The sequence below is a fragment of the Mobula birostris genome, chromosome 4 (assembly GCF_030028105.1).
Source record: "Mobula birostris isolate sMobBir1 chromosome 4, sMobBir1.hap1, whole genome shotgun sequence".
NCBI classification, from domain to species: Eukaryota; Metazoa; Chordata; class Chondrichthyes; order Myliobatiformes; family Myliobatidae; genus Mobula; species Mobula birostris.
In genome coordinates this window covers 92,525,154-92,579,901 of record NC_092373.1, presented here as the reverse complement: position 1 = coordinate 92,579,901, position 54,748 = coordinate 92,525,154, and the positions used below count along the sequence as shown (strand labels likewise).

Here is a 54,748-nt window from a genome sequence, read left to right as displayed (position 1 = left end):
TTCTTTGAAGAAGTAACAAGCAGGGAGGACAAAGGAGAGGCAGTGGATGTCACTTACTTAGATTTTCAGAAGGCATTTGATATGGTACCTCACATGAGGCTGCTTAACAAGATAAAATCCAATGCCATTACAGGAAAGATACTGGCATAGATGGAGGAATGGCTGACAGGCGGGAGGCAGCAAGTGGGAATAAATGGGGCTTTTTCTGGTTGGCTGCCGGTGACTAGTGGTGTTCCTCAGGGATCAGTATTAGGACCACTACTTTTCACATTGTTTAAGAATTTAAATAGTGAAATGGATGGCTTTGTGGCAAAGTTTGTGGGTGATACAAAGAGAGATGGAGGAGTGAGTAGTGCTGAAGATGCAATGTGATTGTAGCCGGACTTAGACAAATTGGAAGAATAGGTGGTAATAAGTAGGTGGTGATAAGTTGCCTCCTGAACGGCTGCTGTCCCTGAGGTGTAGGTACATCCACAGCACTTATCTTAGAAAGAATGTATTGTCATTGGTGACAGTCCAGAGGAGGGTCACTAGGATAATTCCGGGAATGAAGAGATTAACATATGAGGAGCGTTTGGCAGCTTTGGGCCTGTATTCACTGGAATTTAGAAGAATAGGAGGAGATTTCATTGAAACCTACTTGAATTTGAAAGGGCTAGATAAGGTGGATGTGGGGAGAATGTACACTCTGGTGGGGGTATCCAAAACTAGAGGGCACAGCCTCAAAATTGAGGGATAACCTTTTAGAACAGAAGTAAGGAGGAATTTTTTTTTTAGCCAAAGAGTGGTGAATCTGTGGAATGCTCTGCCGCAGACTGTGGTGGAGGCCAAGTCCGTGCATATATTTAAAGCAGAAGTTGATAGATTCCTGATTGGTTGGGGGAATCAAGGGATATGGAGAGAGAGCAGGTGTATGGAGTTGAATGGGATCTGGGATCAGCCATGATGAAATGGCGGAGTGGACTCGATGGGCTGAGTGGCCTAATTCTGCTCCTATGTCTTATGGTCTTGTGGTGTTAAGTACTGGAAATTATGGTCACTATTCCACCTCAATTCCTTTGAGCAGAAGTAGGCCATTCAGCCCATCGAGTCTGCTCCGCTATTCAATCATGGGCTGATCCAATTCTTCCAGTCATCCCCATTCCCCTGCCTTCTCCCCATCAGTCTTTGATGCCCTGGCTAATCAAGAACCTATCTATCTCTGCCTTAAATAGACCCAATGACTTGGTCTCCACAGCAGCTCATGACAAAAAATTCCACAGATTTACCACCCTCTGACTAAAGTAATTTCTCCCCATCTCTGTTCTAAATGGACATCTTTCAATCCTGAAGTCGTGCCCTCTTGTCCTAGACACCGCTGCCATGGGAAATAACTTTGCCATCTCTAATCTGTGCAGGCCTTTTAACATTCAGAATGTTTCTATGAGATCCCCCCATCATTCTCCTGAACTCCAGGGAATACAGACCAAGAGCTGCCAGACGTTCCTCATATGGTAACCTTTTCATTCCTGGAATCATTCTTGTGAATCTTCTCTGAGCCCTCTCCCATATCAGTATATCCTTTCTAAAACAAGGAGCCCAAATCTGCACACAATACTCCAAGTGTGGTCTCACGAGTGCCTTATAGAGCCCCAACATCACATCCCTGCCCTTATATTCTATACCTCTAGAAATGAATGCCAACTTTGTATTCACCGCCTTCACCACCGACCCAACCTGCAGATCAACCATTAGGGTATCCTGCACAAGGACTCCCAAGTCCCTTTGCATCTCTGCATTTTGAATTCTCTCCTCATCTAAATAATAGTCTGCCTGTTTATTTCTTCCACCAAAGTGCATAATCATACACTTTCCAACACTGTATTTCATTTGCCACTTCTTTGCCCATTCCCCTAAACTATCCAAGTCTCTCTGCAAGCTCTCTGTTTCCTCAACACTACCTGCTCCTCCACTTATCTTTATATCATCGGCATATTTAGCCACAAATCCATTATCCCATAGTCCAAATCATTGACATACATCATGAAAGGCAACGGTCCCAACACCGACCCCTGTGGAACTCCGACCCCTGCTAGTAACTTCCCTGTAATTCCATGGGCTCTCAACTTGCTAAGCAGCCTCATGTGCGGCACCTTGTCAAAGACCTTCTGAAAATCCAAGTACACAACATCTACTGCATCTCCTTTGTCTACCCTGCTTGTAATTTCCTCAAAAAATTGCAGTGGGTTTGTCAGGCAGGACTTTCCTTTCAGGAAACCATGCTGACTTTGGCATATCTTGTCATGTGCCTCCAGGTACTCTGTAATCTCATTCCTAATAATCGACTCCAACAACCTCCCAACCACTGATGTCAGGCTAACAGGCCTATGATTTCCTTTCTGCTGCCTCCCACCTTTCTTAAATAGCGGTGTAACATTCGTAATTTTCCAGTCATCTGGTACAATGCCAGAATCTATCGATTCTTGAAAGATCATTGTTAATGCCTCCGCAATCTCTCCAGCTACTTCCTTCAGAACCTGAGGGTGCATTCCATCAGGTCCAGGAGATTTATCCACCCTCAGACCATTAAGCTTCCTGAGCATCTTCTCAGTTGTAATTTTCACTGCACAAACTTCACTTCCCTGACACTCTTGAATGTCCGGTGTACTGTAGATGTCTTCCACTGTGAAGACTGATGCAAAATACGCATTCAGTTCCTCTGCCACCTCTGCGTCTCTTATTACAATATCCAGCGTCATTTTGTATCGGTCCTATGTCTACCCTCAACTCTCTTTTACCCTTTATATACTTAAAAGAACTTTTAGTATCTTCTTTGATACTAGTTGCCAGCTTCCTTTCATAATTCATCTTTTCCTTCCTAGTGACCTTCTTAGTTTCCTTCTGCAAACTTTTAAAAGCTTCTCAATCCTCTTTCTTGCCACTAGCTTTGGCTTTCTTGTATGCCCTCTCTTTTGATTTTACTTTGGCTCTGACTTCACTTGTCAGCCATGGTAGTGTCCTTCTTCTGTTTGAAAATTTCTTCTTATTTGGAATATATCTGTCTTGCATTTCCCTCATTTTTCGCAGAAACTCCAGCCATTGTTGCTCTGCTGTCCTTCCTGCTGGTGTCCCTTTCCAGTCAACCTTGGCCAGTTCCCCTCACATTTATTCCACTGAAATACCAACTCATTGTAATTTATTTTCTCCTTCTCAAATTTCAAAGTGAACTCGATTTTATTGTGATCACTGTTCCCTAAGGGTTCCTTAACCTTAAGCTCTCTTATCGCCTCTGGATCATTGCACAACACCTGATCCAGCACAGCTGATCCCCTAGTGGGCTCAACAACAAGCTGTTCTAAAAAAGCCATCCCTCAGACATTCTACAAATTCTCTCTCTTGAGGTCCAGCACTGACCTGGTTTTTCCAATCCACTTTCATGTTAAAATCCTCAACGATTATCATGAAATTGCCTTTCTGACATACGTTTTCTATCTCCTGCTGTAATTTGTAATCCACATCCCGGCTGCTGTTTGGAGGCCTGTATGCAATTGCCATTAGGGTCCTTTTACCCTTGTCATTTCTTAACTCAACCCATAGAGACTTACACCTTCCGATCCCATGTCATCTCTTTCTAATGATTTAATATTATTTCTTATACACAGGGCCATACCACCCCCTCTGCCTACTAACCTATCTTTCTGATACGCCATCTATCCTTGGACATTCAGCTCCCAATAGCAGCCATCCTTTAGCCAAGTTTCAGAGATGGCTACAACCTCATACTTGCCAATCTGTAGCTGAATTTGAAGATCGTCCATTTTATTCCTTGTGCTGCGTGCATTCAAATAAAACACTCTCAGTCCAGTATTTGTTGCTTTCTGTTTTAACTACACCACACCTCTATTGCCCTGTAACTCATGCCACTGACTGTGATTATGCCTCACCTCCTGCCTGTCCTTTCTATCATCCCTGTTGCATGATTTATTTCTGTTTTCCCCTTCCTCAGCCCTATCACTCCGGTTCCCATTCCCCTGCCAAATTAGTTTAAACCCTCCCTAACAGCTCTATTAAACCTGCCTGCCAGGATATTGGACCCCTTTGGGTTCAGGTGTAACCCGTCTTTTTTGTACAGATCGTACCTCCCCCAGAAGAGGCCCCAATGATCCAGGAATCTGAAGCCCTGCCCCCTACACCAGTCTCTCAGCCACACATTAATATGCCTGATCATGCTATTCTTGCACTCGTTAGCACGTGGCACAGGCAGCAATCCTGGGATTACCACCCTGGTGACCTGCTTTGCAGCTTCCTACCCAACTCCCTCAATTCTCTCTTCAGGATCTCCTCCCTTTTTCTACCTATGTCATTGGTACTAACGTGTACCAAGACTTCTGGCTGTTCACCCTCTCCCTTCAGAATACTCCGCACCCGATCTGAGACATCCCATACCCGGCCCCTGGGAGGCAACACACCATGTGGGTATCTAACCCAGAACACTCCTGTATCCTCTCTGCATCCATCACACCACACCAATCCACCTCTCCCAACATTCCCACTGCCTCTTGTGTTTCTCCTTATTCTCCATGTCTCTCTTTGCATCTTTGCTTGCAAGCACTGCCTGCAGACCCCGCACCCCCCCACTTGTACGGCTGAAGACTACTCCAGAAATATTTCTTCTCTGCTTTTCAAACCACTTTACTTTGTACATTTGAATGCAGACTTAGGTTATAACCAGTTTATCAAACTCTGCCAACAGGTCCCCGTTTGAACCCCCAAGACCCTAAACCTTCCTCATCTGTACCTCCCTATCCTTCTTTAAGCCTGCCCCCCTGACCACCCACTTTCACGTGACCTAATTTGTGAATGATCTGATCTGTGAGTGACCTGACCTGTGAGTGATCTGATCTGTGAGTGATCTGATCTGTGAGTGACCTGATCTGTGGGATCCTTCTTTAAGCCTGCCCCTCTGACTACCCACTTTCACATGACCTGATCTGTGGGACTTGTTCTCTTCCCTCTACTCTTGCACGGCTACAGAATATTTTGTAACTGATGTGAGAGTTTTAGAATGCACCTTTAAACGCATGTGTTACAGATATCTTTGAATATTTTTTACTAGCATAAAAGCTCTCACACCAGCAGTGAGAGGAAGCTGTGGGTGCCAGGTGTAAACCGTCTGTAGATGATTGACCAACCCTTGCCTGGTTCTGCTTTGTAGACGTATATTTATTTGTACTGTCCTTGACTCCAGTAAATGTACACGTTTCCATTTAAAAATGCATCAAATGTTAGGAGTCACAGAGAGCCAGGTCTGAGGAAAGCCATGGCTGGGCTCAACGTCTCTGCCACTTATTTCTTTGCTGTTGTGGCTCTGTGTCAGGTGGTCAGGATGGTCTCTAGAAGGCTCTTTCCACCTTGGGTTTATTGCACCTTACTGGTGGAGCTGGTCGCCTGCTTCCAGCTAGGGGCCTGCTGGCTCGAGCTCAGGATGCTGGTGGTGATTGGGCCGTGGGGAGGTGGGTTTGGGCTGGACGTGGTTCTGACTTTATTATTCATCCTCGTCTTGATCCACGAAATCACGTTTGATGGAGCACATGCCAATCCCCTGATCACCTTGCAGGAGCTGCTGTGCTCTAATTCTGCGCTGGGAGCTGCTTCTCTGAGGATCCTGGCCCAGTTTGGAGGGGTGCAGTTGGCCAGCACCATCACTAAGGTGTACTGGTCCTGGGAGCTGACAGAGTTTCATCTCATCCAGAACCTGATGGCCACTGACTGCAGCTCCGCCATTCAAACGTCCATCAGCCACGGAGCCTTGGTCGAAGCAGCCTGCGCCTGTCTGCTCCACCTGGTTGTGATGAAGCTTGAGGGAGCAGCTTCTGGCTGGAGGATTCTGTCCAAAGCCCTAACAATCACTGCCTTGGTTTATATTGGTGAGTCTCCATTGAAAGCAAGTGTATCCGTAACTATTGGATTGATTGTTGTAAATTGCGGTTGGAAGCAGTTGAAGGAGATGTTGAACTCAAAACTAAACTAAAACTGCAAACCTGGAATAGGAGAGAAAATGCTGGACACTCTCTACAGGTCAGGCAGCATCTACAGAAAGAAATGGAGCTCGTGTTTCAGGTTTGTCATGGCAACAAGTCACTGAGGTGTGGACGAAGGGGGAACAAAGGGAATTTGTGTGATAGGATCAGATGCTGTGACTCTCAAGGTGAAGTTAATCTCCTCTGTGTAATGTTTTACTAATGTAAAGTCTGAATAATGTTGCATAATCTGGCATTCAAGGGCAGATACACACACCTCTTGTCCTGATATGGATAAAAAAAAAGAGAGAAAATGGAAAATGTGGATCGATCTGTAAAATTCAATCTGTTATAGTTTGATTCCCATTGTGCAGGGGGTGGCAGTGTAGCGGGGAGCTTACATCACAGCGCTGATCGATTGGGGTTCAATCCTGCCCCTGTCTGTGCATCCCACAAGGATCTGTTCTGGGACCTCTACTTTTCGTGATTTTTATTAACGACCTGGATATGGGGGTAGAAGGGTGGGTTGGCAAGTTTGCAGACACAAAGGTTGGTGGTGTTGTAGTTAGTGTAGAGGATTGTCGAAGATTGCAGAGAGACATTGATAGGTTGCAGAAGTGGGCTGAGAAGTGGCAGATGGAGTTCAACCCGGAGAAGTGTGAGGTGGTACACTTTGGAAGGACAAACCCCAAGGCAGAGTACAAAGTAAATGGCAGGATATTTGGTAGTGTGGAGGAGCAGAGGGATCTGGGGGTACATGTCCACAGATCCCTGAAAGTTGCCTCACAGGTGGATAGGGTAGTTAAGAAAGCTTATGGGGTGTTAGCTTTCATAAGTCGAGGGATAGAGTTTAAGAGTCGCGATGTAATGATGCAGCTCTATAAAACTCTGGTTAGGCCACACTTGGTTACTGTGTCCAGTTCTGGTCACCTCACTATAGGAAGGATGTGGAAGCATTGGAAAGGGTACAGAGGAGAATTACCAGGATGCTGCCTGGTTTAGAGAGTATGGATTATGATCAGAGATTAAAGGAGCTAGGGCTTTACTCTTTGGAGAGAAGGAGGATGAGAGGAGACATGATAGAGGTGTACAAGATAATAAGAGGAATAGATAGAGTGAATAGCCAGCGCCTCTTCCCCAGGGCACCACTGCTCAATACAAGAGGACATGGCTTTAAGGTAAGGGGTGGGAAGTTCAAGGGGGATATTAGAGGAAGGTTTTTTACTCAGAGAGTGGTTGGTGCATGGAATGCACTGCCTGAGTCAGTGGTGGAGGCAGATACACTAGTGAAGGTTAAGAGACTACTAGACAGGTATATGGAGGAATTTAAGGTGGGGGGTTATATGGGAGGCAGGGTTTGAGGGTCGACACAACATTGTGGGCCGAAGGGCCTGTAATGTGCCATTCTATTCTATGTTCTATTCTCCCGTGACAGCGCTGACCAATCGGGGTTCAATCCTGCCCGTCTGTGCATTCTCCCCGTGACAGCACTGACCAATCGGGGTTCAATCCACGCTCGTGCCTGTGCGTTCTCCCCGTGACAGCACTGACCAATCAGGGTTCAATCCACGCTCGTGTCTGTGCGTTCTCCCCGTGACAGCACTGACCAATCGGGGTTCAATCCACGCTCGTGTCTGTGCATTCTCCCCGTGACAGCACTGACCAATCGGGGTTCAATCCACGCTCGTGTCTGTGCGTTCTCCCCGTGACAGCGCTGACCAATCGGGGTTCAATCCTGCCCGTCTGTGCATTCTCCCCGTGACAGCACTGACCAATCGGGGTTCAATCCACGCTCGTGTCTGTGCGTTCTCCCCGTGACAGCACTGACCAATCGGGGTTCAATCCACGCTCGTGTCTGTGCGTTCTGCCCGTGACAGCACTGACCAATCGGGGTTCAATCCTGCCCGTCTGTGCGTTCTCCCCGTGACAGCGCCGGTTTCCTCTGTACCCCATAGACACCTGGTTTGGGCTAGTGAGCTGTGGGCACCTGCGGGCTTTCTCCAGCACAAATCTCGTACTTTGACACAAATGGACACATTTCACTGACCGTTCCGATGTTTCCGTGTACGTATGACAAATAAAGCTAATGATTTCTTCACAACTCACATCCTTCCCATTAGCCAGTGACTGGATTTCATTAACCTTGCATCTAGAAACTGTACAAAACTAAAAGAAATTAACGGATGCTGGAAGTCTAAAATGTAAACAGAGACAATTTTTCGGGTCAAAGACCCTCTTTAATAGTCTAAGAAGGAAATGAAGACTAATTTATAGTTTGAGAATTCAGTATTGAGTCCTGTAGGCTGCAATATGCCCAGGTGGAGGATAGAGTGTTACAAAATTTGCTGGAGAACCTCAATGGTCCAGATTGATACAGGTTTTGATCCAAACCATCGATATCTTTCATTCCTCCTACAGATGTTGACCGACCTGTTGGGTTCCTCCCGCAGTGTGTTCATTCTACAAGCTGAGGTATTAGTTTTAGGTTGTGTTACAGCAGGACAGGAGGGCAGAGTGGGAGTGGAACGGCGAGCGAGTGTGGGACTGCATGGCAAGTGGGATCGGGAGAGGGAGACGGACAGTGAATGGGATTAGGAGAGGGACGGTGAACGGGAGAGGGAGACGGACGGCGAATAGGAGAGGGAGATGGATGGTGAACGGGAGAGAGAGACGGACGGCAAACGGGAAAGGGAGGCGGACAGCGAACGGGAAAGGGAGAGGGACGGCGAACAGGAGTGGGAGAGGGATGGTGAACGGGATTGGCAGATTGATAGTGAACAGGAGAGGGAGACGGACGGTGAATGGGAGAGGGAGAGGGACGGTGAACGGGAGTGGGAGAGGGACGGTGAACGGGATTGGAAGAGGGATGGCAAACGGGAGTGGGAGACGGACAGTGAACGGGAGAGGGCTACAGACGGTGAACAGGATTGGGAGAGGGACGGCGAACGAGATTGGGTGAGGGACGGCGAACGGCAGAGGGAGAGGGACGGCGAACGGGAGAGAGAGAGGGACGGCGAACAGGAGAGGGAGACGGACGGTGAACAGGATTGGGAGAGGGACGGTGAATGGGATTGGGAGACGGACGGTGAACAGTATTGGGAGACGGACGGCGAATGGGAGAGAGAGAGAGAGGGACGGTGAACGGGATTGGGAGACGGACGGCGAACGGAATTGGGAAAGGGACGGCGAACAGGAGAGGGAGAGGGACGGTGAACGGGATTGGGAGACGGACGGTGAACGGGATTGGGAGACGGACGGTGAACAGGAGAGGGAGAGGGACAGTGAACGGGATTGGAAGACGGATGGTGAACGGGATTGGGAAACGGACGGCCAACGGGAGAGGGAGACAGACGGTGAACGGGAGAGGGAGAGGGATGGCGAACGGGAGAGGGAGACGGACGGTGAACTGGAGAGAGAGAGGGATGGCAAATGGGACAGGGAGATGGACGGTGAACAGGATTGGGAGATGGACGGTGAACGGGAGAGGGAGACGGACGGTCAACGGGAGTGGCAGACAGACGGTGAACGGGATTGGGAGAAGGACGGCGAACGGGAGAGGGTGAAGGACGGCGAACGGGAGAGGGTGAGGGACGGCGAACGGGAGAGGGAGAGGGACGGTGAACGGGATTGGGAGAGGGACGGCGAACGGGAGAGTGAGACAGACAGCGAATGGGAGAGGGTCGGCGAATGGGAGAGAGAGATGGACGGCGAACGGGAGAGGGAGAGGGATGGTAAACGGGATTGGGAGAAGGACGGCAAATGGGAGAGGGACAGGGATGGTGAACGGGAGTGGGAGACGGACGGTGAATGGGAGAGGGAGACGGACGGCGAACGGGTGAAGGAGAGGGACGGTGAACGGGATTGGGAGAGGGACAGCGAACGGGAGAGGGAGAGGGATGGTGAACAGGATTGGGAGATGGACGGTGAATGGGAGAGGGAGATGGACGGTGAATGGGAGAGGGAGACAGACGGCAAATGGGAGAGGGAGACGGGCGGCGAACGGGAGAGGGAGACGGGCGGCGAACGGGAGTGGGAGACGGTCGGCGAATGGGAGTGGGAGACGGACGGCGAACGGGATTGGGAGAGGGACGGCGAACAGGAGAGGGAGACGGGCGGCGAACGGGAGTGGGAGACAGACGGTGAACGGGATTGGGAGACAGACGGTGAACGGGATTGGGAGATGGACAGTGAACGGGAGAGGGCGACGGACGGGGAACGGGAGAGGGAGACGGACGGGGAATGGGAGAGGGAGACGGACGGTGAACAGGAGTGGCAGACGGACGGTGAACAGGATTCGGAGAGGGACGGCGAACGGGAGAGGGAGAGGGACACGAACGGGAGAGGGAGAAGGACGGCGAACAGGAAAGGGAGAGGGACGGTGAATGGGATTGGGAGACGGACGGTGAATGGGACAGGGAGACGGACGGTGAACGGGATTGGGAGACAGAAGGTGAACGGGAGTGGGAGAGGGATGGCGAACGGGAGTGGGAGAGGGACGGTGAACGGGATTGGGAGAGGGACGGCGAAAGGGAGAGGGAGACGGACAGCGAATGGGAGAGAGGGACGGCGAATGGGAGAGAGAGACGGACGGTGAACGGGAGAGGGAGAGGGATGGTGAACGGGATTGGGAGAGGGACGGCAAATGGGAGAGGGACAGGGATGGTGAACGGGAGTGGGAGACGGACGGTGAATGGGAGAGGGAGACGGACGGCGAACGGGTGAAGGAGAGGGACGGTGAACGGGATTGGGAGAGGGACAGCGAACGGGAGAGGGAGAGGGATGGTGAACAGGATGGGGAGATGGACGGTGAATGGGAGAGGGAGATGGACGGTGAATGGGAGAGGGAGATGGACGGTGAATGGGATTGGGAGACAGACGGCAAATGGGAGAGGGAGACGGGCGGCGAACGGGAGAGGGAGACGGGCGGCGAACGGGATTGGGAGAGGGACAGCGAACAGGAGAGGGAGACGGGCGGCGAACGGGATTGGGAGACAGATGGTGAACGGGATTAGGAGACGGACGGCGAACGGGAGAGGGAGACGGACAGCGAATGGGAGAGGGAGAGGGATGGTGAACGGGATTGGGAGAGGGACGGTGAATGGGAGATGGAGACGGACGGCGAATGGGAGAGGGAGACGGACAGCGAATGGGAGAGGGAGAGGGACAGTGAACGGGATTGGGAGAGGGAAGGTGAACGGGAGTGGGAGAGGGACGGCGAACGGGAGTGGGAGACGGATGGTGAATGGGACAGGGAGACGGACGGTGAACAGGATTGGGAGATGGACAGCGAACGGGAGTGGGAGAGGGATGGCGAACGGGAGTGGGAGAGGGACGGTGAACGGGATTGGGAGAGGGACGGCGAATGGGAGAGAGAGACGGACGGCAAATGGGAGAGGGACAGGGATGGTGAACGGGAGTGGGAGACGGATGGTGAATGGGAGATGGAGACGGACGGCGAATGGGAGAGGGAGAAGGATGGCGAACGGGAAAGGGAGAGGGACGGTGAATGGGAGAGGGAGAGGGATGGTGAACGGGATTGGGAGAGGGACGGTGAATGGGATTGGGAGACGGACGGCGAACGGGAGTGGGAGAGGGACGGTGAACAGGAGTGGGAGAGGGAAGGTGAACGGGAGTGGGAGAGGGACGGCGAATGGGAGTGGGAGAGGGACGGCGAATGGGACAGGGAGACGGACGGTGAACAGGATTGGGAAACGGACGGCGAACGGGAGAGGGAGAGGGACGGCGAACAGGAAAGGGAGAGGGATGGTGAATGGGACAGGGAGACGGACGGTGAATGGGACAGGGAGACGGGCGGTGAACAGGACGGATGGCAAACGGGAGAGGGAGAGGGACGGCGAACGGGAAAGGGAGAGGGATGGTGAATGGGAAAGGGAGAGGGACGGTGAATGGGACAGGGAGACGGACGGTGAACGGGAGAGGGAGAAGGATGGCGAACGGGAAAGGGAGAGGGACAGTGAATGGGATTGGGAGACGGACGGCGAACGGGAGTGGGAGAGGAACGGTGAACGGGATTGGGAGAGGGAAGGTGAACAGGAGTGGGAGACGGACGGCGAACGGGAGTGGGAGAGGGACGGCGAATGGGAGAGGGAGTGGGACGGTGAATGGGACAGGGAGACGGACGGTGAATGGGACAGGGAGACGGGCGGTGAACAGGACGGATGGCAAACGGGAGAGGGAGAGGGATGGCGAACAGGATTGGGAGAGGGACGGTGAATGGGATTGGGAGAGGGAAGGTGAACGGGAGTGGGAGACGGACGGCGAACGGGAGTGGGAGAGGGACGGCGAACGGGAGTGGGAGACGGACGGTGAATGGGACAGGGAGACGGACGGTGAACAGGATTGGGAGACGGACGGTGAACGGGAGAGGGAGTGGGACGGTGAACGGGAAAGGGAGAGGGACGGTGAATGGGACAGGGAGACAGGCGGTGAACGGGAGAGGGAGAAGGATGGCGAACGGGAAAGGGAGAGGGACGGTGAATGGGATTGGGAGACGGACGGTGAATGGGACAGGGAGACGGACGGTGAACGGGATTGGGAGAGGGAAGGTGAACGGGAGTGGGAGACGGACGGCGAACGGGAGTGGGAGAGGGATGGCGAACGGGAGTGGGAGAGGGACGGTGAACGGGATTGGGAGAGGGACGGCGAATGGGAGAGGGAGAGGGACGGTGAACAGGATTGGGAAACGGACGGCGAACGGGAGAGGGAGAGGGACGGCGAACGGGAAAGGGAGAGGGATGGTGAATGGGACAGGGAGACGGACGGTGAATGGGACAGGGAGACGGGCGGTGAACAGGACGGATGGCAAACGGGAGAGGGAGAGGGACGGCGAACGGGAAAGGGAGAGGGACGGTGAACGGGAAAGGGAGAGGGACGGTGAATGGGACAGGGAGACGGGCGGTGAACGGGAGAGGGAGAAGGATGGCGAACGGGAAAGGGAGAGGGACGGTGAATGGGACAGGGAGACGGACGGTGAACGGGAGAGGGAGAAGGATGGCAAACGGGAAAGGGAGAGGGATGGTGAATGGGATTGGGAGACGGACGGCGAACGGGAGTGGGAGAGGGACGGTGAATGGGAGAGGGAGACGGGCGGCGAATGGGAGAGGGAGAGGGACAGTGAACGGGATTGGGAGAGGGATGGCGAACGGGAGAGGGAGAGGGACGGCGAACGGGAAAGGGAGAGGGACGGTGAATGGGACAGGGAGACGGACGGTGAATGGGAGAGGGAGAAGGATGGTGAACAGGATTGGGAGAGGGACGGCGAACGGGATTGGGAGACGAACGGCGAACGGGAGTGGGAGAGGGACCGTGAATGGGAGAGGGAGACGGGCGGCGAATGGGAGAGGGAGAGGGACGGTGAACGGGATTGGAAGACAGAAGGTGAACGGGAGTGGGAGAGGGATGGCGAACGGGAGTGGGAGAGGGACGGTGAATGGGATTGGGAGAGGGACGGCGAACGGGAGAGGAAGATGGACAGCGAATGGGAGAAAGGGACGGCGAATGGGAGAGAGAGACGGACGGCGAACGGGAGAGGGAGAGGGATGGTGAACGGGAGTGGGAGAGGGACGGCAAATGGGAGAGGGACAGGGATGGTGAACGGGAGTGGGAGACGGATGGTGAATGGGAGATGGAGATGGACAGCGAATGGGAGAGGGAGACGGACGGCGAATGGGAGTGGGAGAGGGACGGTGAACGGGAGTGGGAGAGGGAAGGTGAACGGGAGTGGGAGAGGGACGGCGAATGGGAGTGGGAGAGGGACGGCGAATGGGAGTGGGAGACGGATGGTGAATGGGACAGGGAGACGGACGGTGAACGGGATTGGGAGACGGACGGCGAACGGGAGTGGGAGAGGGACGGTGAATGGGAGAGGGAGACAGAAGGTGAACGGGAGTGGGAGAGGGACGGCGAATGGGAGTGGGAGACGGACGGCGAACGGGAGAGGGAGATGGACGGTGAACAGGATTGGGAGAGGGACCGTGAACGGGAGTGGGAGAGGGTTGGTGAACGGGATTGGGAGACGGACGGCGAACGGGAGAGGGAGACGGACGGTGAACAGGATTAGGAGAGGGACCGTGACCTGGAGTTGGGGGAGGTAGTGAAAGCAAGTAACAGGAAGCTTTGGATCACCCCTGTGGTCAAGGCTTTGTGAGGGTGAGGTGTTTTTCGTTAAGAATTTCTGAAGCTGGTTGAGAGGGCCAGCGATAGTCCAGGGAAATCTCCTGCAATCGTTTACAAGGAGGGATGAGCAGTATGTCCTGATGTCCCAGGGGGAGGCTGGAGCCTGCTTCTGGCAGCAATAGATGGAGTTAGGAACGAGGAGAAGGCCAGCACTAGGTTTGCCTCGAGTGTTAAGTGTTGCCTCTGCCCGTTTCCCACCAGCCCTCCTCAAATCTTTTTAAATTTTTTTTTATTACAAACAACAAACAAAAAAAATACAGCATATCTACAAAAACCACAACCTTAACAAAATCAAATTAAATCTTGAGCATCAAAAGGGAGAAAAATATAAAGGCAAAAGTAGACATACACAGCAGAGGTGCACCGCACAAAAATCCTCAGTCCTCACCCCGTGGCCCCATATCCTTTCAGGATGTCCCCTCTGTCCTCTTTACATAGTCTCAGTCTCTCCAAATGTAAAGTATTTGCCACTTCTCTCAGCCACAGATCGTACATAGGCACAGAATCCATTTTCCACATTGGCAGGATTAACTTCTTGGCAATCACCATTCCAAATAAAACAGCCATTTTTTCATACATATTGGCTGAAGCTAGGGAGCTTGTTACTCCAAGAATGGCTATGAGCGGGTCTGGTTCCTACCGCTTCCCAAAAGCCTCAGAGAAACAGTGAAGAATACTTTTCCAGTATGCATAAAGCTTACAACATGATCAGAATGAATGTGACAAGTTACTGTTCACAGATTTACATCGACTACAAACTGGTGAAACATCAGGGTAGAAACTGTGCAACTTTACTTTCGAATATTGGAGTCTGTGTATTGTTTTAAACTGTATAAGTGTGTGTCTGATGTCGACCGAACAACCATGTATACTCTTTAAACACTCATCCCAGACCTCCTCTGTCAGTTCTATACCCAGTTCATCCACCCATGCCTGTTTAAGACCTGCAGTATTCACCCGAGCTCCGTTATGTAGGATCTGATAAAAATAGGGTACCGCACTACGAGTAACAGGGTCAAATTTATTTATTGCTTCCAGGGACTCATGTTTGTCTAAAACTTCGAAGTTAGGTATATATTTCCTAACAAAACCTCAAATTTGTAAATATCTAAAAAAACTAGATGCAGGGATATTGTAAACTGCTTGTAACTGCACAAATGAGGCAAAGTTTCCATTAATATGTAGGTCACCTACACAGTACTACAGATGCCTCTCTGTTTCCAGGTGGAAAAAACAGTATCATCCAGGCCAGGCAAAAAGGAATGATTGTCACAGATCAGAGTGTCAATATAAGTTTTTGGGGCCTGTTGAATCTGCTTCCAAATTCTTATAGTGCTGCCAACCTCAAAGCTGTTACTAAAATGTGACTTATTAACTGCAGTGGGGCTATTAAGGAGAGCTTAATTCTTACAAAGCACTCGCTCTATGAGTAACCATGCTGGGCACGAGTCTGAGGTAGAGGGTGGGCCTTTTTTGCACCAGGCAAGAATGGATAGGTGGGCAGCCCAGTTATGCATTTTAACGTTCGGTAAGGCACCTGCTTCCCTGGGCTTTGACAAGTGTCTTTTAGTAATTCTAATGGCTTTATAATTCCAAATGAAGGGTATAATAATTGAATCCAATTGCTTAAAATATGACAGAGGAATAAAACATGGAATTGACTGGAAAAGGTGAAGAAATCGTGGCAGTACAATCATCTTGATTGCGTTAACCCTCCCCACCAAAGAAATTGGAAGAGTTTTCCAAAAGTCAATATTGTGTTTAACCTGCTCAACTTTGTTTCACCAATTCACTTGCAAAAGGTCATCTGGGTTTTTTGTAATAGTCACACCAAGATAGGAAAAACGATGGTAAGTTAGTTTAAAGGGAATGGACTGTAAATACGCTGTGTTAACCACTGCAGTGACTGGCATTAGTTCACTCTTACCCCAATTAATAGAGAAACCTGAGAAACTACCAGAATTATTAATTAGAGTCAGAAGGGTGGGTATTGATGTTTGTGGGCTGGAAATATATAAAAGGACATCATCAGCGTATAACGAAAGGTGATGTTTATGTCCATGCGTATCAATGGGAGATATCAATGGCCCTGTCTGATGCTAACAGCCAGTGGCTCAATGATAACTCCACCTCAAATCTTTATGGGGAAAATATTGTGGGGTGTATGTAGCTTGGTCAGAGATCAGTCATTATCTCACTGAGAATGGAATGGGCTTGAGGCGATAAAGAGCACTCTTATCTAGAAAGTTCTCAGTCATCCAGGTAATTGTATATCAAGCAATAGCAAATCAAGGCAACTGGACTTACTGTGTTGTCCACAAGTCATTTCACCACTCATCCGAGAGGCTTCTTTAGCTCTGATCCATGGTGGGGAGCTTTCCTGCTTGTCAACACTGAGAGTTGTTTAAAGGTATAGTAACACATGAGGGTCGTGAGGCAATCAGACGGTCATTAGTCTTATCTTTGCATGAATAGAGGTACGAACTGTTGTGAAGATGCCGGGGTAGAGATATTAGCACATCTGCATAACCAAACTGGTACAGGTGTTGTTGAAAAAGGGGTTGATAATACTGGGCAAGAAATTTTTTAAAACGTGTTGATTACTCATAAATTTTTGTGGTTATGATAGACAGCTTGAAGCTGAACACAGATATAATTCCAGACTACTCGTATCACATAGGAATTTGGAAAAACAAGAAATGAACTTTTATTGAATAGAATGTGTTTAATTGCATGATGGTGCTGATAATTTGCAATAGTTCAACTAAGCTAAGATGTTTTGTTGATGATTTTCATTTGAATTGAATTAAATTGACTTTATTTCTTATATCCTTCACATACATAAGGAGTAAAAATCCTTACACTACATCTCCATCTGAATGTGCAATTTATAGTAATTTGTAATAAATAGTAGGTACAACAGGAAGAGGAAGAAACTCAGCCAGAAACTGTGGAACTAAAACAAGAAATTAAACAAGAGGTTTAAACAATATAGCATAGAAATACAATTGTATCAGTGTGAATTAATCAGTCTGAAGAAACTGTCCCGGAACCTGTTAGTCCTGGCTTTTATGCTGCGGTACCGTTTCCCGGATGGTCGCTGCTGGAATAGTTTGTGGTTGAGACTCAGTACTCAGTACTCAGTGTCTGAGGCTTCTCACTCCAATGTCCAACAATAATCAGCCAGCATTGATGGAGTCCAGTTGCCTGATACCATTACTCCATGACTGCAATGTCCTGGTGAAACCTTTCACTGTGCTCGTCACTGACAGTGCCAAGATTTGCAGGGAAGAAATATAAGTGGGAATGCAGAAAATGTGAGGAGCCCAAGGCTTTGTCTTGGTCTCCAGCGTTACACCTAAAGCCGAGCTCATGAGCTTTCTTCATAGAAGGAGCATTGCTCTGTCTTTAAGATTTAAGTGTATTCTCACCACAAATATACAGGAAGTGTCGAGGCTGTTGCAACACTGGCGAGGCATTTTGCAAATACTCCTGAAAATACAATTACTCTATTAGTCATAGTCATGGTCATACTTTATTGGTCCCCGGGGAAACTGGTTTTCGTTACAGTTGCACCATAAATAATTAAATAAATAAAACCATAAATAGTTAAATAGTAATATGTAAATTATGCCAGGAAATAAGTCCAGGACCAACCTATTGGCTCAGGGTGTCTGACCCTCCAGGGGAGGAGTTGTAAGGTTTGATGGCCACAGGCAGGAATGACTTCCTGTGACGCTCTGTGTTGCATCTCGGTGGAATGAGTCTCTGGCTGAATGTACTCCTGTACCCAACCAGAACATCATGTAGTGGATGGGAGACATTGTCCAAGATGGCATGCAACTTGGACAGCATCCTCTTTTCAGACACCACCGTCAGAGAGTCCAGTTCCATCCCCACAACATCACTGGCCTTATGAATGAGTTTGTTGATTTTGTTGGTGTCTGCTACGCTCAGCCTGCTGCCCCAGCACACGACAGCAAACGTGATAGCACTAGCCACCACAGACACGTAGAACATCCTCAGCATCGTCCGGCAGATGTTAAAGGACCCCAGTCTCCTCAGGAAATAGAGACGGCTCTGACCCTTCTTGTAGACAGCCTCAGTGTTCTTTGACCAGTCCAGTTTATTGTCAATTCGTATCCCCAGGTATTTGTAATCCTCCACCATGTCCACACTGACCCCCTGGATGGAAACAGGGGTCACCGGTACCTTAGCTCTCCTCAGGTCTATCACCAGCTCCTTAGTCTTTTTCACATTAAGCTGCAGATAATTCTGCTCACACCACGTAACAAAGTTTCCTACCGTAGCCCTGTACTTAGCCTCATCTCCCTTGCTGATGCATCCAACTATGGCAGAGTCATCAGAAAACTTCTGCAGATGACAAGACTCTGTGCAGTAGTTGAAGTCCGAGGTGTAAATGGTGAAGAGAAAGGGAGACAAGACAGTCCCCTGTGGAGCCCCAGTGTTGCTGATCACTCTGTCGGACACACAGTGTTGCAAGCACACGTACTGTGGTCTGCCAGTCAGGTAATCAAGAATCCATGACACCAGGAAAGCATCCACCTGCATCACTGTCAGCTTCTCCCCCAGCAGAGCAGGGCGGAAGGTGTTAAACGCACTGGAGAAGTCAAAAAGCATGACCCTCACAGTGCTTGCTGGCTTGTCCAGGTGGGCGTAGACACGGTTTAGCAGATAGACGATGGCATCCTCAACTCCTAGTCGGGGCTGGTAGGCGAACTGGAGGGGATCTAAATGTGGCCTGACCATAGGCCGGAGCAGCTCCAGAACAAGTCTCTCCAGGGTCTTCATGATGTGGGATATTATAATGGGTACACACGATATGCTATGCTTGTAGAGCATACACATCAACGTGATTGCAAACTGCTATACTGTACATGTAAATGTGATGCATAGAATGGTGTGTTTTGTCTCTCTCTGTGCCTCTGTGTTACTGTGTGTGTGTGTGTGTATGATGCTTTTATAGCCTTTCTAACCCTGTCCTGCCATGCAACATCCACCTTGCCTAAGCATACCTAGACAAGATAGAAAACTTCTCAGCTTACATTGTGGGCAACATTTTAATTGGTCTGAATTACGAATTGAAATAAAAAAAATATAGGCAATTACAAAAAAAATGGTGCTTAATAAGGAAATTTCCTGGTGATTTTCATGATCAGCAGCCCAAAATCCATAAAATTACATCCAAAAGTATTCAGGAAGCAAAATCATTGTTGTCCACTGTAATGAAAGATCAGAGTTGCTTGTAACCCATCTATCTTTAATATAACTGAAGAAAAATAAAATCATATGTCACCGAAGTAGAAAGTACCAGCAGTCTACTGCCCTTGTGTCATTTGAAGCAGGCCATTTGGCCCAACATATCTATGCTGAATGTTGCACCATTGAACTCGTTAGGTCTACAGACTTCTGTATCTTCAATAGTTTGTCTAAATGTTTCTTAAATGTTATAGAGTCTCTGACTCCAACTTCTCAGGCAGCATGTTCCAGATTCCAACCACCCTCTGGGGAAAAAATATTCCTTCAGATCCTGTATGAACCCCCTACCTCACTCCTTAAGCGTGTACTATCTTAGACGTAACTCATTGCCGTTACTCTGCATGTATAAAAACATTGTACTATCGTGTAATTACATTTTACTTGAGTTCTTCTGGAGATGCTTACCTTTTAAATGTTGATCTCTGGTGTATGTAGCCACTGGTACACCAGAATTAGGCCATTTGGCCCGTCGTCTGCTCTGCCATTCTATTTTGTCTGTAACCTTTTACACACTAATTAAATGAGAATCTTTGAACCTCTGTCTTAAATATACCCAATGACCTAGGCTCCACAGCCGTTTGTGGCAATGAATTTCACAGATTCCCCACCCTCCGGCTAAAACAATTCCTGCTCACCTCTGTTCTAAACGGATGTCCGTAAATTCTGAGGCTGTGCCCTCTGGTCCTAGACATCCCCACCATAGGAAGCATCCTTTCTACATCCACACTGTCTAGGCTTTTCAATATCCAAAAGGTTTCAATAAGATCCCCCGTCATTCTTCTAAACTCCAGCAAGTACAGGCTTAGAGCCATCCAATGCTCCTCAAACGTTAACCCTTTCATTCCTGGAATCAATAACATGAACTCCCACTGGACCATCTCCAAAGCTGCACATCCTTTCTTAGATAAGGGGCCCGAAGCTGCTCACCATACTCCAGGTGAGGCCTCACCAGTGCTTTATAAAGCCTCAGCATTACACCCTTGCTTTTATATTCTAGTCCTCTCAAAATGAATGGTAACATTGCATTTCTCTTCCTCACCACACACTCAACCTGCAAGTTAACCTTTAGGGAATCCTGCAGAATGACTCCCAAGTCCCTTTGCACCTCTGATTTTTGAATTTGCTCCTTATTTAGAAAACAGTCTGTGGCTTTATTCTTTCTACCAAAGTGAATGAACATACACATCCCTACACTATATTCCATCTGCCACTTCTTCGCCCATTCTCATAATCTGTCTAAGTCCTTCTGCAGACTCACACTGCTTCCTCAATACTACCTGTGCCTCCACCTATCTTTGTATCATCTGTAAACTTGGTCACAAAGCCATCAATTCTGTCATCTACATCATCCACATACAATGTGGATGAGCCCCAGTGACAGCACTAGTCACAGCAGCCAATCAGAAATGGCTGGTCTGCCAATCTTCTATTCATAGTAGATCTTTCCTCTAATACCATTGCTCTTAACTCATGTGAGGCACCTTCTCAAAGGCCTTCTGAAAATTTAAATAAACAATATCCACAGGCACCTTATATTCTGTCTGGGTAGCCTCCAAACTGATGGCATAAACATTGATTTCTCTAACTTATGTTAATGCCCCTCCTCCCATTATTTCTTTTTCCTTTTTTTCCTCTCTCTGTCCCTCTCACAATCACTCCTTGCCTGCTCTCCATCTTCCTCTGGGCTCCCCTCCCCCTTTCTTTCTCCCTAGGCCTCCCATCCCATGCTCCTCCCCCTTCTCCAGCTCTGTATCCCTTTTGCCAATCAACTTTCCAGCTCTTAGCTTCATCCCTCCCCCTCCGGTCTTCTCCTATCATTTTGGATCTCCCCCTCCCCCTCCCACTTTCAAATCTCTTACTATCTCTTCTTTCGGTTAGTCCTGACAAAGGGTCTTGGCCCAAAACGTCGACTGAACTTCTTCCTATAGATGCTGCCTGGCCTGCTGCGTTCACCAGCATTTTGTGTGTGTTGCTTGAATGTCCACAGTCTCTCCTTTGTCTATCCTGCCTGTTATTTCCTTAAAGAATTCCAACAGATTTGTCTGGCTAGACTTCCCCGTAAGGAAACCATGCTAAATTTGGCTTACTTTATCATGCACCTCCAAGTATCCCAAAACCTCATCCTTAATAATGGACTTCAATATCTTCCCAACCACTGAAGTCAGGGTAACTGGCCCATAATTTCCTGCTGAAGAGTCTTGGCCCAAAACATCGACTGTACTCTTTTCCATAGATGCCGCCTGGCCTGCTGATTTCCTCCAGCATTTTGTGTATGCTGCCCAGATTTTCAGCATCTGCAGGTTTTCTCTTGTTTGTGATTGACCCATAATTTCCTTTCTTCTGCCTTCCTCCCTTCTCAAAGAGTGAAGAGACATTTGCATTAATCCAGAACCATTCCAAAATCTAATGATTCTTGAAAGTTCATGACTTATGCCTCCACAATATCTTCAGCTATCTTTTTCAGAACCCTGGAGTGTAGTCCATCTGGTCCAGCTAACTTATCTACCTTCAGACTTTTCGATTTCCTGAACCCCTTCTTCTTAGTACCAGCAACTACACTCACTTCTGCCCCGACACTCTTGAATTTCTCACTTACTGCTAGAGTCTTCTACAGTGAAGATTGAAGCAAAATACTCATGAAGTTTGCCTGCCATTTCTTTGTCTCCCATAACCAACTCTCCAGCGTCATTTTCCAGTGGTCTGATAATCCGTTATCGCCTATCTTTTACTCTTATCTGAAAACATTTTTGGTATCCTCCTTAATATTTTTGATTAACTTAGCTTTACAGTCCATCATTTTCCTCTTTATGGCTATTTTACTTGCCTTCTGTTGGTTTTTAAAAGCTTGCCTATTCTAACTTCCCACCAATTTTTGCTCTATTATATACCTTTACTTTTGCTTTTATGCTGTGTTTGACTTGCTTTGTTAGCCATGGTTGTGTCATCCTCCCTTTAAAATACTTCCTTACCTTTGGGATGTATCTTTCCTATGCCTTCAGAATTTCCCCTAGAAACTCCAGCCATTGCTGTTCTGCCATCATCCCTGCTAGTGTTCCCTTCCAATCAATTTTGGCTAGCTCCTCTCTCATGCCTCTGTAATTTTCTTTACCTCACTATAATACACCTAACTTTAGGTTCTCCCTCTCAAACTATATAACCATATAACGATATAACAAGTTACAGCACAGAAACAGGCCCTCTCGGCCCTTCTAGTCCATGCCAAACTCTTACTCTCACCTAGTCCCACCGACCTGCACTCAGTGCCATAACCCTCCATTCCTTTCCTGTCCATATAGCTGTCCAATTTAACTTTAAATGACAACATCGAACCTGTCTCAACCACTTCTGCTGGAAGCTCGTTCCACACAGCTACCACTCTCTGAGTAAAGAAGTTCCCCCTCAATTTACCCCTGAACTTTTGCCCTTTAACTCTCAGCTCATGTCCCCTTGTTTGAATCTCCTCCACTCTCAATGGAAAAAGCCTATCCACGTCAACTCTATCTATCCCCCTCATAATTTTAAATACCTCTATCAAGTCCCCCCTCAACCTTCTACTTTCCAAAGAATGAAGACCCAACTTGTTCAACCTTTCTCTGTAACTTAGGTGATGAAACCCAGGTAACATTCTAGTAAATCTTCTCTCCACTCTCTCTATTTTGTTGACATCCTTCCTGTAATTCAATGACCAAAACCGTACACAATACTCCAAATTTGGCCTCACCCATGCCTTGTAAAATTTCAACATTACATCCCAACTCCTATACTCACTGTAGGGTAAATTCTATTATATTATGATCACTGCCTCCTAAGAGTTTCTTTAGCTTAAGTTTCCTAATTAAATCTGGTGCATTACATAACACCCAACCCAATATTGCCTTCTCCCTATTGGGCTCAACCACAGATTGCTTGCAAAAGTCACCTCATAGGCACTCACCAACCCAATTTTCCCAATCTACCTGCTATTAAAATCTCCCGTGTTTATCATAACATTGCCCTTTTTACAGGCCTTTTCTATCTCCTGTTGTAATTTGTACCCCATATCCTGGCTGTTGTTTGGAGGCCCGTAAACAAATCTCATCAGGGTCTTTTCCCTTGCAGTTTCTTAACTCTATCCACACTGATTCTACTTCTTCTGAACCTCTTTCTAAGAATCTGATTTCATTTTTAAACAAAAGAGCCACACCTCCTCCTCTGCCCACCTGCCTGTCCTTTCAATACAATGTGTAATCTTGGATGTAAACTCCCAAATTTGATCTTCTTTCAGTTATGACTCAGTGATACCCACAACATCATAACTGTCAATCTAATGGTACTATGAGATCATTTACCTTATCCCACATACATTCAAATATAACACCTTCAGTCGTCACCCTTCACCTTCATCACCCTTTTTAATTTTGCCTCCATGATACATCCAACTAACTACAATTTTGCCCTAACATCTACCTGTCCTCCTTCACAGTCTCACTACATGTGGAGATAACTTACAGTTGACTGGAATGCTTGAGTGTATAGACATTAAGAGAGAAGATGTGCTGTGGCTTTTGAAAGGTATTAAGTTAGATAAATCACTGGGACCGGATGAGATATACCCCAGGCTACTGTGGGAAGAGGGAAGGAGATTGCTGAGCCTCTGGAAATGATCTTTGCATCATCAATAGGGACAGGAGAAGTACCAGAGGACTGGAAGATTGCGAATATTGTTCAAGAAAGAGAGTAGAGATAACCCAGGAAATTATAGACCAGTGAATCTTATTTCAGTGGTGGGCAAGTTGTTGGAGAAGATCCTGAGAGGCAGGATTTATGAGCATTTGGAGACATAATCTGATAAGGGACAGTCAGCATGGCTTTGTCACGGGCAGATCATGCCTTATGAACCCGACTGAATTCTTTGAGGATGTAACAAAGCACATTGATGAAGGTAGAGCTGTGGATCTGGTGTTATGGATTTCAGTAAGGCATTTGATAAGGTTCTTCATGCAAGACTCCTTCAGAAAGTAAGGAGGCATGGGATGCAAGGAGACCTTGCTCTGTGGAACCAGAACTGGCTTGACCACAGAAGGCAAAAAGTGGTTGTGGATGGTTCATATTCTGCATGGAGAATGGTGACCAGTTCTGGGACCCCTCCTCCTTGTGATTTTTATAACTGACCTGGATGAGGAAGTAGAAGGGTGGGTTAGTAAGTTTGCTGATGACACAAAAGTTGGGGTGTTGTGGATAATCTGGAGGATTGTCAGAGATTACAGTGGGACATCAATAGGATGCAGAGCTAGGTTGAGAGGTGGTGGATGGAGTTCAACCCAGATAAGTGTGAAGTTGTTCATTTTGGTAGGTCAAATTTGAAGGCAGAATATAATATTAATGGTAAGACTCTTGGCAATATGGAGGATCAGAAAGATCTTGGGGTCCATGTCCATGGGACACCCAAAGCTGCTGTGCAGGTTGACAGTGTTATTAAGAAGGCATCTGGTGCGTTGGCCTTCCTCAACTGTGGGATTGAGTTTAAAGGCCATGAGGTGATGTTACAGCTATATAAAACCTTAGTTAGACCCCACTTGGAGTATTGTGTTCAGTTCTGGTCACCTCACTACAGGAAGGATGTGGATACTATTGAGAGAGTGCAGAAGAGATTTACAAGGATGTTGCCTGGATTGGGGAGTATGCCTTATGAAAATAGGTTGAGTGTACCTGGCCTTTTCTCCTTGGAGTGATAGAGGATGAGAGATGACCTGATAGAGGTGTACAAGATGCTGAGAGGCATTGAACGTTTAGATAGCCAAAGGCTTTTCCCCAGGGCTGAAATGGCTAACATGAGGGGGCATAGGTTTAAGGTGCTTGGAAGAAGGTACAAGAGGGATGTCAGAGGTAAGATTTTCACACAGAGTAGTGGGTGCATGGAATGCACTGCCGGCAGCGGTGGTAGAGGGGGATACAAATAAGGTCTTTTAACACACTCAGGTACATGGAGCTTAGAAAAGTATAGGGCTATGCAGTAGGGAAATTCTAGCCAGCTTCTAGAGTAGGTTACATGGTCAGCACAACACTGTGGGTCGAAGGGCCTGCAACGTGCTGTAGATTTCTATGTTTCTATGTTTCTCTGTTACATACTGCATCTAATTCTTGTTTATCAACAGCCCTATCACTCCAGTTCCAACCCCCATGCCAGATTAGATTAAACCTTCCCCAATATCTCCAGCAAACCAACATGCAAAGATATTGGTTCCCCTCTAGTTCAGATGTAACCCATTCTTTTTGTACAGGTTATACCTTCCGCAGAAGAAATCCCAATGATTCAGAAATCTGAATCCCTGCCCCTGCACTAATCCTCAGCAACACATACATCTGCCAAGTTATCCTATTCTTACCCTCAGTGGCGAATGGCACAGACAGCAAACCAGGGCCTGCTTCTCCGCTTTCTGCCTGACTCCCTGTGATCTCTCCTCTGGACCTCATCCCTTTGGCCTACCTATGTCATTGGTGCCAATATGTACTATGACCTCTGGCTATGGTGAAGCACCATTAAAAATCACTGTTGGAGGAAAGATACAAATTTGTAGAAAGGTGGCACAACTGATAGAAGTGTTGTGCCACGGCAGCGGCCGGGTTCACTTCTGACCTCAGGCACTGTCTGTGTGGAGTTTGCACATTCTCCCTGAGCTCACTAGGATTTCCCCTGGGTGTCGTGGTACCCTTCCATATCCTGAAGATATTGTGGGTGTTTGATTTGCCTTGCTACATTACCTCTTAGTGTAGATGAGTGGTGAAATGATCAAGGTGTTGATGGATGTGTGAAAGGGAATAGGTGCCAGAGGTACAGGGGAGGAAAGAGAGGGAGAATGGAGTGATGGGATTTCTCTGCTGGGAGCTGGCATAGGTTAATGGGCTGAAAGGCCTCCTGGGCCATCACATGGAAAGAAGTATTTTGCTAAGTTTAAACCTCTTCTTCCTTTCTGTGAGGAAAAAAAAGACATTTGATGTTCCGGACACTTATGTGACTAAACAGTGAAATTTTGGTTTATGACAATTAATTTCTATCTGTCAGGTGGTGATGCTTTTGGACTGAAACCAGGGTCACTGAAGAGGCTGCTGGATAGTGTGTAGAATATCAACAATGGGGTCAATATTACCCCTGCACAATGTTATCCCTCAGAAGACAGTTAAAATAAATAGGTGTGTTTATTAGTGGCAGAGTGCACTCTATACCATCTTCTCTCCAACCACCCCTTTCTCTATCATGGTATCCCCATTGAGGCCTGGTTTTGTTTTGAGAGTTGTTGGTTGTGACATCCATGGATTAGGTAGGGCAAGAGAGGTCCCTCAGGATGTAGAATGGAATTATTAATTATATCCTCAGCACTAGAAAGTAATTGTAAATGTTCAACGCCAGAACTGGAATGAGTGCCAATGGTTAGCATGGTTGTGATGAATTGAATGGACCAACTCAATGCTGTATGAATTTGTGACTCCTTCTCCCAGGGCCTCAGTCCTCCCTATTACTAATCATGGTCTCTCTCTACTGCCACAATCAGCTGTCGCTCAGACCCTGATCCCAGGCTGGTCAGACAATCCCACTTCTCCTACTCAATGCACTGTTACTCTGTCGCCTGTCTGTGGCCATCTGGCAATCCCTTTGAGGAACAGGTAACCACTGGAGTGAAAAAATATAATAAAATTAAGGTTGTCCTTGGATACTGAATTACCATATATGCAAATTCACACATGCCTCCAAACACACTCATATTCTTTCAGTTAATGAAAACAACATAATTTGGCCCAGATATACCTAGTATCTTTTTTATTTGAAGTTGTTGATGTTCAACAGTCAACAACTGAAGGCACGCAGTCAGCGACTCAGGAACAGCTTCTTCCCCTCTGCCATCCGATTCCTAAATGGACGTTGAACCCGTGAACACTACCTCACCTTTTAAATATATATTATTTCTGGTTTTTGCATGATTTTTAATCTATTCAATATACATATACTGTAATTGATTTACTTATTTATTTATTTTTTCCTTCTTCTATACTATGTATTGCATTGAACGGCTGCTGCTAAGTTGAGAAATTTCACAACACATGCCAGTGATAATAAACCTGATTATTCTGATTCTGAAATGGCAACTTCACAGTGCCTCTGGCTTTGGCCTCTTCCACTGTTCCAATGAAGCCCAACATAATCTGAAGGAACACCACCTCATCTTCCACCCATGCACTCTGCAACTCATGGGACGTGATACCAAATTTCAGATAATCAGTCTTTCCTGTTCACATCAGAATTTCCTACCTCTAATGTTATTGTTTGCCAAATCTTTCCAGCATTCTGTTTCACATTTCCAGCAACTAAAATGTTCTCCATCTCACAGTTCCAGCATTCTTTTATTCTGCTTATATTCTGCCCTTGATTTACATGTCAGATGTGGACTTGTTCAAAACCAGCTGTTACCAATTAACTCTCCCTAATTCCTGCCTGATGCTCTTGTAATTTTCCCTGCTCCAATTTAATCCTCTTCTGCAGGGTCCATACATCCTTATCTATAGCTATCCTAAAACTCGAGGAGCTGTGGTCACTGTTCCTTAGCTGCTCACTCATTGTAAGGTTAGTTACCCAGCCAGGCTCATTACTCAAAACCAAGTCCAGTACAGACCCTCCTCTTAATGGACTATCTACATATTGATTTAAGAAACCCTCCTGGATGCACCTAACAAATTCAGTCCCACCTAAGCCTTCTGCTCTCAGAGGTCCCAGTTTATAATAGTGAATTTAAAGTCCCCACGACACCTTTTACACCTTTCCTTAATCTGCATGCATATCTGCTCCTCGATGTTCTGGTGGCTGTTGGAGGGGATGGTCTGTAGTACAATCCCATCAGAGTGAATCCTTCCTATTTTGAGTTCTACCCATATAGTCTAAGCGGACAAGCCATCCATTATGTCCGCTCTGAGTGCAGCTGTGTTACTGTCCCTGATTACTAAGACTACTCTCATCCCCTTCTCTATCTTTTCTAAAACATCATGACCCTGGGACATTAAGCACCTATTCCTGTCCCTCTCTCAACCAAATCTCTGTAGTGGCCACAATATCATAGTTTCATATCTATAATATTCCTAGGATTAAAATGCACACTTCAAACTATCCATCCCATCATATCTATCACTTTGCTCCTGCCAGTTTTTACTGCCCCCTCCACCCCTCCACTTTCTGACCTGCTGCTCTGCTTCTCATCCTCCTGTCAAACTAGTTTAAACCCTCTCGAGTAGCACTAGCAAACCTCCTGGTCAAGATATTGGTTCTCCTCCAGTTTAACTGCAGCCTGTCTCTCTTGTACAGGCCCCCCCCACCCCAGAAAGGGTTCCAATTATCCAAGAACCTGAAGTCCTCCCCCTCACCAGTTCCCTCGCCACTCGTTCATCTGTACTATCATCCTATTCCAGCCCTGACCTGGCACCGGGAGTAATCCAGACATTACAACCTTGGAGCTCCTGTTCTTCAGCATCTTCCCTAACTTCCTATACTCACTGCGTAGGACCTCTGTCTCCTTTCTGCCTGTGTCATTGATACCAATGCGCACCACAACATCTGGCTGCACACCCTCCCCTTTGAGAAAATTCTGCAGCACCTGGGAGACAACACACCGTGCTGGTGACTCTTTCATGGCTACAGAATCTTCTGTCTGCCTCCCTAGTTATGGAGTCTCCTACTACTATCGTTCTGCTCGACTTTACTCTTCCCCGCTGAGCCTCAGAGCTGGCCACAGTTCCACTGGCCTGGCTGCTGCTGCTCTACCCTGATGGGTCATCCCTACCAACATTTTGCAAAGGGGGGTTGGTCGTAGGAGAACCCTGCTCTCACTGCTTACTCCCCTTACCTTCTTCTCCTGGTGGTCACCCACCTCCTATCCGAAGCCTGCACTCCAGGTATGATCACCTCAGTAAAAATCTCATCCACGAGGACTTCCTGACGGTCCTGAGTACATCCAGCTCCAACTCCAGTTCCTTGACCTTGTCAGTTAGGAGCTGAAGATGGGAGCACTTCCTGTAAATGTAGTCATCAGGAAAATAATTAGGTACCCTGAAATCCCACACCTTACAGAAGGAAGAATGAATTCAATTAAATACCAGCAAATTCTGGAAGCAGACATCACACCGTCTGTAAAAAAGCTGAAGATGAAAAGAGGATGGCTTCTACAACAGGATAATAATCCTAAACATACCTCAAAATCCACAATGGACCACCTCAAGAGGCACAAGCTGTAGGTTTTGCCATGGCCCTCACAGTCCCCCAACCTAAACATCATCGAAAATCTGTGGGCAGACCTCAAAGGAGCAGTGCATGCAAGACAGCCTGAGAATCTCACATAACTAGAATCCTTTGGCAAAAATCCCCTAAACAAGAATTGAAAGACTCTTAGCTGGCTACAGAAGGCACTTACAAGCTGTGATTCTTGCCAAAGGGGGTGTTACTAAGTACCGACCATGCAGGGTGCCCAAACTTTTGCTTCGGGCCCTTTTCCTTTTTTGTTATTTTGAAACGATAAAAGATGGAAATAAAAAAGTAATCTTGCTTAAAATATTAAAGAAATGTGTCATCTTTAACTTTATGCCTTTTGGAAATCAGGTCATCTTTTAATCGCTTAGCTATTCACAGTAACAGAAATTTTGACCGGGGTGCCCAAACTTTTGCATACCACTGTATATTTATGAATCTTAACTAAAGGGTTAGTAAAGAATAACAAACCAAAAAGGGCCCATTCTAATTAAACAGTCAAAGGTGCACAAGTTAGAGCTCATCTTGAAACACAAAATATTCTGCAGATGCTGGGGGACAAAGCAACACACACAAAATGCTGGAGGAACTCAGCAGGTCGGGCTGCATCCGTGGAAATGAACAGTCAACGTCTCGGCCCGAAACATTGACTGTTCGTTTCCACGGATGCTGCCCGACCTGCTGAGTTCATCTTGAACTTCTCTATCACTCAGGCGTTGGGCCCTCGATCAACACACCACCTTCTGAACGTCGCTCGCAATCCATCTCAAACAAACGGGTCTCCCATCGGATCGTATGCTACGACCAGTTCTCCCCAGCGTCTTCTCTCTTCATCTCCTCTTGAACAAAAGCCCAAGACCAACCTTATCGTCCCTCACCAAGAAAAACCTCCCGCTAATTGGATGACACACATTCTACATCATCCCTTACCTTCAACAATAACCCAAACAGGCTGAAAGCAGAACAGACTGCTCTTACAGAGCTGCTAAATGAACTACCTACAGCATAACGATAAATGTGTGAACCAGGGCATTATACTAAAAAAGACCACAATTGTGGTGCATCCTTTGACCTTGGGGCATCCACTACTGCTTGAATTTTCTCAGCAAGCTTGTGTGAATCTTGTGCCTCAATGACGTGACCACAGTAAGCAAAGCTTGGTTTAAAAAATTCACACTCGTTGTGTCATTCACTGAGCCCATGATCTCCTAATCATTTTAACACTGTTTTGAGATTTTGGAGATGCTCCTTGTCATCCTCACGAGTAACAGTGATGCCATCCAGATAACACTGAGTGCCTGCACAGCCTTGCAACACCCGGTCCATAGCTATGTGCTGGAGTGCGAGTGCAGATGCTACTCCAAAAATAAGCCCATTATAGCGATACAGCCCTTTGTGAGTGTTTATGGTGAGAAACACTTCAGACTCTTCATCCACCTCCATCCGTAGGTAGGCCTCAGCTAAGTCCACTTTACTGAAGTGTTTCCTTCCTGAAAGGTTTGCAAAGATATCCTCTATCCCGGGCAGAGGGTATTGATCTGTTTTCAGTACTGGGTTGATGGTGACCTTAAAATTCCCACAGCCCCTGACAGACTGATTCTTCTTGGCTACTGGGACCACAGGCATTGCCCATGGGCTCCAGTCAACCTTAGAAAGAATTCCTTCAGCCTCCATACAATCTAGCTCACTGGCTGCTTTATCATGGATGACATAAGGAATCAGACACACTTTGTAAAACTTGGGTGTGGCATTTTCATTTAAGACTATTTTACTCTTGAGATGTTTCAGTTTTCCAATGTAATCCTTGAACACTTGTGACATCATCCAGTACCTTCCTTAATTCACTTTCTGTTGACTCTGTTTAGGGAATGTGGCATGCAAATTGTGGATGGATCTCCAATCAAGTTGTAGTTGTCTCAGCCAATCATGACCCCACAATACCTCCTGTTTTTACCACATACGAGCCCAATACAGCTTGTTGGTTGTTGTATTTCACTGTTACAAATGTCATTCATACAAGAATGATCTTTTCTCCAGTATAAGTTCTTAGTTGGATATCTGCAAGCTTCAATTCAGTATCTTTGAAACGTCATTCAAATTCATTTTGTGGAATGAATGAAACAGCTGAGCCAATAACATTTGAATTAATTTACCATTCACTTCTGGTGTAAGCCATATTGTTTGTCTATTGTTAGTTTTCACATTGTAAATTTCAAGGCTACTCCGTCCTGTGTTACTCTTATCATTATCAGATTTTTAGTGAATAGCATGCATATTAGTGTTCTTTTTGAAATTGCAACTTGACTTTTTATCTTTTTCTCGTCCTTATGCAGTCCATTTATTCTTGTCTGCCCAATATGTTCTTTGTATGTGTCCTACTTTGTTGAATTTTCTGCAAGTTTCACCTTTAAACCTGCCTTGGTCTGGTGTATGTGAGCCCCTGCCACAAAAGTAACACAATTTGTCTGGCTAGGTCAGTTTCTGTTTAGACATTGTAATTTTGTTCATGCTCATTTTCATTCCTGAATGCAACTCAATTGTGTCTCTGTCTGCTGTTTCCATTGAAACAGTGATTTCAATTGCTCTTTTAAATGTCAGTTGTGCTTCGGTAAGGAGCCGTTTTAAATGTTGACTTGTAAGATTCCACAAACTAAACAATTTCTCAGTGAATCATTAAGTCCATCACTGAACTGACAATGCTCAGACAATTTCTTCAATTCAGCCATGTATCCTGAACTGGACTCCCTTCCTTTTTATTCTGTTTATGAAATCTAAAGCATTCTGCAATCAACAATGTTTTGGTTCTAAATATTCCCACATTACTTTCATGATATCAGCAAAGCTCATTCTAGCTGGTTTGGATGGAGCAGTTAAACTTCTAAATAAACCTCTTTGACTATTCTATTTGCGTTCAATTACTGCTCAATTCAGCCAGTCCATACAAAATCTAGTTACTCATTGAGCAATCAAACACATCTAACTTGCTGGTGCAGCCAGCAAGTTCTGCTCTTCTATTTATTTATATTATCTGGTACTCATTGTTTATGAAACCATGAATTTCATCCATTTTCTCTTTAAAAAAAAACTCTATCCCTTTCTGAAGAAGCATCTGCTACACTTTTTAAGAAACTCAAATGTCTTGCTGTGCCTCACCAAGTAGTAGCCATCTCAGTTTCTTTGATAACTTCCTCATCACCAGTTTTGTTTTGTAACTCCAAAACAAAAGTAATTTTAAAAAAAACAGAGCCAGGAATAACTTAGGTACACCGAAGCATGTATATGTCATGGTGGCGTGATGATGTACAACCAGTAATGAATTATGTGAACAGCAATGAATGCTTAATCTGACAATATATTGACGATATTACTGAAAGTTTATGTACACAACACAAACCATGACTCAGAAGAATTGTAGCTCCGCTGAGTCAGACTGTGATCATACTGTGTACCTAATGATCCAACTCTGCAAAGCTAGATTTTTTAATATAACTTCTTTTGTTTTAAATGTTTACTTTTTGTTTTCTTCATCAGTGTGTCATTAGAAAAGAGCAAATTTTAGATTTCCAAATACTCATTTTCCAAAAAATTAAATGTTAGAGAAATACTTGTATTTTGTTAAAGTAACATTCTTTTTTCTCCAGACCTGCTGAAGGGTCTCGGCCCGAGACCCTTGGGGTGGTAAATTGGATTAGTAAGTATGCAGATGATACTAAGATAGGTGGAGTTGTGAATAATGAAGTAGGTTTTCAAAGCTTGAAGAGAGATTTAGGCCAGTTAGAAGAGTAGGCTGAAAGTTGGCAGATGGAGTTTAATGCTGAAAAATGTGAGGTGCTACATTTTGGTAGGACTAATCAAAATAGGACATACATGATAAATGGTAGGGCATTGAAGAATGCAGTAGAACAGAGGGATCTAGGAATAATGGTGCATAGTTCCCTGAAGGTGGAATCTCATGTGGATAGGGTGGTGAAGAGAGCTTTTGGTATGCTGGCCTTTATAAATCAAAGCATTGAGTATAGGAGTTGGGATGTAATGTTGAAATTGTACAAGGCATTGGTGAGGCCAAATTTGGAGTATTGTGTACAGTTCTGGTCACCGAATTATAGGAAAGATGTCAACAAAATAGAGAGAGTACAGAGAAGATTTAATAGAATGTTACCTGGGTTTCATCTCCTAAGTTACAGAGAAAGGTTGAACAAGTTGGGTCTTTATTCTTTGGAGCGTAGAAGGTTGATGGGGGACTTGATAGAGGTATTGAAAATTATGAGGGGGATAGATAGAGTTGACATGGATAGGCTTTTTCCATTGAGAGTGGGGGAGATTCAAACAAGAGGACATGAGTTGAGAGTTAAAGGGCAAGAGTTTAGGGGTAACATGAGGGAGAACTTCTTTACTCAGAGAGTGGTAGCTGTGTGGAACGAGCTTCCAGCAGAAGTGGTTGAGGCAGGTTCGATGTTGTCATTTAAACTTAAATTGGATAGCTATATGGACAGGAAAGGAATGGAGGGTTATGGACTGAGCGCAAGTTCGTGGGACTAGGTGAGAGTAAGAGCTCGGCATGGACTATAAGGGCTGAGATGGCCTGTTTCCATGCTGTAATTGTTATATGGTTATATGGAAACATTGACTGTACTCTTTTCCACTGATGTTGCCTGGCCAGCTGAAATCTTCCAGCATTTTGTATGTCTTACTTGTTATTAAGTAATAGAACACTTTTCAAAAGAAAAACAATGATAACTTTGTAGGAATATAACTCAGTGCATGATTAAACAAAGATAACAAACAGGTACTAATGATTAATGACACGAGTTACCTGAACTAGACTGATTAACAGCAATAGAAACAGTTGTAGAATGAATCAAACTGGGGGAAGGAGGACCAGACTAAACTGTGGCAGATTTGACAGTTTAACCTTCATATCATCAATTCTTACACTATGACAAGAGTGAGCACAGCATCAAGACACAAAGTGGTCATCCTGCATCAGCAAGTTCTTTCCCAAGCAGAAATTTTGCAGCAGAGAGGAATTTCATGATGTGCTGTCCAAGCTCTTCTGAAGAAGCACAAAGAAACAGGCAAGGTGGAAGACCAGAAACACCGTGGTCGGCCACAGAAACTGAGTGCAGCAGACAAGAGATACACCAAACTGGCATCCCTTCTAAATCAGAAGTTCAGCACTGTTATTTGCTCTGAACTCACAGGAAACACTGGAACCTAAGTATATCCCTCTACGTCCAGAGAAGTCTTGTTAGAAGTGGTCTTAATGGAAGGGTTCCTGCCAAAATGGAAGAGGATAAGACGTGAGAGAATCAAGTGTGACAGTTGAAAAGTGTGTATGGAACCGGAGGAGATAGCAGAGATACTTAATGAATACTTTGCTTCAGTATTCACTATGGAAAAGGATCTGGGTGATTGTAGGGATGACTTACAGCAGACTGAAAAGCTTGAGCATGTAGATATTACGGAACAGGATGTGCTGGAGCTTTTGGAAAACATCAAGTTGGATAAGTCACTGGGACTGGACAAGATGTACCCCGGGCTACTGTAGGCAGTGAGAGAGGAGATTGCTGAGCCTCTGACAATGATCTTTGCATCATCAATGAGGACAGGAGAGGTTCCAGAGGATTGGAGAGTTGCGGATGTTGTTCCCTTATTCAAGAAAGGGAGTAGAGATAGCCCAGGAAATTATAGACCAGTGAGTCTTTCTTCAGTGGTTCGTAAGTTAGTGGAGAAGATCCTGAGGCAGGATTTATCAACTTTTTGAGAGGTATAATATGATCAGGAATAGTCAGCATGGCTTTGTCAAAGGTAGGTCGTGCCAAACGAACCTGATTGAATTTTTTGAGGATGTGACTAAACACATTGATGGTGGTAGAGCAGTAGATGTAGTGTATATGGATTTCAGTAAGGCATTTGATAAGGTACCCCATGCAAGGCTTATTGAGAAAGTAAGGAGGCATGGGATCCAAGGGGACATTGCTTTGTGGATCCAGAACTGGCTTGCCACAGAAGGCAAAGAGTGGTTGTAGATGGGTCATATTCTGCATGGAGGCCGGTGACCAGTGGTGTGCCTCAGGGATCTGTTCTGGGAACCCTACTCTTAGTGATTATTTTAAATGACCTGGTGAGGAAGGGATGGGTTAGTATATTTGCTGATGACACAAAGGTTGGGGGAGTTATGGATAGTTTGGAGGGCTGTCAGAGGTTACAGTGGGGCATTGATAGGATAAAAAACTGGGCTGAGAAGTGGCAGATGGAATTCAACCCAGATAAGTGTGAGGTGGTTCATTTTGGTAGGTCAAAAATGATGGTAGAATATGGTATTAATGGTAAGACTCTTGGTAGTGTGGAGGATCAGAGGAATCTTGGGGTCCGAGTCCATAGGACACTCAAAGCTGCTGCGCAGGTTGACTCTGTGGTTAAGAAGGCATATGGTACATTGGCCTTCATCAATCGTGGGATTGAGTTTAAGAGCTGAGAGGTAATGTTGCAGCTATATAGGACCCTGGTCAGACCTCACTTGGAGTGCTGTGCTCATTTCTGATTGCCTCACTCCAGGAAGGACGTGGAAACCATAGAAAGGGTGCAGAGGAGATTTACAAGGATGTTGCCTGGATTGGGGAGCATGCCTTATGAGAATAAGTTGAGTGAACTTGGCCTTTCTCCTTGGGGCGATGGAGGATGAGAGGTGGCCTGATAGAGGTGTATAAGATGATGAGAGGCATTGATTGTGTGGATAGTCAGAGGCTTTTTCCCAGGGCTGAATTGGCTAGCACAAGAGGGTACAGTTTTATGGAGGTTGGTAGGTACAGAGAAGATGTCAGGGGTAAGTTGTTGTTGTTTGTTTGTTGTTTTTTTTTGCACAGAAGGTGGTGAGTGCGTGGAATGGGCTGCCTGCGACGGTGGCAGAGGCGGGTACGACAGGGTCTTTTAAGAGACTCCTGGATAGGTATGTGGAGCTTAGAAAAATAGAAGGCTATGGGTAACCCTAGGTAATTTCTTTTTTTTTGGTGTGTGCCTGCGCGCGTGCAAGTCTGTGCATGTGCGTCTGTCTGTCCGTGATGATGTCTTTTTCATGGCTTTTTACAAGGCGCGGAGCGAGAGAGAGAGAGACTGTGTGGTGCGCCACTCCTCACACAGACATTTTCGCAGTATTTTTCCCTTTATTTTACGAGGTTGAGTTGCGATCTCGACACTCAACCCGGCACGGATGGAAAATGTACTCGGGGGCAGACGACTGGTTTCCAACCCGGGAGCCTCCGCTCCCGGGTCCGGCGCCAATGTCATGGTGCCACCAGCCGGGCCCCCTAGGTAATTTCTAAGGTAAGGACTTGTTCAGCATAGCTTTGTGGGCCGAAAGGCCTGTATTGTGCTGTAGGTGCAGTCTGTATTGTGCAGTCTTAAAGGCAAAAGGTGGACGCTCCAAATATTGATTTGATTCGCTTTTTTCACTGTTTACTGCTCTTTATAGTATTTTCTTGATATTTAGAATCTTTTCATTTCATTATTTTTGAAAGCATCTTCACTTTGTAGAATTTTTAAAAAACTTTTGCATAGTATTGTAATAGACTTGAAGTGGGTGGCACCATGAAAGCCGCCAGTAGAGCTTTGGCCTCTGGCCACAGAGAGCTGGGTTCAATTCTGACCTCTGGTGCTATGTTTGTGAGGTTGGCACAGTCTGAGGAAATGTGGGCTTCCACCACTTGCTCCAGTTTTCTCCTGCATCCCAAAGATGTAGGTTGATTGGCCACTACAAGTTATCCCTCATGTATCTATGAGTAAGAAGATCTGGGGTGTGTGGGGGGAGGGGAGAGGAGGTGGCTGTTGATGGGAATGTGGGACAATGAAACACAATTAGTCACAATGGGTGATTGATGTGGACTTGTTGGTCCCACCCTTCTCAGCTCCACATCACTGCACCATATCCTCAAAACAAAATGGCTCTGCCTGACTCTGAGAAACATTTCATGAGATCTGCTGCTATTGAATAACAGAGACACGATCTGCCCATCCACTGACATTAAAGAAATCTCTGCTGGTGAGTAATATGAGTCTTACTGTGATAAGTGGAGTATTCTCTGCAGGAACAGATGACAGTAAATCTACAATTTCCAAAGATTCACTGGGAATTTTCCGTGTATCGCTTCTGTGTCTGTTGCCATAACTTGCTAATTATTATTTGGCAATACCTGTGCTCTCATCATACCTTGTGTCACTTTCAGGTTGTAGGATGTTGGAGAGAGAAGAGTTGTAGGTCATGTTTTGTCCAGCAAAACTCATGCTCCTGTGTTTCTGTGAGGGATTTAATTTAACCATTTTTCTTTTCTTGTTGACACTGTTGGGTATTTTCATTATACTGACAGAAAATTCTGAGTTTCATCCATTACTATAGAGAAAGGTGTATCATTGTTATTTCAACAACACACAAAATGCCAGAGGAACTCAGCAGGTCAGGCAGTATTATGGGAATGAATAAAGAGTTGACAGTTCAGGCCAAGACCCTTCATGAATGCCGGAGTTCCTCTGGATTTCCAGCGTCTGCAGAATCTCTAGTGTACAAGGTTATTAGATACTATTACTGAAGATATAATAGGAATTTGAAGTTAAATACATTCCCTGTATTTCAAGAAGACTTGATTAAAAGTGTAGATGCATTGGGCCCTAGTGAGACTGCACCTGGAATATTGTGCACAAGTCTGATCTTGCCTACCTATGGTAGATATGCTTGCAGCAGAGGGACTGCTATACAAGTGCCAGAGATTCATCCCTTGGTCATCAAATAGAGAGAGGTTAAGCAGATTGGGCCTACAGTTCACTAGGAATTTGAGGAGATTTGCGAGTCAACAAAGACTCCAGCAAATTCCTACAGATGTACTGTGGAGAGTAGTCTGACTGGTTGCATCACCAGCTGTGCTATAAGCTTCAATACACAGAACTGAGATAAACTGCAGAGTTTTGTCGTCTCAGCCAGCTCCATCATGGGCACTAGTCTCCCCCATCACCCAGGACATGCCCTGTTCTCACTGTAACCATCAGGAAGGAGGTACCGAAGTCTGAAGACACACACTCAGTGATTCAGGAATCTCTGCCATCCGATTTCTAAATGGACATTGAACCCATGAACACTACCTCACATTTTTCTCATTTTTTTTAATACTGTTTTTAATTTAACTATTTAATCCACACACACACATTATATATAACTATACACACTCATATACAAGTATATGTCTACACACACACACACACTGTAAATTAATGATTTTTGTTTATGTATTGCATTGAACTGCTACTGCTAAGTTAACAAATTGCATGACATATACCGGTGATAATAAACTCGATTTGGATTCCATCGAGGACTCCTTCAATAGGTGATGCCTCAAGAAGGTGGCATCCATCATTATGGACCCTCACCACCCAGAACATGCCCTCTTCTCGTTACTGCCATCAGGGAGGGGGTACAGGAGCCAGAAGACACACACTCAACGTTTCAGGAACAGCTTCTTCCCCTCCACCATCAAGATTTCTGAATGGTCTATCAACCCATGAGCACTACCTCAACATTTTGCTCTTTTTTTGTACTATTTATTAAATGTTTACATATCTCTTATTATAACCATGTTTTGTATGCTACACTGTAATGCTGCCACAAATTTCACTACACATACAGTGATAATAAACCCGATTCTGATTGAATTTTGAAGAATAAATGGCGGCCTCATTATAATGTAAACAAATTCTTGCAGGACTCAGAGGAGAAACAGTTGGCGCTCTCCCTGGCTGGAATGTCTAGAAACAGGGATCACGTTCTCAAAATAAGGGATTGGCTTTTCAGGACAGAGGTGAGGGGGTAGTGAATCTTTGGAGTTCTCTTTTCAAGGGGGTTCTGAAGGTCAAGACCAAAAATAGTGGAACTTTGTTTTTAAGTGACTGAAGGGATGTGGAATTAATGCAGGAAAACAGTGCTGAGGTGCAAGATTACCCGTGATCGTAATGAATGGTGGAGCAGGGAGCAGGGAGCAGGAGCTGAATGGTCCATTCCAACTCCCAGTATGGTCTCGGGCTTTTTAATGTCACCCATACCATTCCTGTGATGGAGATTGTAAATTATTGCTATGTATGGTGCCTAATCTGTTGTTTTGATCTCCTCTGTAGCTGGCCCATATACCACAGCTTTATTTAATCCAGCACTCGCTTTCTCTGTCACATTCCACTGTTCTGGGAACACCTTATTAGAATACATGGTCGTCTACTGGTTTAGCCCATTCATCGGTAAGTAACAGCATCCTTTCCAATTCACGAGGCCTGACAGACTCAGACATCAGTGCTCTAGATCATAATGCTCACCTCATGAGCGTCTGTTAGTTTGCCTAATGGTGACTTTAACATTGTGACCCTGAATTTCATTAATGTGTTCACTTTATGACCTGTCCAAATAGCTTTGCATCGTTAATATTAATGGACTGGAGGCATCTTTATGGAGATAAAGGATTGGTCACGAAGGGGAAGTCTACTGACCAGTAGGAAAGGTGGAGGGAGAAAGTTGTAAAACAATAAAAATATCATCGACTGATAATCAAGCAGATTTTAATCACTCAAAAATTACCTGGACAGAAATGGCAGGAAATGAGTGTTGGAATTGAATGCTTTTTAAAAAAAATACAAGATATTAGTTGAATTAATTCAACACTAAAATCATAGTTTTAATTGTAATATTTTTACTGACAATTTGTATCTTTAACAATGTATCTTTAAAAAAGCTCATGTAGTTTTCGCATTATATGGCATTTTGCCTCCACTTACTGGTAGAATCGAGTAAAGCAGTTACATAATGATTTGTCACCTTTTCATTTTTAATTGGCTCAGTGTTAGCACATTAAACACATACTATGATTGTGCAGCCTTACTCTTATCTAAGGAATTTCTGTTATCTGGACTATAAAGATGATAGAGTTTTGCAAAATTGCTGTACTTAATCTCTTTTCTGGTTTTCGTCTGTGTTGTATTGGTTTCCTTGTTTAAACTTTAAAGTAAACAGTCATGAAGAATCAGTCTGTTACACATTCTTGAACTCCTAAAGACCCTAGGGATCGAAAATTACCAAGATCCAACACAAGTGAGAAAATGTAATTTTTACAACGTGAGGTATTTTTTCCACTTGTCATGCAAAAAGCTTAAAGGAGGAGGATTCAGTACTGAACTCTTCAATCTACTTCAGTGTATTTAATGCTTGTGTTCAGTTACTCTCCTTTCTGGCTTTTAAAATGACATTGACTATTCTCCAACTTATTCTCTTACTAACGTTAGACCTGTTTGTTGCAGCAACAATTCTGGCTGTCTTACTATTCAATGGACACATTCCTCTGCTTTTCTCCAAGAATCTCCTCTATTCCAAAAGGACAAAGTACAAAACTCCCAAAGGGAAATCACCATTGGTTCCAGAAGAGAACAAGGCAGCCCACAGGCAACAGACAAGGAAGAGAGATCACTTGAAGAAGGTCTCCAAGATTGTCGCAGAGACGGAGAATGACAAGTGAGAGCTGATAGATTTGATTTAAGGAGCACGTCATCAGTGTGTTTGATGTAGTGTAAATAATTAGAACCGCATCAGATGGAAAGGTAGTGGAAACAGATAGACTGTGGGCTTTTAAAAGGGAACATAAGAAATAATTATAAAGGGCTATGGGAGCAGAGCGGGTCATGTGTTGTCAGAGGCTAGTGGCTGTCTGGTACTTCACCCCATACATGGCAGCTGGATATAACACAAACACACACACACACACACACACACACACACACACTCACACACACACACACACACACACACACACACACACACACAGCATTTACTCCATCAAATGATAAATTCCAATAATCCAACACTCTCGGGAATTTGGTGATGCTGGACTGACAGACTTTCTGGACTATTGCATATTATTTTCAATTAATATTTCCAACATATTATTTAGATTTTACACAGTCCACTACTAAAAGAAATTTAGTGAATCCGGTAAGTTCCATGGGGTGCAACAAGCAGAACCGGGTGAGCTGCAAGAGACTGTGGGAACCAGAGTGAGTGAGTGCAGGAACAGGGCTCCAGTGAGTTAGAGGGCACAGTAATGGGGCCCCTGTGAATTGGTGCAGGAAGAGGGACTGATGAGTTAAAGGGTGCAGGAACAGAGTTCTGGAGAGAAGGAAACTGCAGGGACAGGGACTGGTGAGTTTGAGGGTCCAGGACTCGGTGTCCCAGTGAATAGAGAGTGCAGGAATTAGAGCCCTGATGAGTTTGAGGGTGCAGGTGCAGGAGCAGGGTTCCAGTGAGTTAGAGAAAGCACAGCAATCTGCACCAACTGAGCCAGCTGTCAGACTTTTGAGCTTTCCAATTAGTTGGACAGTGTGTTATTGGAGTTTTAATGTAAGTGATCTTGAATCCAGTCTTGTTTGTTATATCCATTCACTGCCCCTTCCCAATGCCTCCATTAAACCGACTGGAATTCCATTGTGTTTAAGGTGATGAACTGGAGTGGAGGTGCTGTGCTGAGGGGACATCGATGACAGTAAACAACGGTGAAACTTCAGGTTCCTCCAAGTCTCTCAGAGCATTGACAAAAGATCACAACAGGCACAACCTCAGTAAACAGCGATGGAAAAATAGGCATTAAAAATAAAACAATTATAAGTTGCATCATTGCCTAATGAGCTGTTAAATTAAATATACTTGTGCATAAGACTGAGTGCTTGCTATTTCTGAAAGACTAAGTGCTTGCAATGATCGGGGTGGACTGAGTGATCGTACAGGCTTCATCAGCAAGGAACCCAAGGCACCCTGAGGAGAAGATCACCTCCAGCCCAGGATGGACACAGACCTATTAGTGGCTTCCTATTGACCCCGTTATGGTACTACATTGGAATTCGGCCAGTTAGGGTGTACACTAGCCCTGAATTTAACATGCCATTGCAGTGATGGAGACATCATTAATGCTAAATGGAACTCTGCACAAAATTAAGGCAACACACAGGATTATGGATTGAAATGTGCATTGGCTGATAGTAAAAACATCAACACTAAGTTATAATAAAATGGTTGCCAAAATTATTTTTCTGCACAATATCTCAAGTGCCACACTGGTCAAAGGAACAAATGCTTATTGACAAGGTGCTGATTGTTTGGGAAGAGCTGGTTGGTGAAGGTTGCTCCCTGTAGCTTCACCTGCCTGATAACGGGCTAGATGCCATACTAAGGTTGGGCCTTGATTTGTCTTGTTCCATCTAACAGTGGAGAGATTTCTTTCCTCCCTCCCTTCTCCGGGCCATCTCACCCCTACCCCGCTCTGGGGCAGATTGTGATATTTAAAGATGTGTTTATGTCCATGAGTGGAGTTTGACCCATTACATAAAAGGCTTGGGAAAAAATGTTTTTGCCTTTAAGACAACACCAGTTGGTCCTATAACCTGCATGCCAGTGAAACTCTGGGGCAAATGTTGCGCATTGGTACTTAAGACCATAACATATAGGAACAGACGTAGGCCATTCGGCCTATTGAGTCTGCTTCACTATTCAATCATGGGCTGATCTAATTCTTCCAGTCATCCCCACTCCCCTGCTTTCACCCCATACCCTTGATGCCCTGGCTAATCAAGAACCTATCTCTGCCTTAAATACATCCAGTGACTTGACCTCCACAGCCACTTGTGGTAACAAATTCCACAGATTTACCACCCTCTGACTGAAGTAATTTTTCCACATCTCAGTTCTAAAAGGATCCTGAAGTCATGTCCTTCTGTCCTAGAATCCCCTACCATGGGAAATAACTTTGCCATATCTAATCTGTTCAGGCTTTTTAACATTCAGCATGTTTCTATGAGTCCCCGCTCATTCTCATGAACTCCAGGGAATACAGCCCAAGAGCTGCCAGACATTCTTCATATGGTAACCCTTTCATTCCTGGAATCATTCTCATGAATCTTCTCTGAACTCTCTCCAATATCAGTATATCTGTTCTAAAATAAGGAGCCCAAAACTGCACACAATACTCCAAGTGTGGTCTCACGAGTGCCTTACAGAGCCTCAACATCACACCCCTGCTCTTATGTTCTATACCACTAGAAATGAATGCCAACATTGCATTCGCCTTCTTCACAACCAACTCAACCTGGAGATTAACCTTTAGGGTATCCTGCACAAGGACTCCCAAGTTCCTTTGCATCTCTGCATTTTGAATTCTCTCCCCATCTAAATAATAGTCTGCCCGTTTATTTCTTCCACCAAAGTGCATGACCATACACTTTCCAACACTGTATTTCATTTGCCACTTCTTTGCCCATTCCCCTAAACTATCCAAGTCTCTCTGCAGGCTCTCTGTTTCCTCAACACTACCTGCTCCTCTACCCATCTTTGTATCATCGGTAAATTTCGCCACAAATCCATTAATATGGTAGTCCAAATCATTGACATACATCATAAAAAGCAACGGTCCCAACACCGACCCCTGTGGAACTCCACTGGTAACCGGCAGCCAGCCAGAATAGGATCCCTTTATTCCCACTGTCTGTTTTCTGCTGACTAGCCAATGCACCACCCAAGCTAGTAACTTCTCTGTAATTCCATGAGCTCTTATCTTGATAAGCAGCCTCATGTGTGGCACCTTGTCAAAGGCCCTCTGAAAATCCAAGTACACCACATCTACTGCATCTCCTTTGTCTACCCTGCTTGTAATTTCCTCAAAAAATTGCAGTAGGTTTGTCAGGTAGGATTTTCCTTTCAGGAAACCATGCTCCGTAATCTCATCCCTAACAATCGATTCCAACAATTTCCCAACCACTGATGTCATGCTAGCAGGTCTATAGTTTCCTTTCTGCTGCCTCCCACCCTTCTTAAATAGTGGGGTAACATTTGTAATTTTCCAGTCATCTGGTACAATGCCAGAATCTATTGATTTCTGAAAGATCATTGTTAATGCCTCCACAATCGCTCCAGCTTCTTCCTTCAGAACCCGAGTGTGCATTCCATCAGGTCCAGGAGATTTATCCACCTTCAGACCATTAAGCTTCCTAAGCCCTTTCTCAGTCGTAATTTTGCCTACACATACTTCACTTCCCTGACACTTTTGAATGTCCAGTCTACTGCAGACGTCTTCCACTGTGAAGACTCATGCAAAATACGCATTCAGTTCCTCTGCCATCTCTGCATCTCTCATTACAATATCTCCAGTGTCATTTTGTATTGGTCCCATATCTATCCTTGACTCTCTTTTACCCTTTATATATTTAAAAAAAGCTTTTAGTATCTTCTTTGGTATTAGTCACCAGCTTCCTCTCTTAATTCATCTTTTCCTTCCAAATAACCCTCTTCGTTTCCTTCTGCAAGTTTTTAAAAGCTTCCCAGTCTGCTATCTTCCCACTAGCTTTGGCTTCCTTGTATGCCCTCTCTTTTGCTTTTACTTTGGCTCTGACTTCACTTGTCTGCCACAGTAGTGTCCTTATTCCCTTTGAAAATTTCTTCTTATTTGGAATATATCTGTCTTGTACTTCCCTTGTTTTTTCACAGAAACTTCAGACATTGCTGCCCTGCTGTCTTTTCTGCAAATGTCCCTTTCCAGTCAACTTTGGCCAATTCCTCTCTCATGCCATTGTAATTTGCTTTATTCCACTGAAATACCGACACGTTGGATTTTACTTTTTTTTCCTCTCAAATTTCAATGTGAACTCGATCACATTGTGATCACTGTTCCCTAAGGGTTCCTCAACCTTAAGCTCTCTTATCGCCTCTGGATCATTGCACAACACCTGATCCAGCACAGCTGATCCCCTAGTGGGCTCAACAACAAGCTGTTCTTAAAAAGCCATCCCTTAGACATTCTACAAATTCTCTCTCAAGGTCTAGTACTGACCCAGTTTTCCCGATCCACCTTCATGTTAAAATCCCTAACAATTATGACATTGCCTTTCTGACATGCCTTTTCTATCTCTTGCTGTAATTTGTAATCCACAACCCGGCTGCCAATTGGAGGCCTGTATACAACTGCCATTAAGGTCCTTTTACCCTTGCCATTTCTTAACTCAACCCATAGAATACTTGACGTGTGTTTTAACGAACAAGAGCACCATGAAACATTGCTGATAGGGTCTTTGTAGCATTGCACAGAGGGACGAGTTATGAAAACACTGCTATGTGGCATCCTGGTAAAGTACACAGCCCTCTTGCACCTATGGATCAGATTAGGTGATCCCATCGCCGCTGAGGCAACAGGTCTGTGAGGCCGGGCAGCATGTGAGTGCCGCTCAGGGCTATATCCTGATTGGCACGCTGAGTGTGGGCATTGCAACCTGCTCTGTCCAGACCCTACAGTCTTTCTCATCACCTCCTGACTGATTGATGCAACCTGCTGCTTGCCTTGTTCTTTGCTTGGTCTGATCTTCTCACCTCAGGTAAGAGTAGGTATGAATATCCTGGCTGAGAATAGGTATTGCAACATACCAAGACAGCAATGATTACATTCAGATGCTTCAGGAGTGTCACGAGAGTTACTACCGTTCCTGTGAGTGAGGTTATAGCAGTGAGGAGGGTTTAACTGCATGATTTTCAGAGCAAGCTTATGCTCTACTAACGTTATAGATCTACATTGTTGAATAAGATTTATGGATGTTGAGTGAAAAGTGAAGAATTTGTTAGTGGAAGAGAATGTTGGTATTGTAGTATGATAGTGAGATGTTTATATCAATACTTTAGTGAATTATGAGACTTGCATTTAAAATGTAAGGAGGTTTATCATGAAAGTAGTGGATCAGTGACGCACATGAGTTATCACTGAATTGATGTACCCCCATATTTTCTATATATGGAAGTGAAATGGTACTGTGTTATGTTGGGGCTGAGAGATGAACTGGGGTACATCAGTAATAATACTCAAATAAGAAGCTGGGTGTATCAGTTTCTGCAAAGGAAAGTCAGTTAGTGTTGTAAGGCTGCTACATTGCATGATTGTTTGCCAGTATTTATAATTCTAGGAGTTATTGGTGTGAGATACATCAATGCTACAATTAGATGGATACTGTTGTGCTAGTGGAGTAACTGTTTACAAACTTTGTTCATTCCTATCACAACAGGGGATTATACAGGTGATGAACACAGGACTGAAGGTGCTAAGTTTGAATGCACAGTGTATACAGGATAAGGGAGGTGATCTTGTAGTGCAGATAGAGACATCACTGGGTCATGGCTGAAAGAAGATCATAGTTGGGAATTCAACATCAAAGGACGGGCAGGTAGGGAGAGTGGGTGGGGTGGCTCAGTTGGTAGAAAATGTAATAAAATCCTTAGAAAGATGTGAAATGAGATCGGAAGATGTAGAATCTTCGTGGTAGAGTCAAGAAGCTGCAACGGTATAAAGATCCTGATGGGAGTTACATACAGGCCCCTGAACAGTAGTCAGAATGTGGGATATATATTTCAATGGGAGACAGAAAAAGCATGTAATAATAAGAATGTTATAAAGGCATGAAAGACGAGCTGGCCAAAGTTGATCGGAAGCGGACATCAGGACAGCAATGGCTTAATTGTTTCCTGAGCAATTCAGAAGGCGCAGGAAAGATGCATCCCAAAGACGAGGAAAGATTTGAATGAGATTGAAGCAACTGTGGCTGACAGGGGAAGTCAAAGACAGCATAAAAGCAAAGAGAGGGCATATAATATTGAAAAATTAGTGGGAAGTTAGAGGATTGGGAAACTTTTCAAAGCCAACAAAAGGCAACTAAAGAAACCACAAGGAGGGAAAAGATGAAACATGAAGGTAAGCTAGCCAATCATAACCAAGAGGATACCAAACATTTTTCAGATACATAAAGAGTAAAATAGATGAGAGTGGATATTGGACCGCTGGAAAATGATGCTGAAGAGGCAATAATAGGAGACAGATGGCAAACAAACTTTGTAAATATTTGCATCAATCTTCGCTGTTGAGGACACTAGCAGTGTGCCCGAAGTTCAAGAGCATCGGGGGCAGGAGTGAGTGTAGTTGCTCTTACTAAGGAGAAGGTGCTTGGGAAGCTAAAAGGTCTGAAGGTAGATAAGTCATCTGGACCAGATGGACTACACACACCCAGTGTTATGAAAGAGGTAGCTGAAAAGGTTGTGGAGGCATCAGTAATGATCTTTCAAGACTCACCAGATTCTGGAATGGTTCCAGAAAACTGGAAAATGGTAAATGTTATCCCACTCTTTAAGTGAGGGAGGTAGAAGAAAGGAAATTATAGGCCAGTTAGCCTGACTTTGGTGGTTGGGAGGGTGTTGGAGTCTATTATTAAGGATAAGTTTTCAGTGTACTTGGAGGAGTGTGGTAAGATCAGTCAAAGAAAGCATGGTTTCCTTAATGGGAAATCTAGTCTAACAATTCTGTTGGAATTCTTTGACCCTCCAAGCAGACCATTGCCTTTATCAGAGCTGGGGAGCAGCCAATACCTGCCAAAAGAACATCTGCAGGCATTCTGACCTCTGCAAGGGACTGGCAGCTGTTGGTGGACCTTGAAGGGCAGCTGAAGTTCCCCAACCATATTGCAGTCACCACCCTGCAACCAGACATTGTCCTAGTGTCTGAGTCTACTAAGCAAGCAGTGCTGCTGGAGCTGACAGTCCCATGGGAAGATAGCTTGGAGGAGGCCTTTGAAAGGAAGCTCTCCAAGTACGCAGGACTGATCAGCAACTGTCAGCAGGCTGGATGGAGAGCGAGGTGTCTCCCAGTGGAGGTTGGTTGTAGCGGATTCGTAGCCCGTTCTTTAGTTAGAGCCTTCAGCATTTTGGGCATCGAGGGAGAGAGGAAGAGGAGAGCCATCTGCAGTACCACGGATGCGGCAGAGAGAGCCTCAGGATGGCTGTGGCTCAAAAGAGGGGAGCCATGGAGTCATAAATAGCTAGCCATCTGGACACAAGCTGGGGTCTGATCAGCCCCGGCTGGGTCACCTGGAGGAGGTTGTATGATGTTGAAAGACCCGAAACACCCGATGATTCCAGGAACATCACTGAAGATGTGTCCAGAAGCATCAATAGATGTATGTACACAGCTGAGGAATTAACAGGGAGGATAGTCAAAAGAGAGACAGTGGCTGTTGTTTACTTAGATTTTCAGAAGGCCTTTGACAAGGTGCTGCTTAACAAGATAACAGTACATAGTATTACAGGAAAGATACTAGTATGGATTGAAGATTGGCTGACAGGTAGGAGGCAAAGAATTGGAATAAAGGGGTATTTTCTGGTTGGCTGCCGGTGGCTAGTGGTGTTGGGACCGCTTCTTTATGCTGTATGTCAATTGTTTGGATGATGAAATTGAAGGCTTTATGGCAAAATTTGTGGACGATACAAAGATGGGTAGAGAGGCAGGTGGTGTTGAGGAAGCAGGGAGTCTGCAGAAGGACAGATTGGGAGAAAGGGCAAAGAAGTGGCAGAAGGAATATAGTGTAGGGAAGTATATTGTCATGCACTTTGGTAGAAGGAATAAAGGCATAGACTGTTTTCCAAAACGGGGAGAATATTCAGAAAGTTGAGGTACAAACTTTAGGAGTCCTCATGCAGGATTTTCTAAAGGTTAACTTGCAGGTTGAGTTGGTGGTAATGAAGGCAAATGCAATGTTAGCACTCATTTTGAAAGGACTAGGCTGCAAGAGCAAGGATGTTATGCTGAGTCTTTATCAGGCCTTGGCCAGACAACAATTAAAGTATTAAGAGCAGGTGTGGGCCCCTTATCTAAGAAAAGATGTGCCGGCAGTGGAGACGGTCCAGTGGAAGCTCATGAGAATGATTCTGGGAATGAAAGGGCTAACATATGAGGAGCCTTTGATAGCTCTAGGCCTTGACTCACTGGAGTTTAGAAGAATGGGGAAGGAGGGTTGTCATTGAAACCTATCAAATATTAAAAGGCCTGAATGGAATGGATGTGGAGAGGGTTTTGCCTATAGTGGGTGAGTCCAGGAATGGAGTGCACAGCCTCAGACAGAGGGATGTCCATTTAGAAGGAATTTCTTTAACCAGACGGTGGTGAATCTATGGAATTCATTGCACAGACGGCTGTCATTGAGTAATTTTAAAGTTGATGTTGATAGTTTCTTGGTTAGTCAGGTCAAAGGTTATGGGGAGAAGGCAGGAGAACTGGGTTAAGAAGGATAATAAATCAGCCTTGATGGAATGATGGGCCGAAAGGCCCAATCCCACTCCTACGTCTTCTGGTCTTATAATGTACGGGTAAGTAAATTAGGAGCTCAACCTCAGAATCCCTGTTCTCAGTCTCCTCAGTAGGGAGCTGAAGTGACCATTACAAGACAAAGATTTTGACCAGTTCAACAGAACTGATGGCAGGTGGAGCTTGGAAATATCTACGCTGGTCAGAGTGTCTGGCACAAGAGGATATTACTGAAACCTCGAGCCAGGAACACAATTAGTTAGGGAATACTTATACTTGCAGGTAGTGATAGAAATTTGGAACTCCCCTCTGCAAATGGGAATTGACGCCCGTCCTTGTGTTAAACTGTGCTATTTCTGATATATTCCTGTCAGTCAAGAGTAGTAGTAGTGGTAGTGTGATCACTCAAGTTGAGTATAATGTTCTCCCAAAGGGTTATTCCCTAATGGAGAATCCTTGTGCGTGGCTTTGTTTAAAGTGGGGAGCCTGATGCATGGGCTGCCTCCACACGGTCCTCGACAGATCGGGGCATGGGTCTAGGGGCATGGCATGCAAGGTGACTGGTGTCCCTTCACTGCTGCAACCTTCCTCCACCTTCACTGTCATCTTCTGGCAGCTCCACCAGAGGTCTTGGTTGAATCTCTCTTGGACTGAATCTCTCCTTTGACTTGACCATTATGGGTGACCCTATCAGGAGCTAAGCTCCAGGCAATATCACTCTTGGGACCTCAGGAACTCGAGCCTCTCCACCACAACAAGGTGGCAATCCCCAGAAGCATGAGCAGGAAAGGATTTACAACAACAGCCAATACATATGGAGATAGTTCCCAGATGAATCACAACATCCTGAATGTTGCAACAGCTCTAAGGGCAAATATGCTCTTCAATCCATGACTCTCCACCACCCCTCCCCCAAATGGAAACCAACTCTGGGATCATGAGTCCAGAGGGAGGAGAAACAAGGACAACTGTACAGGAATGTGTGGCAAGAAGAAAGAAGAGGCATATAGGAGAGAATGTCATACGAATATATTTACAGGTCAGTCAGCAGAGGGAAATGGAATTAGGTGATTAATATGACACAAAGGTTAGTGGAGGTGTGAGTATTGTAAAAGATAGTCGTAGGTAACAACAGTACAGACAGAGTGCAGAGCTGGGCTGAGAAATGGCAGATGGAGCTCAATCCAGAAAAATATGAATTGATTCACTTTGGAGGGTTGAACTTGCAAGTAGGGTACAAGGTTCGTGGTGGGATTCTTAGCAGTGTGGAAGAACAGAGGAACCTTATAATCCTAGAACATAGATCTCTCAAAGTTGTTGTGCAAATTGGTAAGATGATTAAGTACGCATATCTACAAATCAGTGAATTCAAATGGATCAATGACAGTGGAAGCAGACAGACCAATTGCTTTTGTTCTTGCCATGAGGTTGAAGAAATGGAAGCTGCCATTTGTGAAGCTGCTCTGTATCCTCCATTTTGTGAACTAGAATTGCTTGGCTGAATTAGTGTTTCAAAGCAGACAATGATGTTCCAGGTAATCTGCTAGACTAGAGATAATTTCCAAATAAGATATTAGTGAGGTGTTATTTGATACAATATAAAATGCAGTTTTGTGAATGTGGTCTGTGTCTACCCTGAGTAATTTGAGCTGGTTACTGGTTTGAAACAAAGAGCCACAAGTTACCAGTTGTCACTTGCAGAGAAAGGGCAATTAATGGGCATTGGTCAATACATGACCAGAGTCAATAGATCAGATGATCATAGCCAATAACACTGAAATGCAACAATTGACCTGGTAAGGGATGAATATAAAAATAGATGCTTTGATTGCAAATGTAGCAATACTTCTCCTTAGAGACCCACCAGCACCAGTATAGAATTCCCCATGGATATACAGAAATCAGAGCAGGAACACACAGCCAGCATAGACTCCTTTGACTGGTATTACCATTACTATTCTTTAATTGTTCATGGAGGGTCAGGAAAACTTAAGTGTGCTTACAGGTATTCAGTTGTGTAATTTCAAGTGCTCTTCTGTTGAGACAATAAAGGTACTCGTCAGTAATTACAGATTCTGTGCCTCTCTGGTCATTATTACTAATGGGTGATCCTTGTAACAAGAACATGTTTTATGTGGAAAGGATGAGTGAGCTAGGGCTTTTCTCTTTGGACTGAAGGCAGATGAGAAGCAACTGGATGAAGGTTTACAGTGCCTATACAAAGTATTACGTCCCCCACCCCCCTTGGAAGTCTTAATGGTTTATTGTTTTACATTGACTCAGTGGATTTAATTTGGCTTTTTTTGACACTGATCAACAGAAAATGACTTACATTTCAAAGTGAAAACAAATCTCTACAAAGACGTCTAAATTCATTACAAATAAAAAACAATAACTGATTACACAAGTATTCACCCCTTTTAATTTGCCACACCAAATCACTAGTGTAGCCAATTGGTTTTTAGAAGTCACATAATTAGTTACACAGAGATCACCTGCATACAGTGAAGGTGTTTCAGTTGATTTTAGTGAAAATAATACATCTGTATCTGGAAAGTCCAACTGCTGGTGAGTCAGTATCCCAGCAAAAACTACACAATGAGGACAAAAGAACACTCCAAGCAACTCCACACAAACATTATTGTAAAGCACAAGTCAGGAGATGGATACAAGAACATTTGCAAGTCACTGAATATCCCTTGAAGTTAGTCATCAATAAATGGAAAGAATATGGCACAGCTGTAAATCTGCATAGAGCAGGTTGTCCTCAAAAACTGAGTGACTGTGCAAGGAGGGGACTAGCGAGGGAGGCCAAGAGACCCATTACAATTCTGGAGGAGTTACAAGCTTCTGTGGCTGAGATAGTCATAGTCATACTTTATTGATCCCAGGGAGATGGGAGAGACTGCACATACAACAACTGTTGCCCAGGTGCTTCACCTGTTACAGCTTTTAGGCCATGAAACTAAATGCTATGTTTGGCATAAGCTAAACACCGCACATCATCAAAAGCTCATCATCCCTACCATGAAGCATGGTGGTGGCTGCATCATGCTGTGGGGATGCTTCACTGCAGCAGGCCCTGGAAGGCTGGTGAAGGTAGAGGGTAAAATGAATGCAGCAAAATACAGGGATATCCTGAAGGAAAACCTGATGCAGTCTGTAAGATAACTTCAACTTGGGAGAAGAGTTGTTTTCCAGCATGACAATGATCCCAAGCATAAAGCCAAAACTACACAGGACTGGCTTAAGAACAACAAAGTTAATGTTCTGGAGTGGCCAAGTCAGACCACAATCCAACTGAGAACTTGTGGCTGGACTTGAAAAGGGCTGTTCACTCATGATCCCCATGCAATCTGACAGAACTTGAGCAGTTTTGTAAAGAAGAATGGGGGAAAAATTGCAGGGTCCAGATGTGCAGAGCTGATTGAGACCTATCCACACAGACTCAAGGCTGTAATTGCTGCCAAAAGGTGCATCTACTAAATACTGACTTGAAGGGGCTGAATACTTATGCAATCAATTATTTCATATTTTATATTTGTAATTAATTTAGATCACTTTGTAGACATCTGTTTTCACTTTGACACAAAAGAGTCTGTTGATCATAGTCACAAAAAGCAAATTAAATCCACTGATTAAATGTTGTAAAACAATAAAACATGGAAACTTCCAATGGGAGTGAACACATTTTATGGATACTGTATAAGACAAGAGACACTGGTAGAGTGCGCAGCCAGTGCCTTTTTCCAAGGTGGCAATGGCTAATACCAGAGGACGACTTTTATTTTTTTAAAAAAAGTGGAGGAAGTTTTTGGAAAGATGTAAGAGGAAAGTTTTTTTTAAAAAAAAAGTGTTAAGTGCCTGGAATAGTGATTGAGGCTGGTACATCAGGGGCACCTAATAGACTCTTGACACATGGATGAAGAAACAATGGAGAGTTATGGGCTGTGTTTGATGGAGTGTTTAGATTGATCACTGAGTAGCTTTACATAGGTTGGCACAACATTGTGGGCTGAAGGGCCCGTACTATGCTGCCTTCTATGTTGACTCACAAGCCTCAGGGAAAATAAATCATTTAATCTCTTCATTATAGTTTAAAACAGCATCTTCTAATTCTGGATTCTGTCTGAAGAGTTGAAATGTCTAATACTTGAGGGCATGCATTTAAAGCGAGGTGGGAAATTTTAAAAGACATGTGTAGAGCAAGGTTTTGTTTCATAGAGTGGTAGCTGTCTGAAATGCACTGCCAAGGGTGTGATGGAGGCAGATAGGAGTCATTTAAGAAGCTCTTCAGCACATGAGTATGTAGACAATGAAGGGATGTGTGCAAGCAGAAGGGTTAAAATGTCATTAGCATAATTAATTCAGCACAACAGCAAAGCTGAAAGGCTTGTTCCTGTGCCATACTATTCCATGTTTTATGGTCTATCTTTTAACTTAGAGCTGGAACAGAGTTAAGAGCTGGAAATGCTTTCTTTCATTCTGTGAGTATTCTATAATGGAAAAGAGAGCAAATGCCAAGATATGGAGGAGGAAGAACAAACAAGGGAAATATATCAAATAACGAATAAGAAATCTAAAATAATTATCTCGAGACAAGCTCTAGAGAAGATAAAATTTCTGTAAGGGATTGAGAGAGGCACCAACAAACTCAGCTATGTGAAAAGATTCTGCACAAAGCCTACTTAAAAAGTGCAAGATCTCCACCATGTCCTGGGAATCTTCCCATGACCACTCAAAGTGGAGAACCCAGGACCACGTATCAGGAGTGCACACATACCCTGTGCAATTGTTAGAAGGAGCACTCAACCTCAAACTATCCTTGTTCTTGTAGGAAT

The 54,748-nt window shown here is 45.1% G+C and overlaps 1 protein-coding gene across 2 annotated transcripts; it reads left to right on the top strand.

The window, feature by feature from the left end:
• The first annotated feature begins 5,230 nt into the window (after positions 1-5,230).
• aqp12 (aquaporin 12) lies at positions 5,231-42,734 on the top strand. 2 transcript variants are annotated; one of them, XM_072254669.1, is made up of 4 exons: positions 5,264-5,906; positions 39,895-40,011; positions 41,062-41,272; positions 42,250-42,734. In XM_072254669.1, the coding sequence occupies exons 1-4, from the start codon at positions 5,300-5,302 to the stop codon at positions 42,251-42,253; spliced, it is 939 nt and encodes a 312-aa protein (XP_072110770.1). In that variant the 5' UTR covers positions 5,264-5,299; the 3' UTR covers positions 42,254-42,734. The 2 variants fall into 2 exon arrangements, with proteins under 2 accessions (XP_072110769.1, XP_072110770.1); XM_072254668.1 differs by lacking the exon at positions 42,250-42,734 and having other exon boundaries at positions 5,231-5,906; positions 41,062-41,276.
• Positions 42,735-54,748: the final 12,014 nt, after the last annotated feature.

What these genes read in the sequence shown, in the direction of transcription:
- aqp12 (XM_072254668.1), top strand. Translation starts at nt 5,231, where the DNA reads ATGTACACGTTTCCATTTAAAAATGCATCAAATGTTAGGAGTCACAGA. An exon ending in CACTGCCTTGGTTTATATTG is followed by an intron (nt 5,907 to 39,894) that starts GTGAGTCTCCAT and finishes TCTCCTCTGTAG; the next exon opens with CTGGCCCATATACCACAGCT. An exon ending in CTGGTTTAGCCCATTCATCG is followed by an intron (nt 40,012 to 41,061) that starts GTAAGTAACAGC and finishes TGTTTGTTGCAG; the next exon opens with CAACAATTCTGGCTGTCTTA.